At 46.0% G+C, this 72,089-nt stretch overlaps 1 long non-coding RNA gene across 2 annotated transcripts; it reads left to right on the forward strand.

Moving 5' to 3' along the window:
- Positions 1-6,485: 6,485 nt before the first annotated feature.
- LOC118539794 (uncharacterized) lies at positions 6,486-43,933 on the forward strand. 2 transcript variants are annotated; one of them, XR_004919338.2, is made up of 4 exons: positions 6,486-6,817; positions 33,373-34,136; positions 37,360-37,460; positions 41,953-43,933. It is a non-coding gene; the product is annotated as an uncharacterized LOC118539794 (long non-coding RNA). The 2 variants fall into 2 exon arrangements; XR_004919337.2 differs by having other exon boundaries at positions 33,373-37,460.
- The last annotated feature ends 28,156 nt before the right edge of the window (positions 43,934-72,089 follow it).

Here is a 72,089-nt window from a genome sequence, read left to right on the forward strand (position 1 = left end):
TTTTTGGCCTACGATGGTTACTCTAGCTCCAGCCATCACATCTGTATTCCATCCTGCAGGAAGGAAGGAAGTATAATAAAGAGCACACCACTTCCCTAATTTAAGGACACTGCTAAAAGTCACGCACTCCATTTCTAGGTAAATCTCATTGGTCAGACCCAAGTCACAGGGCCATGCCCTACTGCAAAGAAGGTTGGGGAAATATGATCTTTATTCAAGCAACCTCCTAAAATGCAGGAGATGTATTCATAGAAAAGATAGAAGCTTGAAGAACAACACACTATTTCTGTTGTAGGAATCACTTAAGATTTTTTTTTAATTTTTTATTGTTATGTTAATCACCATACATTACATCATTAGTTTTTTATGTAGTGTTCCATGATTCATTGTTTGTGCATAACACCCAGTGCTCCATGCAGAATGTGCCCTCTTTAATACCCATCACCAGGCTAACCCATCCTCCACCCCCCCCGCTCTAGAACCCTCAGATTGTTTTTCAGAGTCCATCGTCTCTCATGGTTTGTCTCCCCCTCCGATTTGCCCCCCTTCATTCTTCCCCTCCTGCTACCTTCTTCTTCTTCTTTTTTTTTTCTTAACATATATTGCATTATTTGTTTCAGAGGTACAGATCTGTGATTCAACAGTCTTGCACAATTCACAGCACTCACCATAGCACATACTCTCCCCAATGTCTATCACCCAGCCACCCCATCCCTCCCACCCCACCCCCCACTCCAGCAACCCTCAGTTTGTTTCCTGAGATTAAGAATTCCTCATATCAGTGAGGTCATATGATACATGTCTTTCTCTGATTGACTTATTTCGCTCAGCATAACACCCTCCAGTTACATCCACGTCGTTGCAAATGGCAAGATCTCATTCCTTTTGATGGCTGCATAATATTCCATTGTATATATATACCACTTCTTCTTTATCCATTCATCTGTCGATGGACATCTTGGCTCTTTCCACAGCTTGCTATTGTGGACATTGCTGCTATAAACATTGGGGTGCACGTACCCCTTCGGATCCCTACATTTGTATCTTTGGGATAAATACCCAGTAGTGCAATTGCTGGATCGTATGGTAGCTCTATTTTCAACTTTTTGAGGAACCTCCATACTGTCTTCCAGAGTGGTTGCACCAGCTTGCATTCCCACCAAGAGTGTAGGAGGGTTCCCCTTTCTCTGCATCCCTGCCAACATCTGTCGTTTCATGACTTGTTAATTTTAGCCATTCTGACTGGTGTGAGCTGGTATCTCATTGAGGTTTTGATTTGGATTTCCCTGATGCCGAGCGATGTTGAGCACTTTTTCATGTGTCTGTTGGCCATTTGGATGTCTTCTTTGGAAAAATGTCTGTTCATGTCTTCTGCCCATTTCTTGATTGGATTCTTTGTTCTTTGGGTGTTGAGTTTGATCAGTTCTTTATAGATTTTGGATACTAGCCCTTCATCTCATATGTCATTTGCAAATATCTTCTCCCATTCTGTCGGTTGTCTTTTGGTTTTGTGGACTGTTTCTTTTGCTGTGCAAAAGCTTTTTATCTTGATGAAGTCCCAATAGTTCATTTTTGCCCTTGCTTCCCTTGCCTTTGGCGATGTTTCTAGGAAGAAGTTGCTGCAGCTGAGGTCGAAGAGGTTGCTGCCTGTGTTCTCCTTTAGGATTTTGACGGACTCCTGTCTCACATTTAGGTCTTTCAAACATTTGGAGTCTATTTTTGTGTGTGGTGTAAGGAAATGGTCCAGTTTCATTTTTCTGCATGTGGCTGTCCAATCTTCCCAACACCATTTGTTGAAGAGACTGTCTTCTTTCCATTGCACATTCTTTCCTGTTTTGTCAAAGATTAGTTGACCATAGAGTTGAGGGTCCATTTCTGGGCTCTCTATTCTGTTCCATTGATCTATGTGTCTGTTTTTGTGCCAGTACCATACTGTCTTGATGATGACAGCTTTGTAATAGAGCTGGAAGTCCAGAATTGTGATGCCGCCAGCTTTGCTTTTCTTTTTCAACATTCCTCTGGCTATTCGGGGTCTTTTCTGGTTCCATACAAATTTTAGGATTATTTGTTCCATTTCTTTGAAAAAAGTGGTTGCTATTTTGATGGGGATTGCATTGAATGTGTAAATTGCTCTAGGTAGCATTGACATCTTCACAATATTTGTTCTTCCAGTCCATGAGCATGGAACGTTTTTCCATTCCTTTGTGTCTTCCTCAATTTCTTTCATGAGTATTTTATAGTTTTCTGAGTACAGATCCTTTGCCTCTTTGGTTAGATTTATTCCTAGGTATCTTATGGTTTTGGGTGCAATTGTAAATGGGATCAACTCCTTAATTTCTCTTTCTTCTGTCTTGTTGGTGTATAGGAATGCCACTGATTTCTGTGCATTGATTTTATATCCTGCCACTTTACTGAATTCCTGTATGAGTTCTAGCAGTTTTGGGATGGAGTTTTTTGGGTTTTCCGCATAAAGTATCATATCATCTGCAAACAGTGAGAGTTTGACTTCCTCTTTGCTGATTTGGATGCCTTTTATTTCTTTTTGTTGTCTGATTGCTGTGGCTAGGACTTCTAATACTATGTTGAATAGCAGTGGTGATAGTGGACATCCCTGCCACATTCCTGACCTTAGGGGGAAAGCTCTCAGTTTTTCCCCATTGAGAATGATATTTGCTGTGGGTTTTTCATAGATGGCTTTTATGATATTGAGGTATGTACCCTCTATCCCTATACTCTGAAGAGTTTTGATCAAGAAAGGATGCTGTACTTTGTCAAATGCTTTTTCTGCATCTATTGAGAGGATCATATGATTCTTGTTCTTTCTTTTGTTAATGTATTGTATCACGTTCATTGATTTGCGGCTGTTGAACCAACCTTGCAGCCCAGGGATAAATCCCACTTGGTTGTGGTGAATAATCCTTTTAACGTACTGTTGGATCCTATTGGCTAGTATTTTGGTGAGAATTTTTGCATCCATGTTCATCAAGGATATTGGTCTGTAATTCTCCTTTTTGATGGGGTCTTTGTCTGGTTTGGGGATCAAGGTAATGGTGGCCTCATAAAACAAGTTTGGAAGTTTTCCTTCCATTTCTATTTTTTGGAACAGTTTCAGAAGAATAGGTATTAATTCTTCTTTAAATGTTTGGTAGAATTCCGCTGGGAAGCCATCTGACCCTGGGCTTTTGTTTGTTGGGAGATTTTTGATGACTGCTTCAATTTCCTTAGTGGTTATAGGTCTGTTCAGGTTTTCTATTTCTTCCAGGTTCAGTTTTGGTAGTTGATACATCTCTAGAAATGCATCCATTTCTTCCAGGTTATCTAATTTGCTGGCATAGAGTTGCTCATAATATGTTCTTATAATTGTATTTCTTTGGTGTTGGTTGTGATCTCTCCTCTTTCATTCATGATTTTGTTGATTTGGGTCATTTCTCTTTTCTTTTTGGTAAGTCTGGCCAGGGGTTTATCAACCTTGCTAACTCTTTCAAAGAACCAGCTCCTAGTTTCGTTGATCTGTTCTCCTGTTCTTTTGGTTTCTATTTCATTGATTTCTGCTCTGATCTTTATTATTTCTCTTCTCCTGCTGGGTTTAGGCTTTATTTGCTGTTTTTTCTCCAGCTCCTTTAGGTGTAGGGTTAGGTTGTGTACTTGAGACCTTTCTTGTTTCTTGAGAAAGGCTTGTATTGCTATATACTTTCCTCTTAGGACTGCCTTTGCTGCATCCCAAAGATTTTGAACAATTGTGTTTTCATTTTCATTGGTTTCCGTGAATTTTTTAAATTCTTCTTTAATTTCCTGGTTGACGCATTCATTCTTTAGTAGGATGCTCTTTAGCCTCCATGTATTTGAGTTCTTTCTGACTTTCCTCTTGTGATTAAGTTCTAGTTTCAAAGCATTGTGGTCTGAAAATAGGCAGGGAATGATCCCAATCTTTTGGTACCAGTTGAGACCTGATTTGTGACCTAGGATGTGATCTATTCTGGAGAATGTTCCATGGGCACTAGAGAAGAATGTGTATTCCGTTGCTTTGGGATAGAATGTTCTGAATATGTCTGTGAAGTCCATTTGGTCCAGTGTGTCATTTAAAGTCTTTATTTCCTTGTTGATCTTTTGCTTAGACGATCTGTCCATTTCAGTGAGGGGGGTGTTAAAGTTCCCCACTATTATTGTATTGTTGTCAATGTGTTTCTTTGCTTTTGTTATTAACTGCCTTATATATTTGGCTGCTCCCATGTTAGGGGCATAGATATTTACAATTGTTATATCTTCTTGTTGGATAGACCCTTTAAGTAGGATATAGTGTCCTTCCTCATCTCTTATGATAGTCTTTGGTTTAAAATCTAATTTGTCTGATATAAGGATTGCCACCCCAGCTTTCTTTTGGTGTCTATTAGCATGGTAAATGGTTTTCCACCCCCTCATTTTCAATCTGGGGGTGTCTTTGGGTCTAAAATCAGTCTCTTGCAGACAGCATATCGATGGGTCTTGTTTTTTAATCCAATCTGATAGCCTGTGTCTTTTGATTGGGGCACTTAGCCCATTTACATTCAGGGTAACTATTGAAAGATATGAATTTAGTGCCATTGTATTGCCTGTAAGGTGACTATTACTGTCTATTGTCTGTGTTCCTTTCTGGTCTATGTTGCTTTTAGGCTCTCTCTTTGCTTAGAGGACCCCTTTCAATATTTCTTGTAGGGCTCGTTTTGTGTTTGCAAATTCTTTTAGTTTTTGTTTGTCCTGGAAGCTTTTTATCTCTCCTTCTATTTTCAATGACAGCCCAGCTAGATATAGTATTCTTGGCTGCATATTTTTCTCGTTTAGTGCTCTGAATATATCATGCCAGTCCTTTCTGGCCTGCCAGGTCTCTGTGGATGGGTCTGTTGCCAATCTAATGTTTCTACCATTGTAGGTTACATATCTCTTCTCCCGAGCTGCTTTCAGGATTTTCTCTTTGTCTCTGAGACTTGTAAGTTTTACTATTAGATGTCGGGGTGTTGACCTATTTTTATTGATTTTGAGAGAGGTTCTCTGTGCTTCCTGGATTTTGATGCCTGTTTCCTTCCCCAAATTAGGGAAGTTCTCTGCTATAATTTGCTCCAATATGCCTTCTGCCCCCTCTCTCTTTCTTCTTCTTCTGGGATCCCAATTATTCTAATGTTGTTTCATCTTATGGTATCACTTATCTCTTGAATTCTGCCTTTGTGATCCAGGAGTTGTTTATCTCTCTTTTTCTCAGCTTCTTTATTTTCCATCATTTGGTCTTCTATCTCACTGATTCTTTCTTCTGCCTCATTTATCCTAGCAGTTAGCGCCCCCATTTTTTATTGCACCTCATTAATAGCCTTTTTGATTTCGACTTGGTTAGATTTTAGTTCTTTTATTTCTCCAGAAAGGGTTTCTCTAATAACTTCCATGCTTTTTTCAAGCCCAGCTAGTATCTTTAAAGTCATGATTCTGAACTCTAGATCCGACATCGTACTAATGTCCATATTGAGTAGGTCCCTGGCAGTCGGTACTACTTCTTGTTCTTTTTTTGAGGTGATTTTTTCCATCTTGTCATTTTGTCCAGAGGAGAATAGGTGAATGAGAGAACAAAATGCTAACAGGGTAACAACGTCCCCAGAAAATATACTCTAAACAAATCAGAAAAGACCTGAAACCGGGAGAAAAGAAAGGGAAAGAAAGAAAAAAGAAAAAAAAAGAAAAAGAAAAAGATAAAAACAAACAAAAACAGAACAAAACAAAAAAACCAGAATATGAACAAATATGATCAGGCTGGTGCATAGATCAGTGCCACACACTAGATTTTGGGTATATTTTGGTCTATTAGAAGAAAGTGCCTCCCAAAATTTTAAAGAAAGAAAAACTTATATATGTACAAAAATAAGGGTTGATATGATGAAGGGATGGAATATGACTGTAAAGATGAAAATTATAAAAAATTTTATAAAAGGAATTGATAAGAAGTTGTTTGAAAAAAGAAAGAAGAGGATTAAAAAAAAGAAAAAAAAAGGGAGAGAATGTGATCAGGCAGGAGACTAGAACAAAGCCATACACTAGAGATTTAGGGTATATTTTGATCTGTTAGAAGAAACTGTATCTCAAAAATTTCAAGAGAGAACAACTTATATATATATGCCAAAAATAAGGGTAACTACTATGAAGGGATAGAATATGGCTCTAAAAATGAAAAATAAAAATGTTTTTTAAAAAAAGGATTGATAAGATGTTGGTTGAAAAAGGGAAAAAGAAAAATTCAAAAAAAAAAAAAGAAAAGACAGTTAAAAAAAAATTAACTTTGAAAGACTACAGAATCATGGTAAAAAAGCCATGGATTCTATGTGCAGTATTCCCCTAGCGCTGGAGTTCTGCCGTTCTCACTGATCGGTAAACCTGGTCTTGGCTGGCTGTTCTTGCTGATCTTCTGGGGGAGGGGCCTGTTGCCGTGGTTCCCAAATGCCTTTGCCGGAGGCGGAATTGCCCCGCCCTTGCCGGTCCGGACTAAGTAATCTGCTCGGGTTTGCTCTCCGGAGCTTTTGTTCCCTGCAAGCTTTCCGTACAGCTTTGGAGGCGGAGAGTGAAAATGGCGGCCTCCCAATCTCCGCCCCGGAGGAGCCGAGAACTCGGGGTCCTGCTCCTCAGTGAACCCCCAGAGAAAAGCAGTCAGTCACTCCCGTCTCCCCGGTCTCCGGCCACACTCCGTGCTCACCCGGCCTGTGACCGCGCGTTTCCATCTCTGGCACCTGACCCCGGGTGGAGTCTCCAAACCCAGCAGATCCCCGCGGTGCGCTCCTGCACCGCTCCTCCCGGGGGAAGGAAGGTGAGTCTCCCCGGATCTGCCGCTTGTTGGGTCCCTGCTGGAGGAGCAGTGGCCCGACTGTGCCCGGATCACGGTTTATGGCAACCCCGAGCTGAGAGCCGGCGCCTGGGCTCCGTCTCTGCAGCCGGCTTCCCTGCTCTGACACCTGGGAGCTCTGCCACACTCAGGCACCCCCGGTCTTTCTGTGACCCCGAGGGTCCTGAGACCACACTGTCCCACGAGGTTTCCACCCCTGCTTAGCCACCGGAGCGACGTCCCTCAGCAGAGCCGACTTCTAAAAGTTCCGATTTTGTGCTCTGCGGCTCTATCTCTTCAGAAGCGGCAGCCAGAGGCCCCTCCCCCGCCGTCTATCCTCCCGAATATCGCCTCGGATTCACTTCTCCGCACGTCCTACCTTCCAGAAAGTGGTCGCTTTTCTATACAGAGAGTTGTTGCTATTCTTTTCTTCAATCTCCTGTTGAGTTTGTAGGTGTTCAGAATGGTTTGATCCCTATCCAGCTGAATTCCTGAGACCAGACGAAATCCAGGTCTCCTACTCCTCCCTCACTTAAGATTTTTTTTTATTTGGGTTTTGTTTTTTGGTAAAGGTGGGACTGGGTCAAATCAATAACTTAGGAAGATTAAAATGGTGTCTGGAAAGGAGAAGAGATTCAAGAAAGGAGACTGGAGGCAAGAAGACCAGTAGGACGTGGTCGTGCAAGTCCAAGCAGAGATGAGGGGGGACATGAACTTGGACAGTAGCAAGGAGCTGGAAAGAAGGGGTTGGATTTGTGTAGCCCTTTGGTGTTAAAATAGGCGACGCCTGCTGATGATGGGTGTGGAGTGAGGGGAAAGGAGTCTAGAACCAGCCCCGGCTTCCAACCGAGGGCCCCGGAAATCAGGCAGTCATGTCCTGATTTGGAGAAATGCAGGAAAACCTCCGGTGAGCCCTGTTCTGAGCATGGATTTTGACTCGAGACACTTGAAGAGCTGGGCGCCTCCCCAGGAGGAAACTCTAGGGGTCCCCAGAGCCGTCGGCAGGGATTGGGCAGTAAAGCAGGTTGGAATGGGTCCGAGGGAGCAGGAAGCCCCGTCGGGGTCGGGTGGTCACATCCCTGTCCTCTGCCCGGTACTGTGGTTGCCACCCTATCAGCGGGTCCCCCCCAGCCCCGGTCTGAGGGGCTGCCAACCAATTCTCCAGAGTTCCAAGACAGAAGTAATTTCAAATTCCCTCTAATTAAAAGGAGCGTATCTGTGTGCGCCTGGAGTCCCACTGGAGAGGGGAAGGGGCGTCCCAAATCCACAGCCAAGCCTCGAGGCCGAGGAGCTGGGCGGCTGGGGAGGGGCAGCCACGTGCCAGTTGGCTGTGCCAAGTGCAGGGGCAGCACGCCTGGGGTTCTGCCATGTGTTTGTTTATTTGGTTTGGCTGATGTAAAACATACACACACAGACTCACAGCCTCGGGGCCTGTGTACAGAGCCCATGTTCAGTTCTTGACTAAAATCAGGAACGGTGCGGGAGAAAAGGAAGCTAAAATAGGAGAACACAAACAGGTAGCAGAGTTCTTTTTTTTTTTTTTTTTTTAATTTATTTTTTTTTTAATTTTTTTATTTTTATTTTTATTTTTTTAAAGATTTTATTTATTTATTTGAGACAGAGAGAATGAGAGAGAGAGAGAGAGCACATGAGAGGGGTGAGGGTCATAGGGAGAAGCAGGCTCCCTGCCGAGCAGGGAGCCCGATGCGGGACTCGATCCAGGGACTCCAGGATCATGACCTGAGCCGAAGGCAGTCGCTTAACCAGCTGAGCCACCCAGGCGCCCTAGCAGAGTTCTTTTATTCATTCATTCATGTAGCAAACGAATGCCAGGCACTATGCAAGCACTGGGGCTCTCAGGAAACTCAGTTCCTGAGAAACTCCAAGACGGGGGAAGGGAACAGAGATGAGGAGAGAGACCATTTCAGACCCAAGTGACAGGCACTGGATATAGATCAAGCCTATGTATGATCTGGTCATTTCCTGGATTAAAACCTGACCAGGGTTTCCTTGTATCTAATTTTTTAGGTCTAGAAATCCCCTCCCCCCGCACCCCTCCACTCCTGCTCCAGGCTCAGGGAATTCCAAGCAGCCCCGGGATCCCCTCTGTCTTAGGTCTCCCCTCTACAAGCTCCTCTCCTCTCTTCGCAGGGCTCTTCTCTCTGTTCTCTGCCACTTCTTACTTGGCCTTGAAGGTCCCATTGACTCATCTCCTGGGGCAGCTATCACAGACCATGCTCTGGGTCCTCCCTGCATTTCCTGAGGGCAGGTGCTTCTCAGCTGCTCCTTTCCTAGTTCACCTGCCCATTTCCCCCGTGGCCTCTGAGCCACTCGAGCAGAGAAGAATCTTGTCCACATCTCTATTCTGGCAGTTAATCGATGCCTGGCACAGAAACACTCTTAATAAATGCCTGTCCAAATGAACCGACATAATTTAGTGCCACTGTGGATTGCCTCAAATGGGCCACAATTAAAACGCACTTGGATGCTGGAGTCAAACCCCAGCTCCGTCACCTCTGACTAGCGAAGCCGCAGTTTGCTTGTTCTTAAGCTGAAGCCAAGACTATTCCATGAGTGTGACTTACGTGAAAAAGCTTTCTTTCATGTGTGCTCACCTTTATTTCTCTAACATATGTGGAAAATGTATTTATTACATTTATTGTAATCAGCATCAGAAGACGGAGCTCTAATGAGTGGGGCTTGTCGGATGGGCACTGTGGGATGCTGAGGAGGGGCGCTTCTCAAGAATGTTCTCCTGAGTTCAGATTCTTGAGAAGTGCCCCTCATGGGCATCCCAGAGTGTCCATCTCCAGGGAACCACCTCTGTCCACGCATTTCCTACAGCCTGTCCTGATGGCTCCCCCTCTGAGCATCTCCTCTGACCACTGCTCTTGGGAGGCAGGGGTGCGGAGTGGTTAGGAACGTGGGCTCTGGAACCAGACGGCATGGGTTCAAATCCCTCCTCCCCTTGACTGGCTCCTTCTTTCTCTCCTGGTTGGAGCACCCTCCCACACCACAGGCGTGGAATCTGGTTTTCTGAAAGTACTGCTTTCAGACCAGGGCAACAGGGAAGCCTGCCCTGAGCCCCATACTTTAGAGGGCTCTACTCTAGTCCACCCAGGCCTGTCCCCTTAGAGAGGAATTTGAGGAACTGAGGGGATATGTCACCCTAGAACCTTCACCCTCTCCTTGTAGACTATATTATGGGCATCTGGGACTCCATAATTCTAGCCTACATGACCCTGAGTCTACTTCAAGGCCTACAGTGGCCTATACTCCCTGGGGGACTCCATCTTCAGTGAGCACAGCCCTAGGCCCGAAGGGTGGCCAAGGGGAGGCTGTTTATAGAGGTTGTAAGCAGAGCAGAGCTCCCACACATGGTGTAAGACCAAGACAGGGCATGGGGAGAATAGGGGCTAGGTCATAGGCTTAGGGGGCCAGAGGTGGGCTCTACCATACCAAACAGGCATAGCACAGGGTCCTGAGAATTCTAAATTCTAATGTAGCTTTTCAGGTCTTTGCAAGGGTGTATGTGATAAGATAGAAACATTTGATTCACTGGCTTGATTTCTTGTTGTGTAGCTTTCAGATATTTAGGTATAAGAATGCAAGCTTCTGTATTAATCAGCTCAGGCTGCCATAACAGAATACCATAGACCAGGTGGCTTAAGTAACTGACATTTATTTTCTCACAGTCCTGGAGACTTAAATCCCAGAGTAAGATGTCACAGGGCTGGTTTCCTCGGAGGCCAGTCTGCTTGGCTTGTAGACGGCCAGCATTTTGCCATCTTCACATCTGTACACGTGTCCCTGTTGTCCTTTTGTGTCCCAATTTCATCTTCTTATAAGGCCACCAATCAGACTGGATCAGGACTCACCTTGAGGGCTTCATTTTAACTTGATCACCTCTTTAAGGGACTATCTCCAAGTAGGATCACATTCTGAGGTACTGGGAGTTAGGGCTTCAACATACAAATTTTGGAGGGACGTCATTTAGCCCAAAACAGTCATTCTCAAGTGCTACCTCTTTGTAGGGTGACCAACGCATCCAAGGTTGCTGGGATTCTCTTAGCTTTAGCACTGAAATTCCCACATCCCAGGAATTCCCTCAGTCCCAAGCAAACTGGGAAGATTGGTGAGTAGCTTGTCAGAAGCTTACCTAAATCTCTGTCAATATGTAAGGACTGGAAGGAACAGACAAATGCAATATATATCCGGAAGCCATACTTCCGAGTGAACTTGGACATCCCTTAAATTCCTCAATCCTCACTTTGTCCTCGTGAGGTAAGTGGGGCAGGAAATAATAATCCAGTTACACAGAGCAGGAAATCAGCTCAGAAAAGTTCATTTTTGCCCCGGGCCCTGTTTATCTTTCTCCTGGTTCTTTCATTACTGGGTGCTTCCTCAACCAAGAACCAAGCAATCACAGTATATGCTTCATGTCACCTCTGCCCCAGGGCCTGAGTGAGACGTAAGTACCAGGATGTCTCAGTGAGGGAGTACTGACGTATCCCTAAACTCATTTGAACTAAAGAAATTAAACAGACCATCACACCTGAATTACTTGGTGGTGGTGGTGGGGGGTGGTGATAGGTCGGCCACAGGCTGGGCTTGTAAAGCAACTGCCTCTGATTGGAAAGCAGGGGGGTGGGAGGGAAGCAGGGAGAGAAGCAGGCTCTGTTTGATGATCCGCTCTGAAAGGCAAGGAGGGAAGCCATTGATTAGTGAGCTTTGTTTGATGTGCTCAAGGATCAAAGGGACAAACACCATGTATAAAGATGAAAGTTGACCTGGAAACCCAGCGTTCCAGCCCACTGGGATGCCAGACTGCCCTGGGCCCATGGGTCACAAAGGACTCTCGCAGGAACCATGGGCAAGATAGTAAGCCCACCTCTTCCTCAACTTGACCCCTGACCCCCTCCCCACCATTGTCTTTCAGAAAGGCTTCCTTTGGCCCCTTGGGCCCTCTCTGGAGTAAGGGGAGCCCAGGGTTTTTAGCAGGCCCAGCGTTATCATTGCAGGGATGGAGGATTAGATTACTTCTGAACAAGCAAGTAATAATATGTGATGAATGCTATGATTAGGCTGAACTTGGGGAAATGAGGGTTTACCACCAAGAAATCCCTAAACCTATCCTGGGGGTGTAGGGCACAGAAGAAGATAGCCCAGCTGATACCTCAAGGAATATAGTGATCTTTGGAACAGATTTTTGCTTTTCTTTTGGGAGGTGGGAGAGGAGAAGCACGTGTGAAAAAGCAGGGGAGGTGATAGACACTATAGTACACTGGGGACCAGCCAATATTTTTTTTTTTTTAAAGATTTTATTTCTTTATTTGACAGAGAGAGAGACACAGTGAGAAAGGGAACACAAGCAGGGGGAATGCGAGAGGGAGAAGCAGGCTTCCTGCGGAGCAGGGAGCCCGATGTGGGGCTCGATCCCAGGACCCTGGGATCATGACCTGAGCTGAAGGCAGACGCTTAATGACTGAGCCACCCAGGCGCCCCATGGGACCAGCCAATATTAACTGAACACCTAATCTGTGCCAGGACCTATATGATTCTCACACCCATGTTGAGGTGGAGGTCAAGAGCAAAAGTACGGTGACCAGTTTGGAGATGGTTCCAAACTGCAAATGGGCCAGGAAGAGATAAGGTGGCTCATACCAGAGTGGTAGCCATGGAGGCAATGAGAGATGATGATACTTGGGCTATAGTTTTAATCACTTTGCTGATGTTTGGGTACGGGCTGTGAGGGAAAGAGGAATACACGGGAACTTCAGAGCACGGCCAGAAGATGCTGCTATATGTCAAGTTCCCTGGGAGACAGATTCTGAGTCTCTGCGATTTGGATGCATGACATTTATTGGGGAGTGCTCTCAGGAGCAGTACCCGTGAGCGAGGGAAGGAAGCAGGAGCAGGGAAAGGTGATGTGTGAGGCAGTTGCAACAGAGGCCTCAGCAGATCCCATGGAAAGTTGTGGAACTGAGATAACCCTTTATTCTTGTCCCATTTAGGACAAAGGGGCCCGACATTTATACCCTCATACCAACCAGTTAGGAACAGGGAGGTCCTTCCCAGATGTACCTGGAGGCAGGCTGCCCCCTGGGAGGGGGCATAACCATGGGTGAGGTAGCTTCCTTCTGCTGAGGGCAGTTCTGGAGACAGCTTCTGCTGTGAGCTGTCAGCAGCCAACCCCCCCCCCCCCCCAGCAGCTGGAGAGTGAGTGCCTCGCTCCTCAGGAGAGACCTGGCTGACGAGCCCCCCCGTCCCTACAGATGCCCACTCAGGTCTGATGCGCGGAGGCTCAGAGAGGACTTCTGAGAAGAGATGATACTTGGACTGGTTTTAAAGGACCCCATGCTACTTCTCTTAATCGTGATTTTGACCATGAAAAAGAAGGTGTTTGAACAAATCCCAAACTGGGGCACAAGACTGCTCTATGTACTCACTTTATGTAGAGTCAAATCCTTAACGAAATTCAAACCTGATATTAATTGCCTTTTAAAGTGTTTTTAGTTTCCAAAATTATAATAAATCCCTCTGATTTATAACTAGGCCAATAGAGATAGATAGATGATAGGTGGATAGACAGATAGATAGATAGATGATAATAGATGTATGTGTGTGTGTATATATATACATATATATATACGCACATATATATGATCTATTAATTCAGAGCATACACCTTTTTTTCTGAGGCAAAATTGATATTTCAACTGGTTCAAATTTCTGGCAACCAAGTATTCCTTGAACAGAATTCTAATGTGTTGATGTTTTTAATAGCTCTTAGGGACAAGGAGGGTTTTCCAAGAGCTGACATAAATCCTGTTTGCTACAATTTTGGACATTTCCTCTAGATGTTTCTACAGAGGAGTTGGTGAATGGCTGGCATCAGGATCTGTGTAATAAGCTATTTCTGCCCTTAAAGCCTATTTATGAGGATGATTCTTACCTTTCTGGGAGTAAAATATTGGAGTCAGGCCCTGGAAACTGGCAGAATATATTACAAAGAGTGTGTGCTCCTGTCTGAGTGAGCGTGTATGTATGTGTGTCTAGGTATTTGCCTGTTTAGGCACGTGTACGGCTGTGCATGCGTGTTGCACATACGTAGGCAAGTACAAGGAGTGTAAGAGAGCATGTGTATGAGTATCTCCGCTTGTCTTAGTGTGCGTGAGAATCTGCATGTGTGCAGGTGTGTTTGTAATGCACGTACGTCCGGGTGGGTGATGCAGGTGTGTGTGTATATTTAGGTGTGTGTGTATATATTTGGGTGTGTGTGTGTGTGCACGTGTGTATATATAAGTGAGAGTGAACACGTGTGGGCATGTCAGCAGCTCTCCCGGCTGCATGAGGTAATGGGATTCACGGTCACAAGGCAGGAATATAAATGCCAAGGGCAGGTTTCGAGCCTACAGCAACTTTCCTCTAGTGATCCTGCTCCAAACACTTTCCTTAGGGGCCTCTCCAGTTCTCCCCTCTCTTCCCACCACGGGTTGACGCCCAGAGGGGCCTCGGGCAGCTTCCTGGCCTTTGGAGCTGCCTCTCTGATGTCCGCCCCAGGAGCCTTGGCTGTGGCAGTCCTGTCATGTTGGACCCTCTGCTGTCACTGCCAAAGTGACAATTGATGAGCAGAACCCAGAAACCCAACTTCGGCAGGGCCCTTTGAACTCCAGCCTTGGAGTGGAGCGGGGCCTGGCACAGGTGCCTTTGTTGGGGCCCGGCCACTGAGGGGGCTGCAGGCTGGCCCAGCCTGTCCCCACAGCCTTTGCTGCAGAAGCAGGCAGTCGGGGTAGGAGCCAGCCATGCTACTCCCTATACCCTGGCCTCCTTGGAAAGTCACCGTCTTGGGTGACTTGGGTGCTTGGCCTGGTGATGCTTGAACCTCGGGATGCGGAAGCCAATTCTTAGCAGCGTTGCCCTGTCAACCACCCATGTATGGATTCAGCTAGTATTTATGGAGCACTCAGAGTGAGCAGGGCAAAGTCTCCCCTGTACAGTTCTTGCGGCCAGAAAGCTTGGATTAAACCTGGCTAATTATTAGTTGTTCCAGCTTGGGCGAGTGATGTAACTTGCACGTGCCCCTCTGTATCTCCAGTTTCTCCTTTCTCCGGGGTTGTTGTAGCACCAAAGTAGGCAATGCAAGGCAAGGCGCCTGGCATCTATCAAGCCCTCCCGTGTGTGAGCTGTTGTCATTGCACGGAGGCCGCCCGCTCGAGTCGCGAAGACGCCTCAGCTCTGAAGCCGTATGACCTGGATTTAAATCCCATGGCCCCATCATGTTCTAGTTAACTTACCACATAAGATTATTATGGGGATGAAATTGGCACAAGGGTCCGTCTGCACAGGGCTATGAGGGTCTGTGTTACCTCTGCAAGAAATCTTCAACCTTCAATATTTTCCCCGCCCCTCCCTGAGAGATCACATCCTGTCCTATGGTTTTAACTGCACTCCCTGACTTCCAGGTCCCAAATTCAATCCTCTACTCTTCTGCTTAAATTCCTCTAGTGGATTCCATCATCCAGAGAAGAGTCTAAACCACTTGACATGGCTTTCCAGGCGCCCTACCGCCTGTCCTCTGCCTGTCTCCTCAGTATCATAGCTCATAACCCCTCTTCTTCCCTCCTCCCATGCCCCCACCCTCCAGGCATACTAGGTTAATTGCTGGCCATGAGAATGTAGGCTCTTCTGTACCTTTATGTACTTGACACTGCTGTCTTTTCTGCCTGCAATATCCTTTTCTACACTGACGGCTTGTGAACACCTTCCATTCCTTGAGACTCAAATCTCAGACCCTTCTTATAACAAGGCTTCTTTGATCATTCCCCACACAGTACAGGTGGCCATTACTTCCTTCATGCTCCTCCCTAGACCCAGGACGTGTGTTAGCTCCTATGACATGGTAGGATGCCTACTGGTCCACTCCCCTTACAGACTAGGCAATCCTTGAGTGGGATCCTGAGCTGTCCCCTCTGGCTCACCAGCTCTGAACACAGTGCTTGCCACATGGTGGACACTCAATGAGCATCTGCCCAGTGGACTGATTCAATCTCTCTCTCCTACCTCTCGGGTCCACTGACCTCCTGGACATCTTCCCCTTGGAGTTCCAGGGTCCTCAAACCATGATACTCTATGCCACACTCCCTCAAGTTGCTCTTCCTTAATTCAGTAAATGCCACCATCCATCCACCCAATCATCCAATATGGAATCTGGAGAGTCAACCTTGAAGCCTTTGCTCATAGTCATTATATATACATCCCAAATCGTCATGAGGACTTACTGATTTGACCCCTTAAACGTTTCTTCTGTTTGTCCCCTCCACTCCCTTTGTATCTCCACTTCCACTCTGTGGATAATGCATAGGTAAATCTTACCACATACCACCAGAACTTAAAATATTTTGCGTAAATTCCAGGGATCACATCCAAACTCCTTGGAATTGCTTGGAGGGACCTCCAGGATCTGACTCCAGCCTCTTTCCTCTCTCACCTTTCTTCATTCTACCCAATGTTCTTGCCATGACTGACCATTCATCTCTCCAGAATATGCCAACCTATAACTACCACTATCCCCCTGTTTAGACTATGAGCCCTTTGAATACAATCACGTGAACTTAAGTTAATAATTATTTCTGAGTTTTAGGTTCTTCATTTATAAAATGAGGATAGCCATAGCCTTATCTTCTTCACAGAATATTGTAAGGGTGAAATGACACAACGTGTGGTGACACGGGTCTGGCTCCTAAGAGGTATTCAGTAAATAAAACTATCTTTATTGTTCTTGCCAGCAAGAGCGATGCCCGATGGGATAGACTTCCAGAGATCTCGTGATTGCCCCAGTGGAGTTCTGAGCAGCTTTGTTTTGCTTTCAAGGAGACTTAGTAAAAATGGCTCCATCAGCTTCTCCAACTCTCTGCAACTAACTTTACTTTGTTATCTTGCCTCTTTGTAGCTTAGTTTCCTTATTTGAAATATGAAGATAATAGTAGTAATGTACTTATTTCATAAGGTGGTTGTGAGAATTTTATCATATGATGTGTGTAGATATTTGTGTTAGCTATTGTTATGATTGATGAGTAAACACCATGGAGTAGCTGGATCTATGTTTGGAAGATACTTCATAAATAAATAATTAGGATCTTAGGGGCTACTTCAAGATAAAGTTCTTTGAAGAGGTAGAAACTTGGAGATTCAAAGCCAGTAACAGCAATGATTATAAATAGCTACAAGGTGAGCCATGAAATCCCAGCCCGGGATGGCAACACCTACCCTACATACGGATCAGTTCAAACCTACAAAAGACTAGGGAGACTTTTGTAGTAATGCCAAAAATGATGCTATGATCCCCCATGATGGGCAGAGGTCTCTGACGGAATTAGAGCTTTGCTCAAAAGCTCTTGCTGACTGCCAGTTTTGCTTAGCCTTCACCCCATCCTGCCAGCACCGTGGGTAAGTGCTGGGCACGGGAGCCAAGCTGCCTCAGGCACATTAACAGCTTCGCCATTTACTAGCTATACTTGGGGCAAGTTACTTAGCCTGTTTCTACCTGTCTTTTTGCCTGTAAAGTAGAGATAGTACCAGTACCAATCTCATGAGGTTGTTGGGAGGATTACATTGGATAATGCAACTAATGATCAGTATTTGACATACAGTAAGTGTTCACTAAATGTTACTTAGCTCTTTTGATTAGTTGTCCGCCAGCTATCTCACCTGTTCTCTCCTGGAACCAATAAAACTCCAGTTGGCTTATGTATCAAGATACCTCTCCCTTTCTTGCTAAGTGGCAAGAGTGTCCTGAATGGTCTGTCAACGGCAGCACAAACACTGGGTCACTTCTTGCAGAAAAACAAAGCCCAGACTCCCCTTTCTGACATCCAAGGGTCCCCAACACAATCTACAGTGACCTTCATCCACATGCCTGACACCCCTTCACATTTGGGCTCTTTCAAGTGATCCCACCCAGCCCTGCCTTTCCTTCTTCCTGGCCCTTTGCTCATCCTATTCCACCAACCTGGCAGATCCTCCTCACCCCACTCTGCCCTTCTCAAATGCCACCCCTTCTATGAAGCCCCTTTTGATTTATCCAATGAGATGGAACCACTCCCTCCTTTGTCTCTTCCTACTTTACTTTTAGATGTTTATCTCAACCCCACTTGCTACTCTAGCCACCCAACACTTACTGAACTGCAAGCTGCCTTAGGGATAAGGTTTTATCTTACTCATTGTTATATCCTTGGCAGAGATCCTAGCACATAGCACATGGCATTTCCCCCTTTATTATATAGTCATTAAGGAGAATTTGTGAGGCCCCAAATTTCCATGCTTTGAGAAAGATCAAGTTGTAAGAGATGATGAAAACAGCCACCTAGCACGAGGGTGCTTAGAAGTTGGGTTTCTTCCCAAGCAGAGCCTGAGATAAGGACTTTGTTTCAGGAGTTGTAAGGAGATGATTCAGTAAGCAGGGTTTGGGGAAGAAAGTCAATAGAATATATTACTGAGATTGCCTCTTTGGGCATTAGGGGCTATATTCCACTGGGAGCTTCTGAAGAGCATCCAGAACGCCTCCCAGGATGATTCATCTGAAAGACAGGTGGCTGGGGAATTTATCTCCTGGCTCCCATATACCCTCAGTGAAGGTTTGCTCCCTCGAGGGCATTAGCTGCTCTGCACCCCCAGGCTCTGCATAGATACAGACCAGGGGCCTCATGCAGCTGGTAAGGGCTCTGGGGCAGAAAGTGAAAAGATGCACAGCACATGATTGAGGTGGACCTGGCTGGTTTGGGGAGAGTCCGAGTTTGAGCCAAGCATCCACTGATGCTGTGGTTGTAGGCTGAGGTGGGCTTAGAGGGTGTGATGTGGGGCACTCAGGTGGAGATTCCTAGAAGGAGACTCGAGGCGGAAGTGTACTGGTTTATCGGGAAGCCTTCTGGACAACAATAGCTAGCTCTAAGGGAGTGAGGGAGGCAGGATTGGGCAGAAGCGGAAGAGAATGCTCATCACTTGCACCGGGGGCTTCTGCCAGTGCCAGAAGGATCTCTGAAGCTAGGATCGTCCTTTAGAAATATTTTGAATCAAGTCAGGGCACCTCGACCTCGGTGGTGTTGCATCAACCAGTTACTGAATGTGTGCTGCTCCAGGGATAAACTGGTTTCCCTCCAGCACATGGCAGTCCCAAGAGAGGGTCTCCATGGAAGCCATCGGCCCGCAAGGCTCCCAGCAGCTGGGGGAAAGAGCGCTTTTGTCAGGGAGCAACCATCCAGGTGGTGCCCCAGCAGCCACTCCAGGCACCAGAGACATCCCCAGAGTCCGCCCTTGGCACAGCTCAGACCAACTTAGGTCTCCCATGACCTCCACTGTCAACTGAACCTTCAAAGTGAATTTTAGCTTCAAACTCTGAGAACACCTAAACAATTTCCAGTCACTGTCAGGATTTCTAATTGACTTTTGTCATCTCCTTCTTCTCCCACCTATGCTACATTCCCCTCCCCCGTGGTAAGCACGGCAGCTGCTCGGGGCTACTTGTCCCTTTCAGTGATCTAGACTTTCATCTTGAGGGGTCTGAGGCTTCAGTAGCCTTGCTCACTGGGTGTGCAACTGTGCATTCACCATTTCCGCCCCCGCGTCTGAGAAAACCAAAAGATGCTCCTGTAAGTCCTCTGGTTTCTAGCCACATCCTTCCTTGCTCCCATTTTGTAGCAGCACTCCTCATCCCTCCGAAGAACTCCTTTCTCTACTGGCTGCTCCACAAGCATGAAAAGCCCAAAGGGATCAGGTGCAGTCAGTCATGTCCTCAGGGTTAGTGGTGCCCTTCTTGTGCTCCCAGTTGGAAATGCTCTTTCCCTCGGAACCAGGACCTCTGATCCAGAAGAACCTATGGTGTGGAGACAGGAAACACAGATTCTGCATGTGGGTCACTGGAAGTAAGCGGATCCGATTCTACTTTTGCCTCCCGCATCCTTATTTTGTAGCTCTTGGAGACTATCGCAGGTTCAATGATTGCCCACAAAGATACCAAGTCCCCATCTCAGGAACCTGTACATGGTCCCTGAGAAGGAGAAAGTGACATTTACAGTTATAATTAAGGATCTTGAGATAGGACAATTACCCTGGCTTAGCCAGGTGGGCCCTAAGTGCCATCACAAGTGTTCTTCTAAGAGAAAGACAGAAGAAGGAGGCAGAGACTGAAAGATGTGGACACAAGCCAAGGATCGTTGGCGGCCATGAGAAGCTGGGAGAGGCAAGAAAGAATACAGCCTAGAGTCTCTGCAGGAAGCACGACTGCCGACATGGATTTGGGCCCATTGATACTGATTTCAGACTACCGGCCTCTGGACCTGTGAGAGAGTGGATCTCTGTTATTTTAAGTCACCAACTTTATGGCAATTTGTGACAGCAACCACAGGAAATGAACACAGGGACATAACACTATACACGCTCTGGATTATTCTTAAACCACACGTTGAAAACAAATGGCCTAACGCCTCAGGGTTTCTCCCCAGACTGGTACCTAGTTGGGTTTTTAATGTACCATTCTATTATTCCAGTAGACCTGCATTCTCTGATTCATCAGCAGGATTTGTCAGAAAATAGATCTTAACAGACGTTTTGACAATAGCATCTCTGAGCTCAGCAGACGGGAGGTGATGAGAACTGGTGCGAGTTTAAGTGGAGGGCCTCTTCCTCCAGGTGCAGAGGGCCTTCCCTAGGCCACAGGGAGACAAAGGGCAACTGAGATGTGTAGCCAGAATCTGTCTCCTACCCCTCCCACCTTCTCTGCAGAATGCTCAGTTCAAGCAGATTTCTGATTTTTAGCTGTAAAAACGTGCCTGATGGCAGCAGCTTTAGTTATAGAAGGTTCCAATTTGCATATGTTCTATTTTCTACCCAGGTGTCATGCTGAATTAGGAAGTAAAAACATCTGAACCTCAGCAGGACCTTTTGTTTTCCCCTTCTCTCCTTCTTTTTCCCCCCTCAATGTGGAAGGATCATTATAGCTTAAATCTTCCTCTGCAAAGCAAAATGAGTCAATTTATTCTCCTCGCCGACAGAGCCTGGGCCTGCCTTCCTCTCTGTAGCTCTGAGCGCATGTCCTCCTTGGCAAGGAGAGAAAGAAAGGCTATTGAGTACTTTTTTCCCCGTCTGTTTGATAAAAAAGCATGTTTGTTTTTGTTCATAGATTTAAAGCCCAAAATGGGCCAGTACTGTAAATAAAACATGCGCTCTCATTTGAAAAATTTATTACAAGGAATTTTGTTTATGATTTCATCTTCTCCAGTAATAATTAATTGGAGGTCTTCTGTGGTCCCCACAGACCAACAATCATTCAGACTGTATGAAAGGATGATCCAGCACAGCCTCTCTTCCATCTCTCATCCGTAGCCAGAGCTGTCTCTGGACGTGTGATCACGTTAGCCTGCACTGGAGTTCAGGTGATGACATGACTGGCCGGTTCCAGTGTTCGGAGCATATTTACAAGTCTCTATGTGACCCTGAAGTCAGAGCCCCTTTTCAAGGATTCCTCAGAGAAGAAAACTCTACCTTGAAATTGTCCTGATAGTTTAGAAGAACACACCACTTCACATTTCAAGTGCTAAAAATGGAAGTTTACTCAACTGGTTTAGCAAAGGAAACACACATATACACACCTACACAGATCCACACAATCATACAAATGATAATACCTGATATTTGGTGAGTATATTCCGTGTACTGGACGCCATGCTAAGAGCTTTTTACATGAATGATCTCAGTCCATAAAACAACTCTTTCAGTCAGGATGGGCTGGGTTATGATGTGGTAACAAACACTCCCGAGATTTCCATGGTTTATAATGACAAGGCTTATTTCTCTCTCTTGCTACACGTCCATGTGTGTTTATGGGAGCCCTGTTCCACAGTGCCCTCACTCTGGGATCCCAGCAGCCAAGCAGCTAATATCTGGAACATGGATTTTTTGGCAGAGGAGAAGAAAGTTCCAGAGGATCTTTCATCAGCAATTAAGTGACACACATCATTGGCCAACAAGACTAATCCCGTGACCCTTCCCATTACAGAGTGAGGAAGTACTATCATACTGTGTATCTCAAAAGTGGGGGGCATGGCAACTGAAATACTTCCTGAAAATAGTAAATATTTTTACTATTGATACACAACAACTTTATAAGGGAGGTACTTAAAGATTTTCTTTTCCATTTTACAGATTTGCAGATTACAGATTAGGAAACTGAGGAACAGGAAGGATATGTAACTTGTTCTAGCTCATGCATCTAATAAATGGGGGATCCAAGATTCAGACTCAGGCAATTTGACAGCACACTTCTCCTACCCCCAACACGTGCACTCATATGTGAGCAGGCACACACTTCAACACACACACACATCCCAAGGTGCTAGTAGTTAAGTGAGCCAAAGGCTATTAGGTCACTATATCCTGAAGATGTATCCAGTAGTGGAAAGAGTGGTGAGTGTGGGCCAAAGTCCTTAGAAAGAATCGAAGGGTCAAAGCAGGGAAACTATGTTTAGTCAGTGAGTCCAAAAGGCAGGATCAAGGCCAAGAAGGAAAAATAAAGAAACTAAAAGCCAAGGGTCAAGAACAGGACACACTGAAATGGGAATATGGCTGGCAACAGAGAGGGGAAGGTCCAGTACTGGACGCCAACCACACAGAGGCCTTTGTGTTTCTGTAGCGTGGGTGGGCTTGGCTGGGTTCAAGGTCTAAGGAGGAAGCAGAGCATGACAAATACTGCCTTGAGGCTGATCCTCTCATCCAATCCCCACTCTCACTAGGGGAGCGTGTCCTCCCCAAATTGAGTGGGAAAGAACCCAAAGATGGCGGATGGAATCATCTTTGCAAGTCAGACTTGGCCATGTTGCTGCTTTAGGAGGTTGTCTTAGGGATTAACCTTTTATCTAGGACTAGCCTGACCCTTTGTCATAGGGATTTATAGGCAGAAACTCAGCTCTTCCATGATTCCCTTTCTCTCTAACTCTACCTCCTTGCCTCCTTTGACCTCTCACTCTTGCTGCTAGTCAAGAGTTTTTTAAGATGTGTTTGGCAGAGTCTAATGAAGGGACTACTTACAAAGGACCAGACAAGGTTAAGGCAACTAACCAGGATGATGAGGTTCCCTGAGGCTAGCGATTGTGGGAAGTGTTACCTAGTGGAGGGAGCAGTTATCAGATCTGGGGAGATCTATGGCTGTATGAGAGACTTTCTGATACGGGTGAGATTTTAAGTAGAAAAACATGGCAAGAAGGGAGCTGGGGAAATAAGTGCCCCAATTTTTCCCTTTGTCTACATTCTGATCTACTGATGAACCTGAACTCAACCAGAAGCCAAGGGGCAAGGGAATCTAGGTAATGAGTTTGTAAAGCTCATCTTCCCAGGGTACAGAGCAGGGTAAGAAGGGTAGAGAGGGCAAAAATATCCCGATCATATGCTGTTCTGGTTTCTGGTCTTGATGCTTCTGATGAGCCTGTTGCTTGCTTATTCATTGAGCCAGCTATTTGAAAAAAAATTTTTTTTGAACAGCCTTGTGAGCCAGGTCCTCAGAATCCAATAATGAACAGAACCCAGTGCCTGCCTTCATGGAACTTACATTCTAGTGAGGAACACTAATGATAAAAAAAAAAATTGACACAGGGCTATGTTAGAGAACACCAGCTGGGAAAATGAGGCGGGGCAAGAGAGCAAAGAATGATGTGAGCCACTGTTTTAGACAGGGTTATCAGGAAAGTGCCCTCAGAGGAAAGTGTCATCACATACCATGCACATAGAAATGCAAGGGTGTGTGCTATGTACACCATCTTTATCACTTAGGAACTTTTCATGCCTTTGGGGAACAAGGCATTATATTAAAAAATTGAAAGGACAAGGCTAACAATTCGAAAGGGATATTTCACAAATTAAGAGAATGAAGCACTCTTTGAGAGCTAGAGCTCATAGGAAGAAGTCCTTGCCCTAGAGAAATCAAAGGAGACTTCCTGAAGGAGGCAGCACCTTTAAGTTCCATGATGGATAGAGACATTGACTAGGCAGAAAGGAGCAGGGAGGACATTGTGGGTGGGGGAGGGCAAACCAGTGTGAGTAAAGTTGCAGAGGTGACAATGAGTTACTGACAATGGGGGAGAATGTGTGAGAGATAATGAGTTTTGCAGGCTGTAGGCAAGGATTCTACATGTGCTTTGAATTACCCTCCAGCCAACTGGCATCAAAATGTGTTAGGGTAGTGGCTGGATTAGTAGCAGAGTCAGTCAAGGCTAGGTTAAAATTTTCTCTCTGCCCATAATGAGCTGTGTAACTCCATGCAAGTTCCTCAGCTTCCTTGAATTTCAGTTTATTTATCACTAAAGTGGAGGGAAAGACCTAACTGGGATGTTCGTTGCTACGCTTGGATGTGAAACCTCTGGCGCAGTGTTTGGCACACAGTAGGCGCTAAAGGACTACTCTTACTGGCCTAAGTAATGAACAATAAAATGTCCTACTTGTCTGGACAAAAAAGAGCAATAAGCATCAGGTAGGAAACCAACTTTTATGGTAGTGAAAAGCACAGGCTCTGGAGTCAGATTGACTGGATTCTAAACTGGGCTTCTCCATTTTCCAGTGAGTGAACTGGGGTAAAATGGTAAGGAACCTCTTCGGACCTTGTTTTCTTTGATCTGTAAAATAGGATGCTTACAGTGACTGTTATGCTTTGTGGGCAATCAATAGAATGCTGAAGAGCGTAGCATGGTTCCTGGCCCAGAGCAAGTACAGCTACAGTGTCTTTATTGCAATAACTATCATTATCGACTCGGAACAACCCTGCCGTGCTCTGATTCCCATCTGCACTGGAAGAGAGCTTCCACCTGAGGCTGGGAGATGGTGGCTGCAGTGGGGATGACAGGTGTACAGCTCTTGTTGGTGAGATGTGGAAGGACCCACTTCCATGAAGGAGAGAAGAGAGTGTGTTTGAGAGTGTGGGGCAACCCCGTGTCCCAGCCAGTGCACAAACAGCCCTCCTCCTGCCTTAGCTCTTACGAAGCCAGTGAATTATAGAGTTGGATGCACTCTGGGAAACCCCTTATTCACACAGTATTACCACCCTATTTAGAGATGGGACAGGTAAGGTCCAAAGATGCGTAGTGGCAGATGACCTCTGATTCCATCCAACCCTTTCTCTTTGCTGGGATGGTAAGTGCATGGCAGAGTCAGGATCAAATCCAGACCCACTGAAACTCTGGGCTGTTATTTTTTTCCATCAGCATCTTCCCTTGGCTCCTTCAAAGACTCCATGCACTTTCAGAAGCATCCTTCCTGAAAGCAGCCACCTCAAACACTATACTGCCTTCTTGTTCTCCGCGTCTCCATTCCAGTGGAGAGACCTTGGAGTACCAGGCAGAGTAGAGGAGGAGATGGAGAAAGGAATGCAAGCAACGAGGGGCTGCGGTGCACCTTCCAGCTTGAGGGTCTGCCATCCAAGTGTCAGGCTGGGGAAAGGGCCCTGTATACTGTCACTTTGCCAAACTCATTTATTCATTCTAGAGTACCAGGAGATCTTTTCTGGTATATTCTCATGGATTTTTAACATAGATGATAATGTCACCTGTGAATAAGAACAGCTTTTTTTTTTTTTTTCCTTTCCAAACTCTATGCCTTTTATTTACTTTCATTGCCTTATTTCACTGGCTAGGACTTCCAACATGTTGGACAGGGGTTATGAGAGCAGACATCCTTCTTTTGTTCCTGATCTTAGGGGGGAAAATGTTCAGCCTTTCACCATCAAACATGATGGTAGCTGCAGGGTTGTGGTTTTTTTGGTTTTGGGGGTTTTTTTGTTTTATAAATTCCTTTTATTAGGTTGAGAGAGTTTCCTTCTCTTCCCAATTTGCTGAGAGTTATTTTCTTTTTTAGAGGTTTTTTTTTTTTTTAATCATGATTAGATGAGAAATTTTGTCAAATTGATAAGATCATATAGTCTTTCCTCTTTAGAATATTAATAAGGTGCTTGTGTTGGTTGATTCTTATGTGTAGGGTTGTTTTACAAATACTTAATAGCCCTCCCATGTCTGTGGGGTTTGTCATGATACTCTCCCTTTCACTGCTGATATTGGAAATTTGTAGTTTCTTACCTTCTTTTCTTTATTAGTATTGCTAGAGGTATATTAACTTTATTCATACTTTCAAAGAATAAGGTTTTAGTTTCATTGAAATTCTCTATTTTTTCCTGGTTTCAATTCTATTGATTTCTGCTCTTATCTTTATTTGTTGTCCTTCTTCTTGCTTTGGGTTAATTTTGCTCTTTTTCTAGTTATTTAATGTGGAAGTTTAGCTTATTGATTTGAGATATTTCTTCTTTGCTTCTATAAGCATCTAGAGCTATAAATATTCCTCTAAGCAATGCCTTAGCTACATCTCACAAAATTTTAATTTGTTGTATTTTCATTTTCAGTCAGTTGAGAGTATTTTCTAATTTTTCTTGAGACATTTGTTCCATAGGTGATTAGAAGTATGTGGTTTAATTTCCAAGTATTTAGAGACTTTCCTGTTATCTTTCCACTATTGATTTCAAGTTTAATTCCATTTTAATAAAAAAGCACACTTTATATGATTCGATGCTTTTAAATTTGTGAAGGTTTGCTTTATGACCCAGGATATGGTCTGTCTTGGTAACTGATCTTTATGAACTTTTTTAAATGTGGCTTATGCTGTTGGGTGGAGTATTCTCTAAATGCCAATTAGATACAAGCAGTCAGTGGTGTTATTCAGTTCTTATACACTCCTGTTGATTTTCTGTCTGCCTGTCCTATCAAGTACTGAGAGAGAAGTGTTGAAATCTCTAACTATAATTGTGGATTTGTCTATATTTTCAGTTTGGTTCATTTTTGCTTCATATATTTTAAAGCTCTGTTGGTAGGTGTATACATATTTAAGATCATTAAATCTTCTTGGTGAATTAACTTTTTTTAAAGATTTATTTACTTTAGAGAAAGAGAGAGCACATGCATGCAGTAGGGACAGGCAGAGGGAGAGGGGCAGAGGGTCTTGAGCAGACTCCACACTGAGTGTGGAGCCTGACTCGGGGCTCGATCTCACGATCCGGAGATCGTGACCTGAGCTGAAACCAAGAGTCTGACACTTAACAGACTGTACCACCCAGGTGCCCCTAAAGAGACTCTGTCATAATATCCTTCTATATCATTTATCATTTTCTTTGTGCTGAAATTTACTTTATCTGATATTTTATAGCTGCTGCAGCTTTTTTTTTTTTTAATGAGTATTGGTATGGTGTATCTTTTCCCATGTTTTCACTCCTAACCTTTCCATGCTGCTATATATAAAGTGAGTTCCTTGTAGACAGCTTTAAACTGGGTCTTTAAAAAAAAATTCATCCTGAGAATCTCTGATTTTCAATTGGTGCATTTAGCCCATTTGCATTTAAATGTAATTATTAATATGTTTGGATTTAGGCCTACCATATTATTATTTGTTTTCTATTTGTTCCCTCAGATTTATTTCCTTTGTTTCTCCTTTTCTTTTTTTTTTTGGATTGTTTGAAAATTTAAAAAAAATTTTCTAATTTATCTATTGTGTTTTGATCATATATTTTTGTATATTTATAGTTAATTGTTACTAAGATACTAAAATATACAGACTTATATTCTCACAGTCTACTTGGAATCAATGTTTTCCACTTCAAGTGTAATGTAGAAACCTTATCACTATATAGGTTCTTTTCCTTGCCCACTTTATGTCATAATCTTCTTTGTTGTTATATCTACATGTATTGAAACCACATCAGACAATGTTAAGATCTTTGCTTTCAACCATCATATATATTTTAAATAATTCAAGAGGAGGAGATCAATAGTTTATCATATTTAGCTAGATATTTACCATTACTATTGTTCTTCTTTTATTTATGATATTCCAAATTCTCCCGTAGTGTGATTTCCCTTTTGCCTAAAGACTTTTCTATATCAATTATTTTAAGGCAAGTCTACGGGCAACAAATTTCTTTATTTCACCTTTTTTCCTAAAAAGTATTTTTATTTCTAAGTTGACAGTTCCTTTCCTTCAGCAATTTAAAAATATTGTTCTACTTCCTTCTCCAATAACCCAAATGTTGAAACTTTTGGTATTATTTCACATATCCTTGAGGCTCTCCTCTTTTTTATTTATGTACTCTTTTTTTTTAATTCTCTTTTTTTCAGATTGGGTGGTTCTTGTTGATCTATATTCAAGTTCACCAATATCACAATATCCTTTGTGATATTGAGCCCATCAAATGAGGTTTTTATTTTGGCTATTGTATTGTTCAGTTCTAAAATTTCCATTTGGTTCTTGCTTATGTCTTCCTTTTCTTGCCCAAGAGTTTATATCTTTTCATTTACTTCAAGGTGTTCACCCTTATTTCTTGGAATATTTTATAATGAGTCTGATAATTTCAACGTCTGTATCATCCCTTCATCCATATTGCCCATCCCCCCACCCGTCTGGCAACCATGAGTTTGTTCTCTGTATTTATAGGTGTGATTCTGCTTTTTTCTTTGTTTATTCATTTATTTTGTTTTTTAGATTCCACATGTAAGTGAGATCATATGGTCTTTGTCTTTCTCAGGCAGACTCATTTCACTTAGCACATTACCTTCTAGGTTCAACTATGTTATAGCAAATGGCAAGCTCTCACCCTTTTTATGGCTGCATAATATTCCATTGTGTATATATACCAATCTTCTTTATCCATTCATCTATCACTGAACACTTAGGTTGTTTCCATATCTTGGCTATTGTAAATAATGCTACAATAAACATTTTGAATTAATGCTTTCATTTTCTTTGAGTAAACTCCCAGTAGTGGAATTATTGGATTATATGTTATTTCTATTTTTAATTTTTTGAGGAACCTCCATTCTGTTTTCTATAGCAGCTGCACCAATTTACATTCCCACTAACAGGGCATGAGTGTTCCTTTTTCTCCACATCTTTGCCAACACTTGATATTTCTGGTCTTTTTTATTTAGCCATTCTGACAGGTGTAAGATGATATCTCATTGTGGTTTCAATTTGCATTTCCCTGATGATTAGTGATGTTGAGCATCTCATTTACTCTTGAGAACCCATTTAACCTAGTGGAGGAGGGCTGATATGTCAGCAGGTAGAATTTAAGTCCTTGGTCTGTCTGAACCGGATTTTTGGTTGTTGTTGTCTTTTTCTATGGGTATTGTTAGAAGAATAAGGGGTCCCAGTCTTTCTGCTATCCCCTTCTCCCCTCAGTCTGAGTCATAACCACAAGCCTAGAGGCTTCAAATGTTGTTCAGGGACCAGGCTCATCGTCGGATCCAGGAGGCAAACACTGCTTCACAGAGTTGCAGTGGGAACTATGCTGTGCAAATTGCATACCAGACAGCCCTCTACCTCTCCTGGCAACCACAAGATGGGCCCTTTATATACAACTTTGGGGAGTCTTTGGGGCCATCTTTTCATTTAAATACAGAGACGATGAATTTAGCCACTGCGGTAAAGTCTCAATGAAAGCCATTCAGGTCACAAAACCAAAAAAATGTATTAGTGACTCAGAGGTTTTCTAAGGCTGAAGAACAGCTGGAGCAATAGAACCAGGAGAAGAAAGAGGTGCATGTGTGGTCCGTCTTGACTAATCAGTTGGCAGAACCATAGAGAAGTGACCTGACGCAGACTGAACACTGTTGCTCTAGTTCCTGAGTCATGATAACTGTACTACAGGCTTGGAGTGTTAGAAATAGAAGGGTCCGAAACAGCTGTAGTCTATGCTAATCACACATGGCACTCTTCCTTGTGGAGCCTGTTCAAAGCCTCAGAATACTCAACACAGCTACCAGAGATGGGACTGAGAAGAAATTTGTCATCCTGGATCCAAATCACCACTCCAGCAAGAGAGAGGCAAAACTGGGACTCAAATCTAAATCTTCTGATGTTCAGTCCATTGCTCTTTTACTCATATCACAACACGTTTCTGCTCCAAAAATTGTAAATAGCAGTGGTAAGGTGGTAACCCCACATGTTGGTAGGACTTTGTATCTTCTAAAGAAATTGAGAAATTTCCAACTGTTGTTCTCAAACACCTGTAGGAAAGACAAAAACAAAAACAAAAAACCAAAAAACAAAACAAAAAACCCACAAACCCTAACCCACTGGTAAAAAAAAAAAAACAAAAAAAACAGAAACAGAAACAAAACAAAACAAAAAACCACTGTGCTCGTTTTGGGTCTCAGGAGGACTTTCTGGAGCATTGAAGAGGATACAGATGAGAGATGAATCTTATATGCTGGAGTAACTCTTATGTGACTTTCACAGCCCAGACATTAGCCAGACTTCATTTTTAATGCATCAGTGTGTGCTTTGAAATGTAAGGCGTGTGAGCGCCCACGAGCATGCCCAGCTCCGTATGTGTATTGTGCTCATGACTCTGACAGTGTGCTACACACCGGGGCCATGTCGACATGCATGTTTGATGCATGTTTGACATGCCAACCGATGTGCATGCTCCCAGGAAGGGATGAAGGTACGTGGGTTGGTGTGTACACATGTATGTGTGTGAATGTAGGTGGATTTGACCGATCATGTTTGCCTCAAAAGCTGCAGGTATAACAAGTAGTGTGGCAGATGCCACCTCTTTGCCTCTTGGCTGACTCCCCAGCCCTCATTAACACCCACAATTGCTCCCCAGTCTTCCTATCACTACGTTGTCCCAGCAGCCTGGATGCCTGCCAATTAGAAGCTGGGACTCCTGGCATTATCCGGGGGATGCACAGCTCTGTCCCTGTCAGTCTTGGCTTCCCCCCAGAACCGAGAAGACTCCCTAGAGTCAGCAAGAGGGAATTCACAAAGTTCAGTCACTCCCACGTCTGAAATGTCTCTCCTGCCAGGCCCATTATTCGTGCCCCGGCCAGCCATCAGACTCCTGTGCTTGCTACCTTGGCCGCCCCCACCGAGGCTGCGCTAAGGCTAGGCTGGGCATGGACTTCAGCCCAGAGGATGCCAGACAGGAGCCCAATGGCAGACGGAGAGGTGACCCTGCTGAGAGGTATTCTTTGCTTTGCAGAGCAACTGAGAAGGAATTTTATCATCCAAGAGGAGCTTTCCTTCCACTATAATTTCCAGGGCCTAACTCAATATATGTTGATGCAATTACGAGCTGACTTACTGACTGAGTATGGCTAATGCAAGCTGAGATAAAAGATGGGGCAGCGTGTAGGGACAGGGATGTGCACTCTTCGGTTTGCATGTTCTACTTGAGGCTGGTATAGTTGCTGTTAAAAATGAATGGGCTATTCCACTGAGGTTAGCATTTCCTGAGCACCTACTGTGTGTCAAGCACTGGGCCAGACCCTCAGGAAGAGCTCCTTCCTTGAAGAATGTCACGATGTTTTGGGGCTGTAGCTGTATTTGTTTGCTCGGGCTGTCATAGCTGAGTACCTCAGGCTGGGTGGCTTACACAACAGAAAGTGTCAGCAGGGTCCCTTCTGAGGACCATGAAGGAAAGATCTCTGCTAGGCCTCGTTCCTCGTGTGGTAGATGGCCACCTTCTCCCTCTGTCCTCACATCATCTTCTCTCAGTATGTGTCTGTGTCTAAATTTCCTCTTCTTAGGAAGATACCAGTCAAATTGGATAAGGACCCATCCTAATGACCTCATTTTAATTTAATTACTTCTTTAAAGACCGTATCTCCAAATCCAGTTACAGTTTGAAATACTGGAGATTAAGATTTCAACATATAAATTTTGGAGGGTACACAATTTAGCCCACAGCATAGATGCAGATAATTTAAGTATCACTTCGCCCATGAAGATTTCTTGGGCTTTCTTCACTCGAATGTGATCCTCCCATAATAACGGCTGTCTGATTTTGTCATGGTCGTTATGTGTTTAGACCCCTATCTTCCTTCTAATCTGAGGACTCACGAGCTGGGCTTCAGGAGGTCATACTCTGTTTCTAATATCTGGTGTAACACGAAGCCCCTCAGAGTGAAGTAAATCCTTGTTCTATGGACGGAGGGATGGAACTGATAAAAATGGAACAAAAGGAGGAAATCACTCAGAGGCACTTGTGGCGGATCCCACGGTCCCGGTAGTGCATCTAAGGGAGCAGAGGGGAGTTGGATGGGTTCTGTCCACAGCAGTCAACCCTGCTTTGGGAAGAGGGCAATAGGGAGAAAGTATTCCCACACCAGGGATCTCTCCGTGGACACTGCATTGCTCCTGGCTTCTCGAGCTGCAGCTGGGAAATTAGTCTGATGGACTGGTGACCCTAGATCACCCTAGCAGAACAGAGACTCTGTGCCACGTCTTGTCCTCTTCCAGTCCCAGCCTTTGTGCCACCTACCCATTCCAACCCTGGTTGTCAAAGTCCTTTCCTGGAATCAATATGGGGGGGCAGCCAGGCAGGAGTTTCCAAAAAAAAAAAAAAAAAAAAAACCAAACCTAGAATGAGGTTGAAAACAGTCAGTGATACTCCTCTCCCACAGGATTGAAGTCCTAAATGTATCAGGGTCTTTACTGGATGGTAGCCCCTGTTCCCACACCATTCGCTGGTCCTGAACACTTCTCTGGTACAGCCAGGTTACCCCTGCCCCTATTACCCAGCTCCCTGTGTGTCTGGGGTTGCTCTCTTCACTCTGTCCCCTCCTCCAGGAAGGCCCCAGAGTCTAGGGCAGCAAAGGTCTTCCTTCCCCACCCCCGATCCCCACCCTGGAGCTACTTCCCTTGACTCTCACCAGCCTTGTAACCCGTGGCCTAGCCTTCTTTTGTGCCTGTTGTCTTACCTCTGGCCAGGATTCCCAGAAAGATTGGGGTCAGTCCACAAGGCCTTTCTGCGCCCCCTGCCCTACCCTTCTGAAGCTGCACCTTCATCCCTTTCCCCGACTCCTGGCGGACTTCGCTCTGCCGGGCCTGGCCCAGAATGGAATTGGAGCTGCCTCTTTCTGCATGGGAAGTCTCATTTGACTGCTTATTCTCTCCCGTTCTGACTTCCCCTTGACCTGGGACTTTGTGAGCCTGCTGGAGCCTGGACTCAGGGGAAGGAGAGGACTGGCCTTCGTGGAGTGTGACTTCAGGTGGCCCTTCAGCGTCACGCACCAGGCGCACGCACCCTGGCCCCTCTCTCAGCCCCACCCAGGGACCTCACTCTAGTAGAGCCCTGGCCCAGACAAAAGCCATTAGACATCACCACGACATCCGCACGGTGCCATGTTCCCGGCATAAAGGGCCCGGCTAAATACCTTTGCAAAGCTCTCATTGTGCTGCATCCTGCCCGCCCTCCCGGCCTTCCCCGCACTATCAAATCTTTCTGGGGCCCTTTGTTGTCAGACCAAATATAGCGCTACATTGTCTGGCCTCCCACCCATTCTGGCCGGATAAAGGGGCTCGGTCCCCAGACTGGGGGCGCGCGGCCCCGGCAGGCTCCTCAATGCTATCTCCCCGCCGCAGCCCACGCCAGGGGCCCGCAGCCGCCCCGCCCGCCCGCCCCGCTCCCGGGCCGGCCGCCGCCGCGCCGCTGATACGCTGGCCATTCTTTTCCCCAGGTTCCCACGAGCATGTCACTAACCGGTTCCTGGGCCTTATCACCGGGAGGAAGAAAAGGAGCGCCTTTGAAGAGTGGAAACAAAACATCAGGCCCCATTGTTGTGTGACTTCCCCGGGCGCAATCTAGGCTCTCCATCGCTGGCCACGCAGACACGACAAACGTGGCCTAACACAGATGCTCCGATCGGCAATTTGACCAGGACACTCATTGTTCTGTATCTGCCATCTCTGCTCCGCGTGTTTGTGGCTTTTAAATCATTCTTTTCACGGCTCTCTCTGGGCTCCGAGCGAGTCAAAAGCCACCGCCGCCGGGCGTCAGGGGGAGAAGACTGAGTCCATCCGCACACTGACGGGCGCCTGGCCGGTGGCCGCCCTGCTCGCTCGGCCTTTCCCTCCTCGCCCTCGCTCTGCCCTCCGTCTCGTCCCTCTCCTCCTCCTCCGCCTCCACCGCCTGCCCTTCCTCCTCACTTTTCTTCTCCCCCTTTCTCTTTCTTGCGCTCCGCCCGACCTCTGCCTCTCCGATCCATTTGTCAGCTCGGCCCTGGACCTGAGTGACCAGGTGGGAGCCCGGGCTTCTGGTGGATTTCTTGCGGATGAATGAGGGCGAGTCAGGCGGGATTTCACGTCGCTTGGTAGAGCCGCGCACCATTCTGGAGAACTCCATTTCAGAGAATTCCCCAGGCCAAAGAGTCCATCCCCTTCTTTTGCACAGGAAGAAGCCGCAGAGGGTCAGAGAGTGAAATGACCTGCCTGACCTCACTTGGTGAGTTGGTGATGGCCAGGACTAGAAGCCAGGTCTACCCGGCTCCCTGACTATCGCCAGCCAATGCTGTGTCCTAGGGTGTCTCACCATTATTCCCTCTGAGAAGCCCCGGGGCTTGTCCCTGTGTTAGATGCCTGACTAGATCCAAAACTCATCTGTCAGTCATCTTCCATTTTAGTGAGCACCAGAAACTATTTCCCAGCATGGCACAAAGTGGCTAAGCACAACCATGGGTACACAAAACCCTGGGGAGAACACTGGATTTGCTGTTTATTAGCTGTGTGACCATGAGTAAGTCACTAAACCCCTCTGTGTCTGATTCCTCATTTTAAAAATGGGTACAAAAGCAGAACTTCCCTCCTAGGTTTTTTGTGAGGATTTATATAGAGTCCCAGACATATAAGAAGCACTGTGTAAATATTAGCTATTAGTGATTACTGGGAAGAAGCCTCTACCAAACTCCATTTTTATATCAATCACTCTCTCACTTTGATATCTTGTACATGTGGACATCCCAGAGCTTGTCTTACAGTAGGTTCCCTGTATGTGGACCCCTTAGTTGGTCCCTGAAGCTGGGGCCCTTATTCACCACTGCATCACTCAATAAACATGCCTTCCCCCATCCGACGGCATGTACTAGGCACATACTCTATGCCAGACACTGTGGGTAGTCCTTGCCCCATAGAGCTCATGGTCAAGTCAAAGAGCTGACACGAAGCCCATAAACACACAAATAAATATTCAACTCCAAACTGTAAAATGAAGGAGAAGTACAGGGTGTGATTAAAAGTTGTATTAGCGGACCAAATCTAGAGTTTAGGGAAGGCATCTCAGAGAGAAGGACATTTCAGTTGAGTTTTAAAAGAATGATGGAAGGTGGCCAGGCAAGGAATGAGTGAGTGCTCCAGGCAGAGGCTCAATGGGGCCCATCTGAGGACTTGATCAGGGACTGAAAGTCTAGCAGGCCTAGCACAGAGAGCTGGAGAGGGGGCAGGAAGTCAGCAGAGGGTACACAGCTCACTCAGGGTTACATGTGAATTTGGGATTTTTCCCCACTAAAGGCATTACAAATCCTCAGGTAGGTTCTGAGTAGCTCCTTTACTGCTGGACAGAGAATGGATAGAGTGGGGCAATTAGATGCACAGCAAAGAGGCTATTTATATACTCCAGGGGAGAGATGATAGGAAGCTTGGGCCAGCATGATGGGTGTGGAAATGCAGACAGGAACTCATGGGGTATCTGCAATAGAATCTATAGAACTTGGGGATGGTTGGATGATAGAGCAAGAAGGGAGAGCAATGACTGAAGGAAACTTCTGACCTGAGCCTCCAGGCTTATAGAGACTCCATTGACTGAGAAGGGGACCCTGGAGGAAGCTCTGGACATCAAGAGCTCTAGTTGTGTCTGAGATGCCAAACGACAGAAGGATGCTTGGATCTGGTGTTTAGAGTAGCAGTCCAAGCTCGAGATGCACGTCTGGGGGTTAACAGCAAGTTATGTGGGGTGAATGCATGCATGAGTGAATAGAGTGTTACTAAAATTTGACCTTGGATTTGTCTAACTGAAAAGTTAATATTTTATACACTATTTAGTCACCTTCCAGTAAACTAAATTCAGTAAAATGGTGACTCTTCTAGCATCCAGAGACCAAAGTCCAGAGCAAAAGGTGGTACCTCCCAGATCAAGACAACAGCCTGGATTCTCAGGAGAACTCTTCAGAACAGGCAGAACCCAAGAGTCTCCAGTGTCAGGGATTGTGGCATAAGATCTGGAGGTACATAGGAAGAAGAAGAATCTTGGGGGGGTGTAGGAATCCTATCTCATCCCCAAACTGCACTAGGCTGAAACTCCCCAGAGTAGACATTCATAAACACATAGAAGGTGCTCAGGCTGGGCTAAACTAGACAGCAAGCATGAACAATCCTTACATCTCAATGACATAACTCCACCAAGTGCCACATGGGTCAGGCCGCATTGGAGACAGTTTACCAAGAGCAACTCCTGGATCAGGACTATTTCCACCCCTTATCACTAATATCCTGATGGTCCTTGCTTTCCACACTGTGGAAGGGCAAGAAAGCGTGGAGAATTCACAGCTCTGACAACTTTGGACTGGAAGCAACATCAATGAGTGCCATGCCCAGCCTATGCACCTGGCATGTGGCCCCAGCTGCAGACGAGACCAGGTGATAGAGAAGAGCACATGGAGGCTTAGCGAGGATTGATTGTCCCTGCCTCCTCAACAGGGGCACACGCTCTTTCCTTCTTCCACCGGGAGAACTGATGCAGGAGACAGGATTGGAAGATCCAAGTAGGAGATGATTGGAGAGCGTCAAGGCCGGAGATGATGGCGTTCAATCAACCTTTGACCAAGAGGGAGGATCAGAAATCTGTGCCTGGAACCTTGTCTGTTTCTATGCACATGGATTCCCTTTTCTCTTATTCTCTACATGTGCTACTCATTGGAAAATACTGCTATTTCTGTGACCTTAGGAGAAGTTAAAGTGATTTACTCTGTCACACTGGGAGGTCTGTGCCCTCTTGTGCCTGCTACCACCCAGGATCCATGTGGAGGGGATAGCTGGGAGGGTGGGACAAGACTACCCTCACTGCACAAGATCCTAAGAGGCAACATGCAGGGAACTCCCCATGGGTCCCACCTGCAGGACCAAACCTTCCCAAGCCAGGATCATGGCCTCGGTCTTGAGCTGGGCCTGCCAGTGAGTTTCTGTATCCTTCCAGCATAGTGATCTTATCAGAACAGATTAAAAATGAGAATGGGCCCATAAAACATGCATTATGGTCTCTCAAAGCCTCATAAAGGCAGATAAATGCCTTGCTCCAGAGGTCCCTACATTGAGTTTACACCTCTCTCCCTCCCCATAATGAAATCGTCAACAACAGATAATTGAAGCTAAAAAAAAAAAAAAATCAGTAACTTGTAAAGTTCAACTCAGTGGGTCGATTATTTGGCTTCATGGATTGCCTGGGGTAAAGAGGATCATGCCAGAAGATGCCTGCCTTTCCTTGGCCCCAGATAGCTCCTCCACATTTTCCATGAGGCTTGGAGCAGAGGCACAGACAAAAATCTTAGGGACTGCTCTCCCTTTCTGGGTGGTTCCATCTCCTTATCCCACTTTCCCACTGGTACCTGAGTCTCCAGCCCGAAACCAAAATGTTTCAATTCAGGCAGATACCAGGCTTCTTATGAGTCTATTTCCAGGATTTTAGACACTCTTCTGAGAATCAGCCTCGACCAGAAGAAGGGAGGGCTGCTAACCATTGGGCAGATTGTTCCTGAATCTCGACCACTCCCGGCCGAAGGTGAGTTACCCACACCTTTCAACTCCGCCTTGCTTTTCTGCTCCCAGGCAGGGAGGATTGAAGATGCTGGAGTTGGCATACTCGGGCTTTGGCCAAGCTGCCACCTCATGCCCAGGCTTGGCAAGTGGCTCTGTTCCTGGCTCCCCTGCACCCACGTTCTTGACTTGCTACTGTGTCCTCTGAGGGTAGAGATTGTCCCAGGATGGGAGTCCTGCTTGGGCTTACCCCAACCTAGCCATTCGACTTCCTTCCTGTCCAGCCTCCCCCTAAAGCTCACTTTTTGGGAGACTGGCCTTCTTCCTCCTGTTTGGATCAATCCTTCCCTCAACTCCTTCTCTGTGCTGAACCTGGGTCCCAACCCGACCTGCCCCCTCAGCCTCGAGAGCTCTGAGGTCCCACTGTGGCAGGAAACAGTGAGAGAAGGAAGGCATGGCCTAAGAGGGGTTTGGTCCAGGTTCATGGCTCTCCTTTGGGCCGGGTATGATAGTGCAGCCAACATGGAAATCAGCCCAAGTCTGCCCTACCAGACCAGGCTAGAAGAAGGCATGTTCTTTTGAACTTACTATTTGGGCCCTTTTTACTACACCTCCGATAGCCAGACTCTGGAGATGGGCTGGCATCTCTTCTCCCTAGAGCCTTTGTTCTCTCCCAGACCTAGAGCTTAGACAGCATCTTTGCAGAGTATCATTCACACCTAGCCATCCAACCACAACCACAGTCTCCAGATTGGTCCTCAGTCCTACAGCACCTCATGCTGACCATCGATTTAACCCCAATTCCTCTGTATTGTAATTGTTTCCTTGCACGTCTGCCTCCTGACTAAACTATGGGAATGTGGCAGGCAAGGACCAGACAGCTCTGACTTACTTTTGTATCTCCAGAGCCTTACACAATGCCTGGCACATAGTACATGCTCAATAAATATTTGCAGAATGAGTAGACAGATTTAATCGTGTCTTCTCAGTCCGATTCTAAGCAGGCGAGAGCTTCTGCAATGTGTTGAGACTGTTTGTCCATTAACTGCATAGGGAAGCTCACTGATTCTGTGACCTCTTGGGATGGGCTCTAAAACACAACTGAGACAGAATAAATGTCTGGCTGTTCTGTTTTGACTGGTGACAAGAGTTGCAAGCTGATTAATACATTTAAAGTGGTGATCAATTTGTCTTATTCACATCCTCTTAACTTGATTGTAATGAGTAGATCTTTTAACATAATGAAAACTGCATATTTCACTCAAATTCACAGTTTTGCATTCCAGAGGAGATGAAATGCTGTTTTTATTTAACGTTGAAATGAGGTGTACGCTCTTGTCTTGGGAGGCCAGGGAAGGTGACAGGCGGCCTCTCTCTTTGAACGCCAGAGGTGTGGCATCACCGAAGACCTCGAATTTGACTATAAAGATTGTTTTCCAAATGGTGGAATGGGACTGCACCTCTTTGGTCACCTTGCCCATCTTTTCCCCATTGATGAGTGACCTATAAATCAGCCCTGACTGGAGGTCATCTAGTTTTGGCTTGAATACTCTCCAGTGATGGAAAATTCACCACTGTCCATTTTATTTTTCAAAGCCTCAAGCATAAGAATAATTCTTATCCTGGTCCAAAATAGGCCTCCCTATCATTCCTATTTCCATGGGTTTTCCTTTTTCTCTTGATCCCTCTCTCCCTTCCTCCTTTTCTTCTTTTTCTAACTTCTTATCAGTTTTCTCAAAAAATGTCTAATATCCTAATAACCTCTTACAATTTTGCAAAGGCTTAGAGCTTTCATTGTGCTTTTCAAACAGCCTTGCAGAGTTGGATGAGTGAGTGGTTTGCTTTTGATTCTCTGCCAATGTTGCTTCTCCTGGAATGACCTGTCCTCACAGACAAGTGTGACCTCTCTGATCCACACCCCTTTCTGCCTCACTCACTACCATATCTCCAGCACCCCAAAAGTGCCCGGCACACCATGGGTTCTAGTCAACGGTTGTTGAATGAATGAATGAATGAATGAACGCATGCATGAATGAATCAATGGTGCCTGGAAGGGGTGACCTTCCACGTGCCCCTGTGCCCCTGTCCATGGTTGGTTGTGTGACACGCACCTCTCCACTAAGCAGCTAGGACCACACAGTGGCAAAGTGGAAATGGGGACAAAAAAGGGATATTTACACACTCTTCTGTAGCCACACCCATGTAGGGAATGCTCACGAGCTGTGAGAAGGCTGCACTTTTGCTGTGGAGACCAAAGAAGGGACGAGAATAGTAGGTGCCCAGAGAAGAGCAGAGGTGAGAAGCAGAGTGAGCAGAGAGCTTACCAGGCCTGGCTCCCAGCGGCACCTGAGGCTCAGCCCTATCCCCGTGCGGGGCTTCAGGAGATGATCCATGTCCTTATCCAAGTGCCCCTTTATTGCTCAAGCCAACTCAAAATAATTTCCTTTACTTGCAACCAAGCATGTCCATCTAAATAAAGTTAGACATAAAGATGTCTGTTTCTTAGACTTGGAAGGGAGGCTGGGGAGGAGAGGAAGCTCTCCGAAGGCTACAAGAGACATTAATGGCCGGGTCCGGGCTGAGTGCTCACCCGGTGCCCTCCGACTGAGCTTTGTTCTGGGCAGTCACTGAAGCGTGTCCCTGTCCCCTGCTGGAGCCCTTCCCCAGCATTGCATCTAGCTTTTAACAAAAGAGTCACTCCTGGCGCAGCCAGATGTAGCCAAGCAGTGGGAACCCAAACCAAGAGGAATTCACTCTCCATAAATTATGCTTTAATAGATGTCAATTATTAATTCCTAAATAAATATTTGTTAATATTCAAAAGAGTTTGCCTACTAAGAAAAACTCAGGCTACACAGAATAATTAGGGCTTCTCACTGTGCAATGGCTGTGGCCTGTAATGATTTTTTTTTCCCGTTCTGCATCTTTATTTTTCTTCTGAAGTGTGAACGCCTCGCTGTGTCAGATTTCCTGGGGAGGGTTCGGCTGGCCATGTGTGCATGGTAGGATGCGCAGGGCTGGTGCTTCTTGGGAAGCTTCCATATAGACCAGCGGAGCTTTCTCTTCTTTCTTTGTAGAACAGGATTCTGTGGAAAACTGAAGTCCCATGTGTAAGGAGAGGAATTGGAGCTCCAGCCAAAACTGGGAAAATTTAACAATCAGTTTGGCAATGGCCTCATCACATACATAGCACAGTATCAAGCGCTGCGCTAGGGCTGGGTTAGCAGGCAAGGGAGGGGGTGGGTAAAGAACAGAATAGATGAGTCTCCGGGGTTTAAAGAGTATGCAGACGAGTAGGGGAGAGCTTCCTGATAAATTCTTAGCCCAGGGGAGAGGGATATCAGTCCGCGAGAGAGGAATCAACAAAATACCAGGGGAACGGGGAGAAGCCAGAAATGTATCAAATTGAGGGCAATGGAGGGAATAGATTCACGAAGGAAGTAGAACTTGAGACAGAACCCCTGAAATGCATAGGCTTTTGATGGGCAAAAATTGGCTTAACATTTGAGTTTGAAAGGGCATTCAGTCATTTTCTCCCCTATATAAGATACATTTATTTGGAGCAAAGTCCTGGTTTAGGTACTGGAGATATAAAGAAACACCAAACTGGGTCTGTGAGCATAGAGTTTACAGCTCAGTGACATGTAATAATTACACATATAATGCCACCTAATATGATCACATATAATATTAAAATAGTTGCAATACAGTGAATTATGGATCCAACAGAATGACCACCTCCACCAGGGGGGTGAGAGAAGGCTTCTTGAAATAGATCCCAAAGGATGCATTCATTCAATCATTCGTTTACAGAAAATATTTACGGAATGCCTACATGTGTCAGGCACTCGCTGTGTGTTGGGATAGTGCAGTGAACAAAACAAACCAGTCTTTTTACATCCTAAGAGTTCAGCAAATTAAAGAGGAAGGGCGTTCCTACCAGATGCTCAAGGAAGGGGGTGGTCGGGAGGTGAGACTGGAGAAGAAGACAAAACCACATTTGGAAGGACCTTGCAAGCTAGGCTCAACACTTAGGACTTCATCTGGAGACAATGCAAAGCCAAGGAAGGCTGTTAAAGCAGAGTTTGAAGAAGGTGACCTCGAGGGTTCTGTGAAAGCCAGACTGGACAGAGCTGAAGTTGGAGGCAAAGAGACCCCTTAGGAGGTAATTGTAATAGCCCAAGATATCCACAATGAGGGCTTGAACCTGGGCACAGGTGGTGGGGACAGAGAAGGGACGCATTTGAATTGAAAAGTGTGGTTCTTCACCTTGTGTGTATGGGTGTGTGTGTCTAAGCTCTAATCGAAGCTTCTTGCTCCAGAAAAATTCTCATACTTGCCTACACACATAATTTTGCAAACAACTTAAAAGGGCATGAATTCCGCATTAAGAACTACTGAGTTATTACGGAAACAGCTGGGGTGAATGGGGGCCAGGAGGTGAACACGTGAAATAGGAGGTTACTTACAGCAATGATTTGGGTGTGGATCTGACACTGGTCTCATTCTTCTGTCAGGACCTGCCTTTCTGAGTCTTTCCTCTGACTGTCTAGTACCCCGTGTCTTCGGTGGACCCAGGCCCACAGGACCTTGCAGCTATCCTGCAGATGAGCATGTCGCTCATTCCTACCTGTCACTCAGACACCCGCCTGAGCCACGGGCCAAGGGGACAAGTTCCTTCCTGCCTTTTCCATTCTGAGAGAGAGCTAGAGTATTTCCCCAGGGGTACCAATACCTCAGGGTCCAGACTCATGATTCATCATGGATGCCACAGACCTACACTGGGAAGGCCAGCAGACAATGGCCAACCTCATTCCCTCATTGCACAGATGGGAAACTTAAGGACCAGAGGGGAGAGAAGTTTTTCCATTGCCACAGGCAGTAAGCAGCCAAGCTGGACCTAGAACCACCACCTGTCAATGTCTCTCATCCTCTGCCCCTCATCGGAGACAATGGTTCCCTTCTTTGTGTTTCTAGTAGGACAGCATGTGTCTTGCTAATGGCCGATCATGTCCAGCCCATGCACCAAAGTCACCGGACACGAGATCTGTGAACGTGTTCACACCCGATGTGGGGACTCCAGGAGTGTTGAGTATAGACCAGGAGGGAGGAGGGGTTTTGCTTGGCCCTGAAGGCTCAGCAGTTTGTTCTGCCTGTCTCACCATCCCACGCCCGGGAAAACAGTAGCCCTTACAGTTAACCCCCGTGAGCCCTGAGATTCCTCAGCAGTACGATGAGGGTAATGATAACCAACTCCCAGGGGTGCCCTGTGTACTGAAGGGAAACAGTATGTAAATGGACTCACACAGTACACTCAGGAAGTGCCCCTTCCTGCCTTTCTTCTTGGCCCTTCTTCCCACACTCACGCTGAACAGTGTTGTGGGAAGAGCTGGGGATGGGGCAGGCTGAGCTTCTGGTCAGAGAAGAAGGCAAAAGTGGAGTTTTGCCTTCGTTGTGGGCCAGGGCCACACAATTGTCCATACGTTATATTTCCACATACAATGACACAGATACCTCTAAACGGACACTCAGAACCCGAAGTCAGAAAGAGCAGGAAGCAGGAGATGGAACTGAGATGTCCTTGGCATAAACCACAGGAATGCTGAGGCCCTGTTGGGACCCCTCAGGCAATATGGACAAAACCATATCTCTGCTGCATTGGACAGGACCTGCAGGTGCAGGACCCTGGCCCCTTCTGAGGGATCTCTCAGGTTCGTGGGTGGCCATGCTGGTGGGAAGGGACAAAAACAAGGACCAGTGAGAGAAGGTGGGGGCTGGAGAGGCAGGATCTGGACCCAAATCAAAGGGAGTTCATTGTAACATCCAGTTGTCCTGGGTGATCCCGATTCTTCTCATTCTGGGGCACGGACATGGAGAATGAGGGCTTGGACACACATTTTCTTGGGGCCAGATTTTGGCTTACCCCTCAATAGCCGTGTGCGTTTGGGAGAGTTATTTGGCGTCGTTAGGCATGCATTTCCCCAGTGTCTCCAGCCATCCGGTAGGATACTAACTGAGCCACCTCAGTGCCGAGTCGCAGACTGAGTGAGATAAAGCATGGGGAGCGGTTGGCCCAGAGCCGCATTACCTAATGGTCAAAAACTCTACCAAGGCACAAACAAGAACAGGGGGGCAGTGCTGGCCCTCCTGGAACCAGCTGCTGTTGCCTCCGCCCCAACAGCTGCCTGAATCCTTCTGCGGCCCTCGGGCTTTTTTTTTTTTTTTTAACTAAACTTTTTAAGAAAGGAAAATACATATACAGAAAAATAGGCAACGCATAAGTTGCAACTTAATACATTTTCTCCAAGTGCACACACCACCACGAAACTGGTCCCCAGATCAAGAAAGAGCCCCTCATGTGCCTTTTGAGTCAATGCTTAGTCCCCTTTGAGTAGGGTAACTCCTTTCTGACTTCTAACGCCATGGATGTGTTTGTGCTTGAGTTTTATGTAAATGGAATCATACAGTACATACCTTTTTGTGTTTGGTTTCTTTCAATCAGCAATGTGTTGAGTATAATTATAACTTACTTTCATTGCATGCCCTATTCTATATATGAACAAACCATAGAGTATTTTGGTTGGTGGGTTTTTGCACCGTGTCCAGTGTCTGATTATTGAGTAGTGCTGCGAGACCATCCTTCTACATGACTTTTGATGAGCATAGGTACACATTTCCGTTAGTTATGTATTAGGTTGAATCGAATGAAATTGCCATTTTTGTGGATGAAAAACCATCAAATATCGGCAATGTCATGTGGTTCCACCTACTACTTTTGAGTAGAAATGTTGGGTCATAAGACATCACATCCAACTTTAGTAATACTGCCAAATAGATTTCTAAAGCGGTTTGGCCAGCTTACTCTCCCACCACTACTGTGTCAGTTTCTAATTTCCGCAGCCTAGGCTGCCCAGATCCTTCTGCTGAGTCTTAGCTACTGACATCTTCCATTCCCATGGGCCCTTTTGTATCATGAACTTACAGTATGCTATGTGTTTGCTTTCCCCTTGGGAAGGTCTTTCGGACCGTTCTAACCCTAACTGCACCATGTTTCAGTATGTGAAGAATGTGGCTCCGTGTGGTGGTGGCAAAAGGAAACAAGCCAAGAACAAGAAACAAAGGTCATCCCCCTTCCAATGATAAATTTGGAGAATCTGACTTTGAGTGGCATTAAGGGGGCATGTTTTTACACCAATAATTTTTAATCTGTCCCCAGACAAGAAATGGGAAGTAAGAGGACAGGAGATAAAGCTCTTCCTTCTTGTCCAGATGCAAAGAAGCTAGATATTTTCAGAGTGTTACGGTTGATGGTTGGGGCCCATCCACCAAATGGAGGCAGAATGGGAGGCTCTTTTCTCCTTGGGCTTTATGTCCTTAGGCCTGGCAGGGCCCATGTTTCGATTGGCCATTGTAGGCTCAGTGCCCAGGGCCCACAACACACTTAGGGGCTCATGAAAACATTTTTATTTCTTCTAAAATCAGAAAAAAAAAGTGAACTTTTAGGTAGAAGAAAATGTTCTATTTTATAATATCAATATATTTTTCTTTACATCGATGGAGTGATAAAATAGAATTTTGTTTTCTTTTTTTTTTTTCTTTTTAATTTTTTTTGTGGAGGAAGGAGCCCTTGAAGACAGAAGTGCTGAGGGCTTATGGAAGTCGGAATGAGGCCAAGCAGCCTGGATCCGAGGACCAGCTAATCTGGATATCCAGATTCGTGGCCCTGTTTTTACTTCCCCTTGGGAATGACTGAAAGTTCTTGCCCTGTCTTAGTCACGACCCGGGTTTAAAGAGAAGAAAAGCATGTCCACATTTGAGCCAAACACTAAAAGGGGCACATTGGGAAGTTCTTCATTTCACTTTATAGCCAGGAGCAGGGTAGGGTCTACAGGTCCCTTAGACCTGCCTTCTGAGTTGAGGTGAAATCTGAATCTTTAGACACCAGGGACACACTTCCCTAGACGAGCATGGGGTGGGAGCTCTGACAAGGACAGAATCTTGTTCTCTGGCTCCAGAGAGGATCCTAGTATCAGCACCCAGCCCATCGTGACGGCGAGCCCCCAGGCCTGCTTTTTTCTTCCTCCCCACAACATACACATACCCAGAGACTAATTTAGGGGCTAGAGTCTGAGACATTCAGATCTTATTTCTTCCAAACATGTCTTTGTTGGGCTGGCCTTCAAGGAAATAGCAAATGATGAATAGCTCTTTGCTGGCTGGAGGAATTTGGAAAGAACAAGCTATTTAAAGCTCGGTGAAGAGCAACCAGGTTGAGGATATATCTTTTATTATAATGGGGAGGTAAAAAAAAAAAAAGTCATTTTGCAAAAAACTAATTATTTAGCATAGGTCTAGCATGGACCTGATCTATTCTATTCCTGTATTTCTATGTGAGTCAAAGTAGAAAGGAGATGGACAGAGAAACCAATTCAGTAGAGTGAAGAGAGCAGAAGGGCTGTGCAGAGTCAGGAAGCTAGGGTTCTCCTGCAGATCTCATGCGGCTCTGCTACAAATTTGCTGTGTGATCCACGGAAAATCACCCAACCTCTCAGAACTTTGATTCCTGCATCTGCAAAAAAAGAGGTGACTAAATAATCCTGAAGGTTTTCGCCAGCTTTCAAATATTGGCCAATAGTAGGTGCTCCCTCAGTAATTATGAAGGAGTGAGAGAGTGAGTGGCTGTGGACCAATGTCACACACATGTGAAAGCCAGTGATGGAGGCGGTAAGTACATCAACAATAGGGACGATGCTGGGAAGCAGAGCCCATCTGTAGACAGCATTTGTATTGCCATAAAAATAGCATAACAAGATTATATTGAAATACCCCACTATTTAACTTAATAATTTAAATGTTTGCCTAATGAGGTAGACTTGATTGGATTAGGGCATTCACAATTAATTCTGATAGATCATTTTACACATTGGAGGTGCATTCTTCTGAACCAGGAGGTGGAAAGGAAGTACAAACTGTTTACGTTCAAACGAGCATGTGATTTTGCAGGAAACATTAATCCCAGATCATGCACACTAAGTCAATTTCCGAAATGGCTTCTAGATATATTATTAGAAATTGCTCTTCAAATATAAAAAGCTTGTAATAGAGTTCTGTCCATTTTTCCTTTGGCTGATGGAAGTTGTTTTATAAATATGCCTATGATATGATGTTTTCTTCATCCAAGCCTTTTGGTACTAATTGCAACTTTTTAAACAGTGTAAGTAGTGGCTGTCATGAACACTTTGAATCCTATTACAAATTCTTTCTGAACAATTTCACATTTAGGGGTGCATTCTTTCTTCAAATGTCTTTAACTATGTTTTTCTCCATTTTTTTTTCCTGAAAAGCCCCCAAACTGGAAACGGTGGACCCCTCCCCACCTTCTCGGTTAAGGGAATGATTTTATTATGTAATAGGAAAAGGTCTCCACTCCCTAGCTCTACCCCTTCAAAAAAATCAAAGAGCCAGGATTGGTCACCTAGGCTCTTGAAGTCAGGAATGAGCAAAGGCAAATGGCTTCTGGACAAATAGATTGGAATCAGTGCTGTCCCAGAGTTCCGGAAAAAACACGTTCCTCGGCACCCTAGCTGTCAGTCAGAGCTGCATCTCTGTTTTCTGTCAGAAAGTTATCTGATGTAAGGTGTCCATGGACCAGATGCTTCTTGGAGAATTCTGTGTCTCGGGCTCCTCCTCCGAAAAATAGAGAGAAATCGCCCGTACCTCAAGCCAGTGCAGGTTAGAGGTGGGAGATGTGAGAACTTTGGGTGAAAGGATGTGCAGCTGGGGGGGGGGGGGGCGGGCATTGCCATGGGGCCTGCGGACCACAGATCGAATCCCGATTCTGCTCATAGTAGCTGGAAAACTTGGTGAAGCCACTGTCCCTTTCTGAGACTCAAATGCATCCTTTGGCAAAAGGGGGCCGTGACACCTAATTGAGAGTGTTATCAGAACTAAATGCCACGTCCCTGATGCGTGACAGCAGCTCAGCAGGTGAGGCTCCCTCTCCTAGCCTCCTTCTCCTGGAGAAAAGCAGCTCCAAATCCAAGACAGCATCACAGTTGCTGTTGTTTCCTTATGTGCTCCCCGGAAGACTGTGGCACTTAGCATGTGGGGGCCCTGGGCTTCCTGGGCTTCGAGGACAGGTGAGGTTCACGCTGCAGCCTCCGAGCCCCCTTTGTTGGCAGAAGCACCTGAACCTGCCTTTCTTCTCTGAGGTTCGTGCTCTCTGGTGGCATTTTATTAAACTCATGCTTAGTGAGGTTTCAGTGAACTTCATGATAAAGTCCAAACACTTTGCATGACATTCGGGGACCTTAAAAGACCTGCCCTCTACTTGCCCCTCTAGCCTGCTTTCCCTCTCTCATTATGGGCTTTCCCTTTCTTCACCCACGAACTACTTCTCTCTGCTCACTATATTCTGAACGCACCAACTTTCTCCCACCCCAAGTCCTTTGCTTCTTCTGCCTGCTGCCTCATCTCGGGATGCTCTTTCCTTTATTCTTCAACTGAAGAAGTCTCCTATTCCAGGTCTAGCTAAAACGCCACCTCCTCCCTACGTCTTCTAGGATATAGCCAGCATGGCTAGATCAGGTCCTCTTCAGATTTGTCATTTGTCCATGGTGTAGATATTATTCTGTAGACACTAAGGTATGACAGGATCCCTCAGAAAACTGCCATGGCTCTTCATCGCTCTGCCTCTGGGATCCTCAGAAACCAAGCTGAATATAGAATTTCTAAAATCTTCCCAACAGGTTTGTTGAAGTAGGCACTATTATTGATTCCTTATCAAATCTCAGAGATGCTGAGTAACTTGTCTAGAGTCACACAGCTAGTGGGTCATAGAACAGAGATTTGAGACTTTCACTTCCACACCTGTGCTCATTCCACTACTCTGTTCTGTAAGCCTCTCTACAACCTCCTTTCATCTTTCAAACTACTCAGTGAGCGGGGCAGGGAAGGCATCACCATGGCTTCTTTACAGATGAGGAACCTGAGGCTTGAACAGACAGTCACTTCCCCAGTGACTGTCTAGACTAGACATTGGTGGAGCTGACGAGAGTTCCCAGTTTTGGGTTCTGCCCAGCCGCAGGCTGCCTGGCCCCCGGTTAGAGACCCGTGCCTCACCTGCTGGAGGGGGCCACCCTAAGCAGAGGAAGTACGGCCCTGGGGCTGTTGCAACCCCGGAGAATTCCTGAGCCCCCCGCCACAGAGGTGAGGAGTGACAAGGGACATCTCTGCTCCCAAGAGATTCCAGTCACGCGAACTCCTCCAATTAAGGCTGGAACGATGTCATCTCCTGAAATAGCATTTTAATGAGTGATGGCTCTGGGATAAATTGTCATCTCGTGATCTCTCGTTAGAGAGCTTAATTAGACCCATCATAAAACATATTGATCGATGGCACTGAGCAGGTCCACAGGACATTCACAGCCCACTGGAACATTCCTGCCCACTGCTTGGTGGAGCCGGGGTCAGACCTGTCCCAGGCCCTGACAGCTGCACAGGTTCATTTGGAGCACCTGGGCACCATTCACTGGGTTCTTTCCTCCCTCCCTTTTTTCCTTTCACAAATATTTATTTAGTGCCAACTGTATGCCAGGCACCATGCATACTCTTATGCTTTACCTCATTTTGTCTTCACAAAAAGCTGTTATTTCCCTATTTTGCGAATGATAAAACCAAGGCTTGGAACCCTGAGCTGCCACTAGGTGCAGCCCCAGCCTACTGAGTTCTCTTTCCAGCGATTTCTGGTGGAGTGACTCACTAAGGACAAAGGGAACATTGAAGGGAAAAATGGACTTGACTAAACTCCTAATGCATGCCTGGCACCCTACTGGGCACATTATTTTATAATAATGTCCCCTTTAACCTTTATATCAATCCCATAAGGTGAGAATTTTCATCATTTTATAGTTGAGTAAACTGAGTCTCAGATACATTACTTGCTCAAAGTCACTCAGCCAGTGACTGTCAGAACCAGGACTAGAACATAGCTTTGAGGAATCGCTAATGCAGACAGATAGTGGTTCAAATCCAAGCCCAATCATGTATTAGCTGTATAATTTGGGGCAAATTACCCAAACCTTCTGAAGATCATAACTGGACCCATCTCAGAGTTATTGTGAGGATTAAATGAAATAATGCCTAAAAAGCATTTAGATAGTCTCTGACCCATGGAAAGTTTTCAGTAAAAATTATTTTTCAATGAATACCCCAACTGTTTTCTCTTGGAAAGAAATTACCTGTTTCCTCAACTATAAATTGGGTGTAGAACCCCTGCCCTAAAACAATTCATAGGGAATGCTTTATAAAAGGTAAAGTAATCCAACTGCATTTATTGATCACTTTCTGTATACTTCTGTGCCGGCAAAAAGCTTGAAGTGACCACCTACTTGATGGGCTTCCAGAGATGGTAGGAAATGTTCTCAGGCAAATCTTATCTAAAGTCTTCTTCTTTTTCTTCTTCTTCTCATTATTATTATTATTATATTCTTATTATTATTCTCATTATTATATTATTATTATATGTGGCACGCGTGCCTCGATGTAATGACCTGGGCTCAGCAGGGTATGTTTGTCTTTGTGGTACGTCACTGTGCTTGCAGTGAGTGTGTGTGTGTGTGTGTGTGTGCACGCACGTGTGCATGTTGGGCCTAGTGCACATGGAGTCATAGAACTTTTCATCAGAAAAGACTGTGTGTGTGTGTGTGTTTAGGTGTGTACATCTCTCCGTGTGTACTGAGGCCAGTCTCCGTGAGAGGGTGACTTCCTTCACCTGTGTGCACTTGGACACTTTTTCCTTTTTTATTACAGTAAATGTAGCTTGAAAGCTGAGGATAGCACAGCTTTTCCCCAAACACAGATCACATCACAATTTTTCTTTCAGAGAAAAATGCTGCAAAATAACCTGCAGATGGTGAGTCTCCCTCTTTTTTTTTCCTTTCTCTTTCTGTCTTGCTCTTTCTCTCCCTGATCTCTCTGTCTCTGTCTCAGTATCTCTGCCTCTCCCTCCGAGGCCCTATTTATAGCTTAAAATGCTTTCATATTTTCACACTTAGCATCTGAAATGTCCCTGTGTTACATAAAATAACACACATTCCTGTTTGTAATTAGATCAGTGTTTCATCCCAAATTCCACGCGTGAAAACCCTGCACATTGTTCCTCACCCCGACCCCTACCCACAAACATCGCCAGACCTGAGGATCCTGCCCGAACTCTCCTCTGGGTCCCGGTTTCCCAGCTCCCGGTGACAACCCTCCCATCCGCCTCCTCCCTGCTCCCCTCTGACGGGGGTTCAGTGTTCCCCGGGGCAGCTCGGAGCAGCCGGGGGACCTCCTCTTCCCAGAGCAATTGGCATCCCCGAGCGCAGTGACAAAATTCATTTCCCCAAACTGCCCGGACGCAAACACAGCGCAGAGGGAAGGGAAAGCTACGTCTCTTTTCCCTAAATTAAGGAGAAACATTTTTTTTTTTTTTTTTTTAAGGAGGAAGAAATCGAGATTCATCTCTAACCAATCTGGATATGTGTTAGAGAATATTATTGAGAACAATTAGTGATGTATGAGTGAGGGGTTTATTTCTCACTTGCTTGTCAGGTCAGAAGACAATCTGTTTATTTTCCTGCTACAATTCTATTCAATAAACTGAAGGGATGTGCGCCGGGAAAGAGGGTATGAACAGGATGTGTGCTATCAATTTGTCAAATAAATAATCGAGCTTGGAAACAACAGATTTTATTAATTAGACAGGATGGTGTATTATTACCATTAAAGTGTTATATTGCATTGATTTTTATATTTTACTCGGCTACTAATTACTGTAAAAGATTTCGGGAATGAAGCAAAATAAAATCACGCAGCATTATACATAATGTAAAGCTAGTGTGAATTAATTTGTCCCCTGCTCCCTGCCTGCGGTGGATGGGAGTGGAGGATGTCCCGAGACGGCCCCCACCCCCTGCCCGGCCTTGTCTAGGGGGGCCAGCTGGGAAGACTGGGGTTTGAAAACCCAGCTGAGCCACGCCCTAGCTTTGCACCCTTTGGCGGATCACCCCTTGGAAGCCTGAGTTTTCCCTTTTGTAAATGTAAACACGTCTTCTCTGCCCCCCTCACGGGGTGGCTGTAAAGCTCAGTGAATTCCCCGGAGTAAAAAGCGCTTTGGAGAGCCAGTCTGACTTGGGAAACGAGGCAGCTCCGGCCCACCCCCCCTCCCCCTGGCTCAGGAGACTGTCCCGGCCGGGGGAGGCCTCGCAGGCAGGGCTGGGGAGCGAATCAGAAGCCATCGCGGCCACTCCCCTCCCGGGACCCGGCCCCAGAGGCCAGGCAAAGCCAGTCCGGGGCCACAGCACGGCGGAGCGGAGCCCCTGTGAACGCAGAGAGGCGGCCCGCGGGACAGCCGGGCGCTCCCTGCGCCGGAGGCCCCGTGGGCGCGGCTCAGCCGGCCGAAGCGCGGGCTCTGGGCACACACACGGGCCTGGGTTCGAATCCTGCACGGCCGCGGGCGCGCGCGGAGGTCACAGCCAAACCCCTTGACCTCTCTGCACAGCGGCTTCTTCTTCAGTTAATAAATAAATTTAAAAAAAGCTATTCGCTCAGGAAGCAAATTCCCACGCCGCGCACTCGTTCTGGCTAAAGAGGCAGTGGGCAGGGCCCTCCCCAGGGTGCCCAGGGTCCCCAAGGGCGCCCCATGGCCGCGCAGCCACATGGGGGCCAGGAGCCCGAGGGAGCCCTTCAGGTCCTGCTGCGGCGCTGCCTCCCAAGTCCTCGCTGACCTCGGCTCGGGCCGAAGCCGCCGGCCCGGGGCGGCCCCCGCACCCCACCCCGGGGCGCGTTTCTCTCGGCGCCGCGGCCCAAGCCCAGCCACGTTTTTCTCCAGGCTGGGTCTCCGCGCCCGGCCCGGCGACGACCGAGATTTCTCACGACCCACTGCCACCTACTGTCCGCAGCGGGGAACTGGAGGGCCGGGCCCCGCCGGCCTCGGAAGCTGCGGAGCGGAGGGCGACCCCAGGACCGGCTCAAGTCCCTCTGCCTGGAAACCCCGTTCCCCCTTTGTTCTGAGGGCCGCGTGGCAGTTGTTGGGGAGCAACCCCAGCCAGGCCACCCGGTGCCCTGGTCCTCTGGCGCACACTCACATGGGGGTGACTGTGACTGGGGCCCTGCCTTTCCAGGGACAGGAGTACCAGGGCAAGCCCCTTGCTCCCCACCCGGGACTTGACTACAGCTCCCTTCGGAGCTCTGAAAATCCTGCTTCTGGGTTTAAGGGCCGTCTCTGGCCCCTCAAACTGGACCGGATGTGGGTCTTCCAGAGAATGACGGCTGTCTCTGTTCTAGCTTCTGAAGGGTTAGAACTTTGCGTGTCCTGCAAGTCTGATCTCATTCTGAGTCAGGCATGCCCTCAATCTTCTCTCTACTCTCTGGATCCCTTATGTCACCCTCACTTAGGGCACGAATTCTGAGCTCTAGCGTGGCCTCACTGGCTGGGTCATCTGAGACAAGTCATTGTATTATTGTGAACATATTATTGAATTTGAAAGTGGGACTGATAATGATATGCTGGAAGCCCATCAAAGAGGGCTGAGTCAAGACCTACTGTGAAAGCAGCCTGACACTTGGAGATATGTGTACAGATTTTTCTTGGCCATTGGAAAGATTGCTCATTGTCCTGGGCTGATGTCTGTGCCGCCCACCGCCCCCCCCCCCCCACTCCGCCCAGGTTTGCATATTGAAATTCTAACCCCCAAGGTGAGGGCACCTGCAGGAGGTGATTAGGTCAAGGGGGGTGGAACCCTCATGAATGGGATTAGTGTCCTCATAAAAAACAGTCCTTGCCCCTTTGGCCATTCAAGGTTACAGTCCAGAGACTGTCATCAGTGAATACGTGCGTCCCCACAGACACTGAATCCACCAGCAACATTATGATCTCAGACTTGCCAGCCTCCAGAAATGCCAGAACTAAATGTTTGTTGTCAATAAGCCCCCCTGTTTGGGTATTTTGTTATAGCAGCCTGAATGAAGTAAGATACTCATTGAATCAAGCTCATACCAACCTGCACAGAGCAGAGGCCTCTGATGTTTTGAACAGCAGTTGGTGGACAGCAGGTGATGGGTCTGGGAGGGGTGGGGGTTGGGAGAGGGGGGAGACAGGGAAAATAGGGCATTGGGTCATCCAGTGTGTCCCCAAGTACCCACGGCTGTTTTTCCTCTCAGATAGAAAATTCTTCTTTTCCTTGGCCTCATAGCACATGTCACAGTTGATAATAATGCATTTAAATTCTGTATGTATTTGTCCCCTGACTCTGCGTAGACTGTAAGCTTCATGAGGCTCTGGGCTATGTCTGTTCCCTAAGCCCCTGTACCCCTGTGTCTAGCACTGTGACCAGCACAGGGGAGACATTCAGTAAATATTTATTGAATGAATAAATGACTACAACCATCCATTTAACCAGAGACAATTAACTATCCCCTGGGCCTGTTCTGGTTCTTCCTTACCCACAGAGAGCTCATCTGTTGAGCCTTTCTTCCTTTTTGGGTTCTTTATCCTAAACGCAGTCCCCACCACAGAGTTTCTTGCTTCTTTTTTTTAAGAAACAGCTATAGGAAATAGGCAGAGGAAGGTTGATGGCTGTTTGATTTCGCTTTGGTTTTGTCTTTTGACATTATAAACTACTTTCAGCTCAGTTTAATCCTCTGAAGTACGATAGGATAGAATTGACTATTGTTCCCATCTTCCAGATGAGGAAAATTGGGGTGAATTGACTCATCCCATGTCACAGCTACTGAGTGGGAGAGACACAGTAAATCCCAGCTCTCAGGGCTCCCAGTCACATGACCCTCCCCACCCCCGGGCTGCTCTGTGGGGCAGCCCCCCCTTCGTGCCCTGGGGCTGATGGTCCCTGGCAAACCATGTGAGGATTGTCCACCAGAAAACAACTAAGGAGAAAAAATATAAAAGTCTCGCAGGAACACTTTTTGTCCCTACTGTTGGCGTTCACCTCCTTTCCGGTGGTCATCCAGCAACCGGGGGACGTTCGAACACAGATACCTCCATAGGTCCTCGCCACCTTCCAGCTCTCTGACCTTGGACAACTTCCTTAAGGTCTCTGTGCCACAGGTGCCTCATCTGTAAAATGGGGATGTAATAGTGACTCCTTTACAAGAGTTCTGTGGGGTTTAAGTAAACCAATATATGTAAAACACTCAGACGAGTGCCTCAGTCAATATTTGCTGACCCAATAAAGAGATGAATAGAGTAAGAGAAGGGGACAGCTGGTGCAGGGAGAAGGATGTGAAGAAGTGAGGGTAGAGTGAGAAAGATAACCTGTTTTGTTGACTGCTTGTTTTTCTCTTCCTGTGAGAGCCATATTAGAAGAGCCCAAAATCTAACATGGCGCCCAACGCTTCCACTCTCCTGCTGTGTTACCTTGAGCAAGTCAAGCGATCTCTCTGGGCTCCCACTATAGCCTCTGTAAGACAGCAGCATTGAACTAGATCATCCCTAACGTTTTCTCCATGTTTTCTCTGACACTGTGAGTGTACACATTCCATCAGTGTGAAACGTGACATTGACTCTCCCTAACATTTGAGAAAGGCGGGATGGGGGTGGGGAGAAACCAAATGTGCATCTCCGAGTGGAACCTGTTATCCCTGTGACTACCAGAAAGAGGCTTTGCAGTTGAGCGCTGCTTTGATCTCCCACCGGTGCTCAGTTCTGTCTCCAGCTCTGCCTCCTCGTAGCAGCGGGACTTTGAGCAGGATGCTCGGCAGCTCTCAGTCCCCCTTTCTTCATCTGCACGAGAGGACTGAGTGAAATGATGGAGGTAAAATGCTTAGCACAGCCATTGACACATAGTAAACGCTCACTAAATTGTTATTGGTGTGCATGATTCCAGTGTGTATGTAGTATCACAGCCCCGAACAAAACCTGCTCTGAAGCCAAAGGACAATGCGTTTCCTGTGAGCTGGTACTTGGATTATTTTCCCCATCAAGCATTCATTGAAAATCCACTGTGTATTAGAATTTGAAGCACGGGGCGCCTGGGCGGCTCAGTCGGTTAAGCTTCTGCCTTGGGCTCAGGTCATGATCCCGGGGTCCTGGGATCGAGCCCCACATCGGGCTCCCTGCTCAGTGGGGGGCCTGCTTCTCCCTCTCCCCCTGCCTGCCGCTCCCCCTGCTTGTGTTCTCTCTCTCTGTCAAATAAAATAAAATAAAATAAAATAAGATAAAATAAAATGAAACAAAGAATTTGATCCAGGTATAGGGTAGAAAAATACATGAACCATGAGCTCTGATGCCAAGGTTCAAAAGATTGCATGTACTTGTTCAGGTCCTAGTACATTCCTGGTCCTGTGCCATATTATCCTCTTTAACCTTCCTAATGGTCCTGCAGGAGGTTCTGTTGGGGCCACAGGAAGGAGTGAACTAGAGGAAGCTGCAGAGGTGGAGCCTGGAGGAAGTGGGTAATGATGGGGAATTCACAGGGCTCAGCCGGGACCACACCAGCTCCTTCCCCTCTTCACACCTCCATCAGCCAATAGTCATGGAGTTCCCACTGAGGGGGCCATACAGAGACTCTCAGGGTGGAAACAAACATGAGGGCCTCAGGTAATTTCTCTCAGCCATCTCTTCAGGCCTCCTGCCCCTTCCCTTCTAGTACTTCTTTCAGGAAAGCCTGGGGCATAAATGAGCTGTACCTGAGCATGATGAATATCGGTGACCTCTTCTCTCTCGCAGGGAAAGTTTTGCTTTTGCAGCTTGATCTCTCATATCTTTTGGAACAAAACTCCAAGCCTCCTCATTCCTACCTAGCAGAATCCAGAGGCCTTAACCCAGCACACAAGAGCCTTCACAGCCTGCCTGCCCCTCTCATCCCCACTCCAGACACCTTACGTGCAGCTGCTCTTGTTTAATTCCAGCCAAAAGGCCGTGGACTACTTGTACACATCCCCATCCTTCCCATCTCTGGAAGTCTACTGCTCCCTCTGGATGCCCCATGGAATCCCTCTGGAATATACTTCACACACCCAAACCCTGCCCTCTTAGGCCCAGCTAAGAGATCACCTCCTCCAAGAAGGCCTCCTTGATTTCCACAGCTGGAAATTCTTTTTCTCTCAGAGAAACTCGGAGGGCCACACTTCACAAACTTTATTTGGATGTGATTTTTTTCATATGAATCAGCCCAGAGATTTTGTGAAAATGCAAACTCAGATATAATAAGTCTGAGAGGGATCCTGAGATTCTGAATTTCTAAGACACTCACCCATGATGCTAATGCTTCTGGTCTGTAAATTGCATCGAGTACCAAGTTATCTCCACCCCTACCTGTGTATTGAAATTACTTGGCAAGCTTATTAAAACTTCAGTTTTAATATGAACATTGCATCAACTGTCTGTCCAAATGCTGTGGGGACAAGAGGAAGGAACAAAATTTCACCCAAAAGGGAGGACAAGGCCAGGAGGTCTCCCAGAAGGGCTGCCATTCAGCTGGATCTTGCTGAATTATTGGGGCTTTTCCAAGTAGAGGGAGCACCCTGGACAGAGGTGCAGATGCCTGAAAGAACAGTCTCTTCAAGAACCAACCAAGCTGGGGCGCCTGGATGGCTCAGTCTGTTAAGCGTCTGCCTTTGGCTCAGGTCATGATCCCAGAGTCCTGAGATCGAGCCCCGCATCAGGCTCCCTGCTCAGTGGGGAGCCTGCTTCTCCCTCTCTCTGCCGCTCCCCCTGCTTGTGCTGCCCCCCAAATAAATAAATAAAATTAAAAAAAAAAAAAGAACCAACCAAGCAAACCCATATGTGGCAGAAGAGGAGGCCACAGAGTGGGGTCCAAGGTCGGGGCTCTGACAAGTGGGTCTGGAGAATGGCCAGGGCCTCCAGGATTGGGCTCATTTGGAGCAGTGTGGTGGCCACAGAAGGTGATTGAGAAGGGAGTAGCATAATCCAGACTGCATTTTTTTGCACATGCATGCCTTACTTCCAACTTCTAACTATAATTAGTTCTTTCTGTGGCTTATCCCACTATTAGATCCAGAGACCTTTCTCTCTCTCTCTCTCTTTCTTTCTTTCTTTCTTTCTTTCTTTCTTTCTTTCTTTCTCTTTCTTTCTTTCTTTCTCTTTTCTTTCTTTCTTTCTTTCTTTCTTTCTTTTTCTTTCTTCTTTCTTTCTCTTTCTTCCTTCCTTCTTTTGTTTGTTTCTTTCTACTTTAATTCTTTAACTACTATTTCCTTTAAAGTAATCACTATATGTCATATAGTGTGCTAAGCACTTTAGTCTAATTCAATTGTACTACCGACTCTGGAAGGCATACAAAATGATGTTAGTTTTACAGATGAACTGAGGATCAGAACACTTAAGGGACATGCCCAGGGTAACAGAGATAGAAAATAAGAAAAGCCTGGAGACTCAAGTGTCAGCACAGTGCCAGGCACACAGCAGGGATGGAAAATCCTCCCTGAATTGAGAGTTGAATGCTGAGATGAAGACCTTCACTTCTTAAGCCCGTTTTGGAAAGCGTGTTTGGAGTTGGAGGGATATGGGGCCTTCCTGTTTCCTGGAAATCCCAGGTTCCTTCCTCCTGGGTGTCCAAGCCTGCAGTCTTCTCTGGTGGCCAGGCTCTTCCCTCACATTCTCTGCCTCAGTTAAGGAAAAGGTGTGGTGGTTGGACAGACCACAGAACTTTGTGGAAACAGTTGATTTGGTGATTTTATTTTGTGTGTTTGGGGGTGGGTGGGTTTTAATTACGTTTCAAACCTATTCCCTTTAATTCAATCCAATTCTTTCATTGCAATTAAATGAACTAAATTTTAAAACAAATGAACACAAGTTTTAAAATATTTAGTGAGTGTCTGATGTTGCCACTGGGAGGCAAGTGTTTGAGTGAGAAGCCCTGCGACTGCTATAGGCTTCTGGAAACATAGGATTTGAATCTGATATAGATCCTTGATTTTAGTTCTTCTCCTGGAATCCATTACAACCCACCACGAAATGTGGCTCCTCCTTCATGGTTCAAACCACTAACCATTTCCTCTATGGAGTTCAACCTAATTTGCCTATTCTCACCGTCACAAATGATGATGGTCATGACCTTTCTTACAGCATGTGACGGTGCTTTCTGTATTTCAGGGGATCCTCACATCCATACAAGGAGAAAAGCAGAGTGAGATCAGTATGGCTCCTCCCCAACAGAAGCTCAGAGAGGTTCAAAAACTAGCCTGGGCCACACAGCTAGGAAATTGGGACAGTAGGTCCAGAAACCAATGCCTAATACTTGGCAAGGGACAATTCCAATATGACATTATTGATGAGTCACCTGGTAGGTAATCCATATTCATTCCCTTAATGGCGAGTTCACTGGAGTGGGTCTTTCCTCTGTTCACACGAATTAGTCTTCTCTTCCCAAATATGCTGCAAACAATCTCTAAGAAGGACACTCCTCTTATTCTTCCTCTTCCCTTGACCCTTATCAATGACCCTTATGTGGCCAGTGCTCTAAGAGCTACTATATGGAAGGGACCAGGGGTGCAATTAAGAATAAAATAGATACCAGGGCACTTGGGTGGCTCAGTCGTTAAGCATCTGCCTTCGGCTCAGGTCATGGTCCCAGGGTCCTGGGATCGAGCCCCGCATCGGGCTCCCTGCTCCGCAGGAAGCCTGCTTCTCCCTCTCCCACTCCCCCTGCTTGTGTTCCCTCTCTCGCTGTGTCTCTCTCTGTCAAATAAATGAATAAAATCTTTAAAAAATAAAAATAAAATAGATACCTTCCTGCTTTCTGAGACTGTACAGCCTAATGGAATAATCATCTTTTATGACTTTTTAACTTTTTACTATGTCCAAAGGCTTGCATTCTCCACCACTCAGCTGAGCATACTGAGATGCAGAAAGGAACGAGGAACTATTTGGGTGGGGGAAGCTAGATTCCGTGGTTTCCCCCAAAGAAGCTGGCCCAGGACCAAGCCAACATCGTATGATAGAGCAGAGAAGAACATGGCTCTGGAAGACAGGCAGAGTCCATCCCAGCTCAGCCAATGACTCATGCGATCTTAGGAAGGCTATTTGCCTCTGCACCTCAGCTTCTGCATCTATAAAGTAGGGCCACAGTGGCCAGCTCCCAGTTTTTACCCTATGGCTCAGTTGACAAAATGAACGTAAGGCCCTCAAATCCACAGCTGACCCAGAGCAAGGGCTGAATACATGGTAGCTGTTACCACTAGGACTGTGACTCAGTGGCAGACATGGCCAGACTGTGCACCAGTTACGTGCATGGTACTTTGGTAATGCCTTCTGCCTGAGACAGTTCCCGGGAGCGAAATGCTCTAAGTTCACCCCCAGCTGTGCGTGTGGCCAGGAACTGAGACCACTCACCACAGGGCTGATTTCCGTGACCAGCGGATGCCAGAATCCCCTCGCTGGAAAGGATGACAGGCGCAGCTCAGGACACACACCAGCCGCCAACAGGCTTCCGCACCCCGCCAAGCCCTCCTGCCCGCTCGGAGCACCAGGGGGAGGGGGTGACTGTGCCATAAACACACGTTTGCTTTCATTTGGCTTAGCTGACTGTGTGTTTTGTTAAACAAATTTAGGTTTGGAAAAGATTATTTTTGGTACACTGCTGCATAATTAGATGAATTTTCATGAGTTTATTCTTGAAATAAACTTTGAAATTGTCCATGTTTTACTGTTTTTTAATCATCTGCAGATACTGTTTTTTGAGACTTAGCATGGAAAAAAAAACCTTGTTACATATCAGTTTAATTTAGATTCAAATAAAATAATTTTTTGAATTTGCAGCAACAACAAGTCTGCGAAAGTGGTTGTAACTGGTGCTGAGTTGTTTGAGGATCAAGATAATTACAGTATAAAGGATAAGAGAGAATATAATATCCTGGCATCCAGTGCCTATTCAGCTAATCCCCAGCCCTTGACAGATGTTCAAACACAGTATTTTTAAAAGCTGACTTTTAAAAAAAAACAGGGCGAGTCACTTATTAGATATAAACAACATGATAAGAAATTCAAAGTCTGACATCCATTAGGAGCTGTCCGTGCTGAGAAGCCTAAGAGACAAGGTAAAGAGTCAAATGCGCCGCGCTCATTGCCGTAATGGGCGCCGGAGGCAGGGCTGGGGGTGCGGCAACGCGGAGCCCCCACTTTGCCAGGAGCACGGGTTCCCTCGGCACCGGCCCCCCCGGAGGCAGAGTCCCAAAGGCAGCTTCGACGCTGCCGTCCGCCCGCACAGCGGTGGCGAGCGACTCCTCTTTGCGGCTGTGTGACGGCAAGGATGCCAGCAGCCAGCCCCAGGACAGTTTGGCTGGCTTTGAACAACAGAGACAAGAGCCCAGAAAGATGGCCGGGCAGGTGGAGGGCTGATGAGCAGTGTGTTTGTTGGCTCAAGGATCACTGTTGTCTTTGGCCCCTGCCACTCCTGTACCCACACTTCCCACAGATATTCTACTGCGCCTGATTATCTGTTGGGTGTCAAGGCCATCTACTGACCTCTAAGGTTCAGGGATGAATAAGACCTCAGCCCTGCGGTGCCTCCAAAATCTCACAGTACAGCAAAGGAGAGAAGTCCCATCCATCAGTAACAACAACTATTATTACTATTATTATTATCCTTAATTATCGAGCTTTGTCTATATACTAAGCTTCATGTCGAGTGTTCTTATGAACCCCCACAACAACTCTAGGGAGCAGGCACTATTATTATGCCCATTTTACAGATGAGGAAACTACAGCACAGAATGAATGAGCATACAATGATGTGATTCTGACTGGGCGGCGATATATGGAGTCTGCAAATGTGGAGATGCTGGAGAAGGGCATTCAGGCCAGAGAGAACTATGCAGGGAGAGCAGAAAAAAATTAAATTAAGACACCAAGCTGCACCAAGGATGAAACAGAATTAATTTTTTGTTGCTGTTTTTCCTCTATTTAAGTGGAATTCTGTACAAAAAGCCCTTAGCGCATCAGGAAGCACAAACCAGACAGCTCATGCCGGCACTTTCCTCCTTTGTGCCAAATCTTTTATCTGGGGTCCTTGAAACTTCTTCTGAATCAGCAATGGCTCCAAGACGGCAAAGCGTTCTGGAAAGAAAGGCTTCCTTCAGTGCCTGAGCCATGGGTCTGGGCTGCAGAGTCAGGCTTCAACATTAGGAGAGGCTGGTGGATCTCAGGCAGGGCTGGGCCGGTGCTGGGGATTGTTTAGAGCATGAGCGCATTCAGCAGTGACCCACCTGCTCTACCTGTCTCTGTGCTTCCATCTGATGCTCCATTACATATGTCATCTGGCTACCTCTAATCCCTTCTCAACACTGCCAAGAATTGCCTTATTGGCATATTACTTTAAAACAACTGCAGAAAAGGATCTTCTTTTAAAGAATATTCCCATCCTTACCCCCAGCCCTCACCCCTGCTCAGAGAGCACATTCTTCCAAGCAGAGCTGCATCCAGGGCAAGGGAGAGGGCTTCCAGGAGACCACACAAAGAGCCCGATACCAGTCCCCTGCTGTGTGGCGGCCTGGCCATGCATGCTTTTGCCCTGTAATGGAGCCAGGCTAGACCTGGCTAGCTGTCACATCCTTGCAGTGAAGGAGAAGGTGGAGGGTTGCAGGATGTGACCTACACTCCCACAGTTTGCCAGGACAAGAATTTCTTGAGTATTTTCTAGGGGCCAGATGTTGGCCCCTGTAAGAAAAAGCCTGTGTGGGGTGGTCTTAGGTCTTGCCCAAGAGGGCTACCGGGAGGTGCTGTGGGAGCACAGAGCAGGGAGACTACTAACTCTTCCTTCTCATGCTTACTCTGGACAACCCCGCAAGAGAGCAGACGTCCCCAGTGTGGTCTCAGTGGCACGCTCTCTTGGTCAGCTCTAGAAAGGCACAATGCTTCCAAAGAGCAGCCCTTTCAGGAACGTCCCAGTCCCAGCTTGCATCGTGGGAGGAGGCGAGCCTAGCTGGGGACACACATGGGGCTGCACTCCTGCTCTTTCAGCTCCCCCGGAGGTGTCCGCCGTTCAGGGTCCTTCCCTCTCCTCAGGGCTCCTGCGATAACCACAGGATTCAAGGGACCAGGGCTCTGGTCATCGTCCTCTAACCCTCTGTACCTGTTTCCTTCTGGAACAACCATCTCAGATTCTCTGAGCACACGCTTGGTTTCAAAAGCTTCCTATCATTTCCCCCAGAAGAATAACAGCCAGCCTTCAGGGAGTGTTTTCTAGGTCTCGGGGACTGCTAGAGTTTACATGTATTATCTGATGTCATTCACAGAGGTGCACACATGCTCTGAGGATAAGGAATGCCTGTCCTTCCTAACTCCTAGCAGAAATCTCACTAAGGATGAGCTTTGGATGAGTGACAGACTGAACAGATGAATGAACGGTGGGAGGAAAGGAGAAAAGAAAGCAGATCACCAAGAATATAGGGAAGAAACCAGGCAGACACTTACTGGTTGGGGATGACTTTGAGCAAATTTTCTTACCTCTCCCAAGTTTTTCTTCTTCCCTTTGTAAAAAGAAGTTACTGGTGCTCAAAGAGTAGAAAGGTATAAGATGTAAAAGCACTTTGATTTTCTTATAGCAAGTGCTCATTTGTTCTTACTGTTAAGTAAATCTGACCTAACTTTTTTACTTGATACAAGGACTAATCCCTCTTTTCTGTGTGGTCTGCTTTGCGGCCGGCATCAGCATCCATAGGAGCAACGTGAAAATTCTGATATCCCTTCATGCATCCACCATAAAAACACGGCTTCACATCATTCAAACAACACAAAACAAGTAAACAAACAAAAAACCAGCTGCCCAGTCTGTGCTCAGTCACCTCCAATAACAGAGGTCAACTATTTCTTGAGGCATTTTAATCCATGGTCACTCGATCCTAATATTTGACCAGTTGCTATTTCTTGAGGCATTTTAATCCACGGTCACTCGATCCTAATATTTGACCAGTTGAAATTTCCTGTCTACCTCATTGGATGAGGAAGCAGAGCTTTCTTGGTCTGAGCTTCTGCTTTTCTCTAATTAAAATGGAAAAGTATAGATTCAAAGATTGTCAGAGTTTAAAGAGAATTTAGAAATCTATTCTGGGGCCCTAATCCACAGATTACGGAAATCTATATAGGAGATCCACCCTTTCAGTTGGTTGGGGAAAGAATTTTATCATTCAAACTGCTTGTCCAGACTGCTGGACTGAATGATTTCTCCTTGGGATTCATTAAGAGGAAAGTCACCGTGGTCTCATGTGCACAAAGTGCCTATTTCAGAACCACCTCCCCCAGAATAGGTTCTGTGATGTTTGTAGTACATTGTTTCAGTAATGGCTCCAAATGGGTTCACACCACCCTGCATCCATGCCTTTGCAGAATTCCCCCATATACTTACTCTGGGTTTGGCTGTATGGTTTGCTTTGGCCATTGTGGCACAATTTGAAAAGTGCTTGTGTATTGGGAGCTAACGCTCTCTTGCTTCCCTTGCAACCCCACTACTACTCCCATGTAATGAAGCCTGGGCTAGCCTGCTGGATGATGGGAGACATGCAGCCCTATTGCCTCCATCACCCCAGTCAACAGCCAGCTAACTCCCGGAAGCAGAGTCCCCTAGCTGGCTGGCAGTTAACTATGAGCAGGTGAATGAACCCATTTGCAACCAGCAGAAGAACTGTTCAGCTGAACCTAAACCAAACTGGCAACTGTCAGAATCATCAGCTAAGCAAATGGTTGTTGTTTTAAGCCACTAAGGTTTGGGATGGTTTATTATGCTGGGGTCCTCCAAATAAAATTCCATGGGCCATTCCTCTAACTAACATGTCCCTCAGTTCAGAACAGTCTTGCCAGTGAGCAGGTCACTAGTTACAAAGTGTAAAACTTACAAGAGGAAGAGTTATTTTATTTACACTTTTTAATTAGCAAAAGTTCACAGGCACACATAGATATACATGTACATTCTGAGGTCCTGAGATCCTGTTTAAGGTCACAGAGCCAGCCAGGATTTAAACCCATATTGACCTGGCTCCAAATTTTAAGCTCCAGTATTTGAATAGAAGCCTACCAGACCTTTTATCAGGGCCTCCCTTAGTCTATCTCTATGCTGGGCTCCTGATTTTCCTATGAAGCCTGATCTGCTACCACCACATGAGAGTGGAAGCAACCATTATGGGGCTGTCACTGAAAGAAGGGGAGGAAGAAAATCATGGCAGACCACGCACTGATAATTCCAATCACTAAATTGACCATGAGTTATTGACCCCTAACTGTGTGCTAGATATTCTTCTAACACTTTACATGTATTATCTGATTGAATCCTCGCAGCAACCAACCATGGGTATTGTTACTACCTCCATTTTGCAAACATCTAACTAACTTGGCCAATTAGGCGAAGAGCAAGGATTCAAACCCAGGAACATATGCTGTGCTGCCTCTTGGTATTTGCTCAGGTGGGCTTCCAAAAACCAGGTAGCCAAAAGCCTGAAAAATTATTTGCAGCTACTGGGGCCAATGCTTTCTGCTCTGTACCTGAGTTGTTAAGGACATCAGTCTTAGGTTGAGGATTTGTCGCTTTTTCTCTGCTCCTTATTTTTAAAATCACCTGTGTCATCTATAGATAGCTTCTCAGAGGCTGAAAGAGGGAACATAGTGGCCAGCCCTAGGTCCTAGAGCTCCATAAAAGAAGAAAAGCATATCTCAATGTATTTTTACCTCCGTGGTAGTCACTGTGCGAAGTTACCTCTACACGGTGTACCTCGAGTCTTCCTTACCCCCACCCTGGAACGTCAGTGTGATTATCCTCGTATTACAGATGCCAACTAATAGCAAGTCCCAATCAAGAGAACCCTGGGAAAACCATAATTTACTTTAAATTGGGTACTTCCCTGGTGCCACAAAGTGATTTGTTCTCTTTAGCTCGCTAAACATTTCTCCTCTAATTTTATTTGCTTCCTTCATCTGCTTAGCAAACTCTTTTCCACAAAGGTAAAACCCTGTGAAGAGAAAACTCCAGGAACATCCAAAACTCCAGGAACATTGTTTCATGGAAAGAAATTCTGGGATAATGAATATGTGATTGCAATTCTCATTCCCAAGCTATGGGCTCCGGGAATGCAAGCAGATTCAATGTCCTGGGCAGAGTCCCAACTCCAGTTGGGTGAGCGGGCCCTCTGTGACATTTGTGATTTACTGTACAGATTCTCTAACCCCATGCACACAGCGTCTTCCTCATTTTCTTGTTGCCCTTCAAGTTCTGTTGGTTTTGTTCAGATGTTTTTAATGAGTTTGTCCTGCGGCAGCCAGGGAATGGCTAACAAGTCTTCTGGGCCCTTAAAAACCCATTAGAATGTTATTTCTTACAAAGTGAAAAACTAACCTCATGCCAGATGCAAATAGGGCTCAAGCCATCAGAAATAAAGTTTGATTCTGAAGGAAAATTCCACTGAGACATGAAAGTTCTTCAGCTTGGAAAAACAGTCTTTGATGTCTAGTCCAACTCGGCCATCTGATAAAATTATTAAGCGTGTAAGTCGGCTTGGGTTCAAATCTACTCTCTGTTACTTCCTAGCTCAGTGATGTAGGGCCAGTTGCTTTACGTCTCTGAGTTTCTGTTATATCACCTGAAGAACAAAAATGATACCTACCTCATAGAACTGTTGGAGGATTAAACACTATATTACAGGTGTATAAGTTAGGATCCTGCTTAATTGTGACAGCAAAAAAGAAAGAGACTTAAATTAGTAGAGGTACATTTCTCTCTGATTGAAAAGAAATTCAAAACTTGACAATCCAGCATTGGCAGGGCAGCTCCACAGTTGTCAGGGGCCCAGGCCTCCTCTACCTTGATGCTCTTCCACCTTTGGCGCTATCCTCCATGCTCAAGGTCACCTCATGAACCTCATGGTTCAAAATGGCCGTCAGGCATCAACTCGCAGCCTATATTCCAGATGGGAAGCGGAAGGAAATGTAGAGGGAACAGAGGACATAATGTCATGTGTCTCAAGTGGGTTGGCATCTGTTTAGGAAATTTCCTGGTAGTTCCAACCAATAATTTCTTGGATGTTTTGAGCTTCCTTACCTGCAAAGAAACTGGGACATGATCTGCCGTTGGACATACTGCTATTTAGAATAAAAACTTGCGATTTTGTGAGTAAAGAAGGGGAGAATGCAATTGGATAGTTAACTAGTAGTCGGGTTGTAACATTTAAAGTACTTAAAAATGGTGCCTGTTAACTTAGTTCACTGTAAAGTTGGAGGAGGCGGCCTGCGTGGTGAATGGAACATAGCCCTTGGAGTCCAGTGGACTTGAGTTAAACCCCAGCTCCATCCCTTACTGGGAAGGACATGTTGAGCATTACTGAATTTACCTAGGAGCCTCAGCATTCTTGGTTGTCAAAGGCAGTTACAAGTATTGACCTTTTGGGATTTCTGGGCGAATAAAGTGAGAATGAGCATTTAAAGGGCCTGACACATAGTAGATGTTCAGCAAATGTGAAGTCCCCTCTCTACTCCGCCCCGCTAAGCTCCCAACTCCTCAGTGCCAAACAAGAATCAGAGGAATCATCACCTCCCAGCAGGGCCCTGAGAAGTGGTCAGAAAGCTCCCAGAAAACAAAGCTGCTTTGCCCCCAGGCTGCCTGCTCTCTGCCCACAAAGTGCCGAAGTGAGGGAAGCCAACCCTGTAATCAAACAATACCAGATACTTTAATTATAGTTTTTTGCCATGATTTGAATCACTGTTTTCATGTGCATTGCCGTGAATTAATCTCATAACAGTGGTGTTAATTTCTTGATGGATAAAGGAGTGTTTCAGCTACTGAGGTATTCCACAGAGAAGGGAATGGAGTTCACATTTAATTAGCTCCTACTCTCTGCCAGGCACTGTGCTGAGTGCTTTATAAACCTTGTCTCATTTTTCTCTCACAATAACTCTGTTGGTGGCTATTATCACCTCATTTTATGAATGAGGGCACAGAGACTCAGAGATGTTAAGTAACGTGCCCAATGTTATCGTTTGTACAAATCCCAGAACTGGAAGTTGAACCCACATTTGTCTGATTCCAAAGCTCATGCTTATGCCACCATATCCTGCTACTTCCCTGCGCTCCCAGCCCCTAGAATCCAGCAGTTTTTAGAACAGGACTGGTGAGGCATCTGGTAGGAGAAGGAAAGGAAGACCGGGCTGGAAGTCGGCTCGCTGCCTCTGAGTCCTGGTTCCGATTTCCCAACTCTGGGACCTCTGTAAGACATTGTCCCTCTAGAGCCTCATTTTCCTTTCTGTAAGGGAGGTAAGAAGGGGTGGTTAACAGGATGATCTGAGATCTCCCTTGCAGCTCTGAGAATCTACAGCTAGAGAGTGAACTTGCACACCCTCGTTTCTGTATGTTTCAATATTAGATGCACCTACTATGAACTAAACTTCACTGTGGGGTAAAATAAAGCACAAACAAGATGTAGCGACTATCTGAGGAAAGTTAAACTGAAATCTGGAGAAAGGGTAGTAGATTTTATCCAAATATATGGAGATATTGGAGGAACTTCCTAGAAATTGCATTTATCCCAGAAGGCCATGTCAAAGGGTAGTGGGCTTCCTGTCACATGTCTTCCACACATGACTGGGCCATCCCACAATAACGACACAATTACAATATTGAGAGATTGGACAAAAGGGTATCTGAGACCAAATGCAGACCTAATACATGGTCATTAGAAAAGGATTAAAGATATAGTCAAAGCCAAACTGAAAGTCCCCATCCTCACTCCCCCTCCCCCAATTCCAATCCCTAGGAACAACAAATAGTGGTTTTCCTTCCAAATCCCTCTTCAAGATATTATCTTACCAATCACGTGTCCTGAAATTTCTATTCATCGTGAGCATCCTTACATGGTGGTTCACAAATGATTGCCCTCATTCCTTTTATCAGCTGCACAATGTTCCGCAGACAACAGGGCTGAGAATTATCACTGCACACGTATTTCCCACATTCTGTCCCTCTTTGCATATCCCTCCATCTCACCCCCAACTCTGCTAAAAATAATTTCTTCCTTATTGGCTCAGATTGATTTTGCAAGCTTATTTATGGTACTCTCTTCTTAAAAATCCATACATAGCTTTAGGAATGTTCATAGTTGAATCTGTCCATATTTTCTCTTTTGACATCTGCATTTCCTATCTCGCTTCAGAAAATCTTTATTATTCTGTCTTATTATCTATAGTCACAATAAAATTGTATTACAAACCACCCCAAAATGTAGTGACTTAAAAATGTAATCATTCATGCATCAATGGATTAAGTATTAGCTGATCTAAATCAAGCTTGGCTTTAAGCTGTAGCTTGGGTTCAGTTCTGCTCCACGTGTCTCTCACCCTCCTTGGATCAGTGGGCTGGCGGGGCATGTTCTCTTCATGGTGATGGCAAACACACAAACTAGTTCATGCCTTTGCTTAGGCACATCCACTAACATCCTATTGGAAAGCAAGGAGTATGGCCAAGAACAATGTTGAGCAGGGAGAAGTAGGTTTAGATCACACCAGGAGGAGAGAAAAATGAATATTACACCCCTAAAATTTTAAAAAGATAATCTCATTTTATGTAGCTGTTTTACAGGCTCTGGGGTTTTTGTTTGGTTCTTTATTTGCATTGAATGATGTGTGTACATGTGTGTGCATTAAACAAGGGAGCGATCCTAGAAGGTGGTGTCAGGAGTTGGGCTAGTGTGCTAGCAAGGGGTATATAATTACGAAGGTTGAGGGAGCTGCCAGACCTCCACTTTCCAACCTGGGAGGCTGGTGCTCCATGTGGAGAGGTTTATGTAGAATTTCATCCCAGTTAGATAGTCGATCACAGAATCTAGGATGGGGGTCTAGGTCCCAGGTCCCAGAGAGCTTGTCAAATGGATGAGAGATTGATTATATGAGATTGGTTTTAGGGCTTTGGTTGATGGTGGAGAATTCTACTCAGGCTCTAGCCCCATCAAAATACAATCATTTCCACAGAGAACCCACAAGAGGCAGTGTTAATGGACCAGGGGTAACTTGAGGTTCAAAAACTGGAAATATAAAAGCAATCAAGAGACATCCCGTAGACTGTGGTGCAGTTTCCTTCATTGTGTTTGTCCTGGGAAGGGTGACTCCCCACCCCACTGTCCCTCCCATGCCAACCTCAGGAAGGGAGGGGCTGCCCAATGGCCATGAGCAGGACAGAACGGTAATGTGCAGCATCTCAGGCAGGTAAGCATTCGGCTCTCCTTCAAACACACAGGCTTAAAATGTTTGCTCAACACCTATTTCCCGGAGAAGCTGAGCACTGCCAGGGTGAAGGGTATGGGAGTGAAGACCACAGGGGCTGGCCTGGCTTCTCCTCTACCAGAAGGAACTATTCTGCTTGGCCCCAAACTTGCATACTTCCCTTAGCAAAACAAAAGCCCCTCAGTTAATCAGATTCATCATCCTCACGACAATGACGCTATTTAGCAGAGATTTGGGGGATCAGCATCCTGTACCAAGAGGCTGATGAAATATCCCTCTGTTTTGAACACTGTCCTAAGGTCGATGGCTCTGCTTTGTTGATGCCATTTGCAGGTTGCTATCCAACTTAATAGCCCTCTATAGCTCACTGCAACCCCTGCCCATCACCAGAGAGAGAGAGGGCAGCCTTGGGAGTGTAAGAAATCAACTACAGTAGCCTCGAGACTTGGACTGATGCTAGGACGACTCCATTTATACGACACAGTGGCTGTCTGTGGCAGGAGCCTAACAGAATGTTAGCAGGAGATCCTGGCTTTTACCTCCTGCTTAGAGACCTGGTTTACATACTTCCTGTGCAATTCTAGTGCCTGGATGTGGAAGCCAGACCCAGCAGAAAATCTTCCTGTGATGCGATCACCTATTTCTTTTTCTTATAGCTCATCTTTGGGGGAATGCAGGAAGGTCACAAGAATAAGGTATACTGGGATTTCGTGACATGGGGCTTGTCAGCCCAAAGCTTAAGGAGTTCAAGCACTTACTTCCCAAAGTGTCTGCCAGGCCTCATCTCTGCTCCGAACAGCCCAATACCTGTCAGTCCTATACAGTATTCTCTTGGAGAGGAGTGCCCTTAAATACAATTGTTTCCATCTTCTTCCATTTCTCTAAACCTGTTGGTGCCCCAGGACGTTGGCATCTCACACACCTTCCTGCGGAGCTACCCTGCCCCTGCCTGAGGTGGGACCGTGCAGGCTCCTCGGGGCCTGTAGGAACCACAGCTTCTATCCTTTCAGCATCCTTCCATAGGAGCTGTGCCATTAGGATTGCGGGGAAATCAGAGAGGGCTCGGCATGGAGCCACACGTGCTGAGTTGTCTCCATGGGGCCCGCTGGGAGAGGAGCCCCCGAGGACAGAAAGCTGGACAATGCAGGGCCCAGGGATGAATATACAGTGCAGCCCAGAGCCACTCTGTCCCTTTTATTAAGAACAGTGAGTGATCTAATACCTTTCATTCGGCTGTGGAAGTGCTTCACTGTGACACTTTGTAAACACACGAACATCAGCTGAAATAAGAGAAGCGAAGGATTATTTCTAGTCTCGCAAGAGGCTGCCCCTGGAATTGTGGATTTATCCATAGAGCCACTGCCTTAATGTTCTGTCTTCTGGATTCCATTTACATCGTCTTTCTCTGGCCCACAATTATTTGCTTGGATGGAGTATTGGTCAGGATTCTTTTAGTTGCAAGTGACGGAAACCTAGCCTCCACGAGCTTGAGCAGAAAAAAACAATTTCAGTGAGGTTTCCACAACATCACCAGAGTTTTTTCTGACTTCTCCTTGCCACGCCCACCCTCCCCCTTGAAATGGCTCAACTTCTCTGTGAGTGGGTCCTTTTCTTTCCTCCCCCAGCACGGTTTCCTCCATGTAGCCAGGGATGGTGGCAGAGGGCTGGCTGCTGTGGCTGCAGACAGTTCTAGGCTTAGCCCCCCCCAATTAACACGAGAAATAAAGAGAAAGGTTATCTCTCTCTCGAGTCTGGATACAGCATCCCAGGGCACCTTGGTGGCTCAGTGGGTTAAGCATCTGCCTTCAGCTCAGGTCATGGTCCTGGAGTCCTGGGATCGAGTCCCACATCGGGCTCCCGGCTCAGCGGGGAGTCTTCTTCTCCCTCTGACCCTCTCCCCTCTCATGCTGTTTCTCTCTCTCTCTCTCTCAAATAAACAAATAAATAAAATCTTTAAAAAAAAAAAATGGATACAACATCCCAGGGAAAGTTCCTAAATTGCCTTGCTTGAGATGGGCACTTATCTTTCAAATGGATGGCTTACAACTCTAGATGCACGTTTGTCTGGGATGCTTTCCCACGTGGCAGTACCTGAGCCCTACTTCCGGAGACTCTGATTCATTTGGTCTGGTGGGACCCGGATGTCAGTATTTTTAACAGCTTTCTGCAAGTGATGAGAATAGCCAAGCTTGACTGATGCTTTAGACTCATTCATTCATTCTTCAAAAATCACTTTTGGGCACCCACTCTGTGCCGGGCTGTATGCTAGGTGCTGACAGCAGTGAACAAGCCAGATAACATCATTCTCATGAAGCTCACACTCTACGGTGGAAGGCAGGCAATAAACCCATTGACAAATGAATAAATAAATAGTGCTAATAAATAAACAAGTACTATCCAGAGAATAAAAACAAGGCCAAAGCATGGGTAATGAGAAGAAGCAAG

Source organism: Halichoerus grypus, chromosome 11, assembly GCF_964656455.1.
Source record: "Halichoerus grypus chromosome 11, mHalGry1.hap1.1, whole genome shotgun sequence".
In the NCBI taxonomy this organism is placed as follows: Eukaryota; Metazoa; Chordata; class Mammalia; order Carnivora; family Phocidae; genus Halichoerus; species Halichoerus grypus.